The 72089-nt window shown below is 44.5% G+C and overlaps 1 protein-coding gene across 1 annotated transcript; it reads right to left on the bottom strand.

Moving 5' to 3' along the window:
• Positions 1-23143: 23143 nt before the first annotated feature.
• Positions 23144-48582, bottom strand: GPR174 (G protein-coupled receptor 174). Its single transcript, XM_025180032.3, has 2 exons — positions 48149-48582; positions 23144-30944 (listed from the first exon to the last, which is right to left on the bottom strand). The coding sequence occupies exon 2, from the start codon at positions 30347-30349 to the stop codon at positions 29363-29365; it is 987 nt and encodes a 328-aa protein (XP_025035817.1). The 5' UTR covers positions 30350-30944; positions 48149-48582; the 3' UTR covers positions 23144-29362.
• Positions 48583-72089: the final 23507 nt, after the last annotated feature.

The raw sequence follows: 72089 nt of genomic DNA, 5'->3' as shown, positions 1-72089 counted from the left end.
AGCTTCCTCTTGCTCTGACTTAAAGCAAGGTCAGGGTTTGGTGGTGTCTGGAAAATGGGAAGTACTAGAAATGGGACTGTTTTTCCAGAATTTGCAAAGGGAGGGGCAGAGGGAGGAGGCACAATACTAACCGTGGGCACCGGGGCAGCCAGCCAGCAGGGAAGATCTGTACTACAGAACAATCACTGGGGTAGCCACACCAGTAAGAGACTGCACAGCTGGGGATGGGGCTCTGCAATAGAGCAGGTAATTGGCCTTGCGGGGGGAGAGGGAGAAGCCCACCAGCTCTCTGGCCCACCTCTACTGTCAGCCCCCCTCAGTCCCCACTGAGCCCCTCCCAGCCCCCTACCCTTACCCCTACCTCTAACTCTCCTGCCCCCCATGCCTAGAACCCTGCCATTCCACCCAGGAGCCCCCCAACAGAGATCTGGACATCCAGGCCATGGGGAGGAGGTCACTGAAGCCAGGGGACAACCCCAGGAGCCTACCTCCCTCAGTGAGTCTTCAAGCCACTGGCTGACGGCAGCCCCCAGAGCCTGCCCTCCCCTCTGCAGCAAGCCTGCAGGCCTCAGGGGGAAGGGGAGCATGGCAAGCTGGGGCAACTCCAAATCCTGCTCCCCCCTAGAGCCTGTAGGTTGCAGGGTGGAAGGATGCGGCAACACCCAGAGCCTTGCTCCCCCTGGACAGGCTGCAGTCATAGGGGGCCTGCTATAGTTTGGGGCCTAGCCCCAGAGCCTTGTGCCCCTGCTATAGGCTACAGGCTGGGGACGGGGGTACTGGAGGCGCAGCCCCCCCCCCCACCTACTTGTTCCCTGCCCCCACAGCAGTCTATAGTCACTGCAGCCCAGGAGCAGCCCCCAGAGCTTGCTCTCCCCCACTGCAACAAACCTGCAGGCCACAGCAGGGCTGCTACAGGCCCATGGCAACCCGGTGGCCTCCCCCAAGAGAGCCTGCAGGTCCTGGTGGGCCAGAAGCAGTACCCATGGCCTTCCCTGAGCCTTTACCGCCCCCACCCCCAGAGACAGGCCGCAGGCCATCAGGGGCCTCTGGAGACCAGCACTGGCCCCTGAAAACTGCCCTCTCCTGGACAGGCTGCACTCCACGGTGCGGGAGGGGCACTGCAGGCCTGAGATAAGAACATAAGAACGGCCGTACTGGGTCAGACCAAAGGTCCATCCAGCCCAGTAGCCTGTCTGCCGACAGTGGCCAGTGCCCCAAAGGGAGTGAATCGAACAGGTAATGATCAAGCGATCTCTCCCCTGCCATCCATCTCCACCCTCTGACAGAGGCTAGGGACACTATTCCTTACCCATTCTGGCTAATAGCCATTAATGGACTTAACCTCCATTAATTTATCTAGTTCTCTTTTAAACCCTTTTATAGTCCTAGCCTTCACAGCCTCCTCAGGCAACAAGTTCCACAGATTGACTGTGTGCTGTGTGAAGAACTTCTTCCTCTTATTTGTTTTAAACCTGCTGCCCATTAGTTTCATTTGGTGGCCCCTAGTTCTTATATTATGGGAACAAGTGAATAACTTTTCCTTATTCACTTTCTCCACACCACTCATGATTTTATATACCTCTATCATAACCCCCCCTTAGTCTCCTCTTTTCCAAGCTGAAAAGTCTCAATCTCTTTAATCTCTCCTCATATGGGACCCGTTCCAAACCCCTGATCATTTTAGTTGCTCTTCTCTGAACCTTTTCTAATGCCTGTATATCCTTTTTGAGATGAGGAGATCACATCTGCACGCAGTATTCCAGATGTGGGCGTACAATGGATTTATATAAGGGCAATAAGATGTTCTCCGTCTTATTCTCTATCCCTTTTTAAATGATTCCTAACATCCTGTTTGCTTTTTTGACTGCCGCTGCACATTGCACGGACGTCTTCAGAGAACTATCCACTATGACTCCAAGATCTCTTTCCTGATTATTTGTAGCTAAATTAGCCCCCATCATATTATATGTATAGTTGGAATTTTGTGTCTGTATCTCGTACCCAGTCAATATGGGGATACAGTAGTTGAAATCCCCCACTATTATTGAGTTCTTTATTTTGATAGCCCCTGGAGTCTGTCCCCACCAGGGGAAAGCCCGTAGGCTTGGGGGTCTTTTGGAAGCTGAGGCCGGCTACAGGCCATGGTGGGGGCAGGGAACTGCTGAAAGCCAGTATTGGCTCCTGGATCCTTGCCCATCCCCAGACCAGCTGCAGGGAGGGGGACAGCTGCAGCCCAGGGCTGACCCCAAGAACCTCACCCCCTGGACATGCTGGAAGGCAGGGAGGGGCTGCCCTGGACCCTCCTGGATGAGCTGCACGTTGCAGCTGACCTGAACAGTCTTGGACTCGTGGGAAGGGTCGCCAGTGAGGGAGAGCAATCTTGCCTCCTACCCCCAGGAGGAGCCACTGCTGTAGCAGCGTCACCCTCGCTGCCATGTGTGGCCCTGTTAATTCCTCCAACCTCCCAGCTGCCTGCCCTGACTCCTGCACCCCCACCCTCTGTCCTGAGTCCCACAAACACCCATCCCGCTGCCCTGAGCCCCCACTCCCAGCCATGACTCTGGCATCCCCCACACCCTGCCCTGAGCTCTCACACACCTCCCAGCCCCCTGCCCTTACTCCTGCACCCCACCGCTGCCCTGAGCCTCAACATTTAAATAAAATACGTACATTTTCCTTTTAATTTAAAAGACCGTATACCATTGCTACAGTTAAGAACTCAAGAAACACTGCACACATCCTCTAGTGTGTAATAAACTGTTCCACAGGTTATTAGTAGGGTTTGAATGTAAAGTTGCTGTTATATTTAATGTTCAATATGCTTATTTCATGTGCTTACAGTCCCATTGACTTTAATAGAACTACTCTCACACTGAAGTCTTTTGCTGGATCAGGACTAGAAGAGTACTTAGCACATTGCAGGATCAAGCCCTTGGGGAGACCATGGTGATGAGAGAAATGGGAAACTCATAGGCTATATCTACGCTGCTGGCTTTTGCTGGCAGAGAGTATGCTAATGAAACTCTCATTAGCAACTTCTCATGCTTCATTTGCATAATCTCTGCCCAAAGCTTTTTGTGCAAGAGGTTTTTGCGCAAACACTAGCAGTCTAGATGGATCTGTTTTGCACAAAAAAACCCCTTTGCTCAAGATCCTTATGCCTCAAAAGAGGAAGTATACAGATCTTGTGCAAAATGGATCCGTCTACACTGCTAGTTTTTGAGCAAAAAGCCTCGGGCAGAGATTATGCAAATGGAGCACGAGAAGTTGCTAATGAGCATTTCATTAGCATGTTCTCTGCCGGCAAAAGCCGGCAGTGTAGACATAGATATAGATTTGATGGGACATTTCTCACATTAAGTTCACCAGATCAAGTTAAGCTGATCAAAAACTTTTTTCATTCAAAAAATGTTATTGACCAAAGACTTTTTAGTCAAACTCAGATATTTTAATAAAAAAATTGTTTTCAAAAATTGTCCATTGAAAAAGAAAACTTCTACTTCCTGCCTAGATTTCCTTTTCTATTTTCCTGATTCCCATCCAGTAGCAAACTGGAAGGAAATTTCCTGTAAAAATCTTCTCAGACATTGAATAAATGAAAATAATTCCTTTACACCAGCAAAACTGACTTGGAAATGTGTAGTGAAAAATGTTTCCCCTTTTTCAGTTCTACTTAAGAGTAAGACGACAAAAAACAAGGGTTTGTGTCTGTCCCTTAGTTTTGTTTGGACGAATAAGAGACCTGAAACCTCCCACTCCCTGCAATTTCTTTCTTTTTTGTAAGAGAGTTTGGTGCTATGTTTCCAAGAATTTCCTTGATCATTGCTTACCCTGGTTCTCTTTCTAGGGTTGCCAACTTTCCATCCAATACCCCTCTGCCCTACTCTTTCTCAAGGCCTCTTTCCATTTCCCCTTCTCTTTTCAGACTTCACCCTTGCTCACTCCATCCCCCTCCCTCCCTTTCACTAGCCTAGGGCAGGGGATTAGCATGCGGAAGGGGATGGGCCAAGAGTGTAGCAATAACTGGGCCTGGGTGGGCCATGGACCACTTACTTAACATCCAAGCACACCCCCTTAACCCTGGCTCTACTCTGGCCCCAGCCGGGGAGCAGGGTTAGGGGCTTGCTCCATTCCACCTGCCCTGTACTTCTCTTGGGGAGTGAGGTTGAGTGTGGGGAATGGCCCTGCTCTGCCCAGCCAGGAAATGGGAGGTGGTATGAGAGCCATTGCCACTGCAGAGTAATGTCTCTCCCAGAACTGGGGGCTGCCTGGGGTCTCAGGGAGGCCCTGGCCAGAGCATTCCTTGCTTCTCACAAGGTGGCTGGAGGAGCTGGCATCAATCCCTACTCTCTCCCCTGCTCCTTCCCTTATCATTGGCAAACCACCCAAAGCTAGGGTCCACCCAAGTTTCTTGTCCTGGCTACACCAGAGGGAGTTTACACGCAAGAGGGGATTCTAGACTGGGGAAGTGTGTTGGGACGTGGGGTTCTGGAGGTGCTCACCATGGCAGCTCCCATGCAGCAGCCACCAGGTCCCTGTGGCCTTGAAGCAGAGGATGCTCTGTGTGCGGTCCTCATTCGGTTAGGCTCTGCCTCTATAACTCCCATTGGTTGTGGTTCCAGGCCAATGGGATCGGTGGAGTTGTCACTCAGGGTGGGGGCAGCACACAGAGCCTCCCTATGCCCAGGCGCCACAGGGACTCAGTGGCCACTTTCAGGAGCTGCACAGAGTAGAAGAGGTAGGGAACCTGCCTTAGCCCCAGGTCCCCACTATGGGGCTTACTGGACTTTTAATGGCTCGGGCAGCAGGGCTGACAGGAGACACCAGGGTCCCTTTTTGACCAGTCATTCCAGATGCCTGGCAACCCTACCTCTTTCCCCTTCTGCAGTTCTGTACTGTGGACGGAGGAATATACACAAGTTATGGAGGGAGTCATACAGTGGGGTCAGGTGCCATGGTCCTTCATGTCTGCTGAGGCTGGAGATCTGTTAAGTCAGTGATCCCCCTGCTTCTCTGTGCGGCTCTGCAGGCCACTGGCAAGCACCCTGCTTCCGTAAGGACCTCAGTATGTTCTGAAAGATTCCCCTTCTATTCAGCTCTGGCATTTCTGATGACTGTCCAAACAAACAAGAGGGGTAATTCAGCTGTACTGTCTTCTCCTGTAGCAACTGTTACAAATGACTTTATGCACAGATAGAATCAGGAAGTGAGAGGGTTATTTGGAGTCAACCTTATAGTTTAATGGCTTAATGACATCATTGTTTCATCACATGCTCCAATGGCTGCTTCCCCATCGGGAAATACTGTGGCATTTTACACCCTGCTATGTCATGGCTATAACTGTAAAGCAGTCATGTGCAGCATAGTCACTGTGGGAAGAGACAGAACTCCTCTTCCTCTTAAGTGACTGATACAGTTTCAGCACCTCACTCTTACCATAAAAAGGGAACTTCTTGACTTTCTTGGCCTATAGATTCCAGGAAAATCTCTTAGCAGTTTCTCTGAGACCTACTCTTTGGACAGTCCCATTCTGCAGTTAATTTCTCCACCAGCACATTTTAATGCAGGCAACTTTATTTGGGGTTGATAAAATTCATAGAAGGATGTCCAGAGCTTTCAGTACCCCTGGAGAGAACTCTAACTCACCTTCAGCTTCATAATGTCCTAAGGGGAAGGTGAGCCAGAGTGTTGGTACCTGAGAGGAGTCAGTCAGGTACAACTAGGCAAAAACCCTCCAAAAGAGGCTGGGCTACTTTCATGGGAGTGTGAGACATGGGGCTGCTGAGCAGAGTAGAGGACAGGGAGCTGTGTGTATGGAAGCACTGCCCAGGCCAAGTGCTGTATTTTCAGTGTGTTTTTCTTGGGTTTACGTTATTGGTTTGAATTTGACTGAGTGTTGACCTGCAGAAAAGGAAGTGGGCCAGGGACTCTGCTGATGTGTACTATTTTAGTTAAATAAGAAACCTCTATGTAACCTGGAAACCCAAGGTTGGGTGTTTTCTGGTTTTGCTTTACATATCTCCTGGGAACTTTCTTGCTAGATGTTCAAAGAGCAGCCTGACAATAAGGACTTACCATTTCTTTAAATATCTGTTTTGTGTCATGTAATCATCAAGGTTTTCTACATTAAATCACAACAATGGCTGTGCAACTTACTGTGAGTTTCAAATATTTGAAATTTGCTAGTTAGCATAACAAAGACAATGTTTTGAAACATACCAAAAACAGACTATTATAACGTATAATTTATTTTTGTTAGCAGATATACCCAATGTTGTCAGGTCTTTAACTCAAGGAATTTTTTTTTTTAAATAAATGAAAAACATATGCACTTTATTTTAAAATGAGTGTTCTGTGGCTCCTTAGGGCATGTCTACACTAGGCAGTTATTTTGAAATAACTGCCCTTATTCAGAAATAGCAAGGGTAGGGTATGTTTAAACTGCATTCCTTTTTCGAGAGAGGAATGCAAATGCAGCCGAGCGAAATTGCAAATGAAGCACAGATTTGAATTTCCCATGTTTCATTTGCATAATTGCATCCAGCCGCTATTTTGAAATACCCTATTTCAAGATAAAAAAAAGCCGTGTAGATCCGGTTATTTTGAAATAAACCCCTTCTTTTGAAATAACTGTTAAGCCTAATTTTTTAAGGCTTTTGGTTCTGTCTACACAGAAGGAAGTCGAAGGAAGAACACTATCTCTTCCACTTCCCTTAATCCTTGTGAAATGAGAGTTATAGGAATAGGAGTGAGAAGTCCTCCAGCTTACCACCATGTTGAAATAATGGCTTGCAGTGTAGATGTGATTTTTGTTATTACAGAATAACATCAGTTATTCCGAAATAATGCTACTGTGTAGATATACCCTTAGGCTACGTCGGCATGATCTTGCACAAATACTCTTTAATGCAAGAGTTCTTGCGTTAAAGTATTTGCGCAAGAGAGCGCCTACACTGGCATGTGCCTTTGCGCAAGAGATGTGCTTTTGTGCAAGAGCATCTGTGCCAGCGTAGATGCTCTCTTGTGCAAGAAAGCTCCGATGGCCATTTTAACAATCGGGCTTTCTTGCACAAGAAATTCATGTTGCCCGTCTACACTGGCCTCTTGCGCAAGAACAGTTGCGCAGGAAGGCTTATTCCTGAGTGGGAACATCATAGTTTTTGTGCAAGAAGCACTGATTTCACACATTAGAACGTCAATGTTCTTGCGCAAGAACTCCCCGCCAGTGTAGATATGCAGCATGTTCTTGCACAAAAGTGGCCACTTCGGTGCAAGATCGCACCAATGTAGACACAGCCCTGATGTCTTTATTCAAGCCCAGGATAATGGTGTCACATCTGTAGATGAATTCTAGTTCTGCAGACTGTCTGTGATTGGATAGTGGAATTCCTTTGTCGAAGAATGGCTACTTTTAAATCTTGGATTTAAAAATAGCCATTCTTCGACAAAGGAATTTCACTAACCAGGTACTTCTGTTTTTACATATATCTCTTGGTTTCTGTTATTTCAGCTCTGATTCATCTGATGAAATGGGTTTTACCCACAAAAGCTCATGATTCTATATATTTTGGTTAGTTTCTAAGGTGCCACAGGACTACTAATTGTTTTTTAAAGTAACAGACTAACATAGCTACCCCTCTATGTTTTATTTAAATGATTGTATTTTTCAGAAATGAAGGAGGAAATAAGTTTGTATTAATAAAAGGATGAAAATGATTCAAATATTAGACAGAACTTGTTGGTAGACAGTATTTGATGTTTTCCTGTCTCTTGCTAGAATAAAAAGATTTTTGCACTTCTGGAGTACAGTGGGTGAGGGTTCAGGAGTCAGGGCAGGGGTCTTGTTGTGGGGGTGGCTCAGGGCAGGAGTGGAGTGTGCTGGATTCAGGGCAGAGGGTGGAGGTGCAGAAGTCAGGACAGAGTGCTGGGAGGTGCAGGAGGCTCAGGGTAGCGGATGGGTGATGCCAGAATCAGGGAAAGGAGTGGGGAGCTCATGGCATGGGGTTGGGTGTGGGGTAGCTTGGGGCAGAGGTGCAGGAGTCAAAGCAGGGGTCTGGAAAGTGGGGGGAGGGGTTAGGGCAGGGGGTGGAATTTGCAGAAGTGAGTGTGGAGTGAGGAGGGGCAGGGCAGGAGGTTGGTGTGAGAGGGCTGGAGTGAAGATTTGGGCATGAGGAGAGGCTCAGGGCAAGAGGTGAGTGGCTGAGGGCAGAGGGAGGGATGGGGGGGAGGTACAGAATTCAAAGCAGGTGGTGGTAGGTGGAGGTCTTCGGGAAAAGGAATCAGGTCAGGGGGCTTGGAAGTTGTGTGGGCTTATCAAGGCTGCCCATGGTTGTGAGGGTGGCACTGCTCCAGTGGTGGCTCTTTCCAGAAGCCTAGGACAGCACTTCTTGGATGGGACTCCTCCTAGGAAGGAGGATCTTTGGCTTTGCACTTGTCCAGGGGGGCGGGGCTGGGACTCTGTGGGCAGGCCCTGGCCCTGGATCCAGCCACCCCTCAATATGTAGGTGGTCTGTGTCAGTGGTGCTCTGGGGGCTGGCCCCAGCCCCCCAGCTTCCCTCCATCATACAAGTTGCCCAGAGAGGCAGCACTCTGGGGGCCAGCCCCAGCTTGTTGCTGTCCCTCCCAGTCTGTAGCTGCTTTATTAAAAAAAAAAAAAAGGAGGGGTGCTCAGAGGGCTGTCCCCAGTCTCCAGTGGCTCCTGCCAGCCCTGTAGTGTCTCCAGGGGAGGGTACTCCAGGGGCTGGCCATGGCCTCCTGCTCTCCTCTGTCCAGGGTGGAGGTGGCACTCCAGAGGCTGGACCCAGCTTCATGTGACTCTCTGCTACCCTGCAGCCTGTCCATGGAGGGAGGGCAGATGAGGCTCCCTGGGTTGGTCCCAGCCTCTAGTTGCCCTGACTCTCCTGCAGCTGGTCCAGAGGGATGGTAAGGCTCTGGGGGCAGCCCCAGCCTGCAGCAGAGCCTACCACACTCAAGGGGGCAGAGGTCCTGGAACTGACCCTGGTCTCCATCAGCCCTCACAGCCTCCAGCATGTCCACAGGGGGTGAGGCTCTGTATACTGGCCCCAGTCTCTATTGGCCAACCCGTGGCCTACAGGTCCTCTGGGGGGCAAGGCTCAGGGGGCAGCCTCATCTTGTAGCACCCCCTCTGGCCCTGAAGCTGATATGGGGGCAAGGTTTTGGGGGACCAACCCTAGCCTCCAGAAGTCCCCCTCTTCCCTGAAGTTGGTCTGGGGAGGGGAACAGAGCTCCAGGGGTCTGGCCCTCACCTCAAGTGGCTCCCCACAGCCTCCAGTGGCCCCCTCCCATCCTGCAGCTGGTACAGAGGGACAAGGCTCTGGGGAGAGGGGTCCTTGTATCCTGCAGCTGCCCCCCAGCAGCCTGTCTGAAGGGGGCGACACTCTGGAAGCTGCCTGGCTTCCAGCAGTACCCTCAGGGGCCTACAGGCTGTCTGCAGGGGACCAGCAAGTCTCCAGGGGGTGATTTCAGTCTCCAGCAGTGCCCTGTGATCTGTAGTATGTCTGCAGAGGGGGAGAAAGGCTCCAGGGGCCTTCCCTCCTTCCCACCCTCCAGCCCTGGTCTCTCTTCAGGGGGAGCCTCTCTTCTGAGGGGGGGCTGGGCCCTTTTGCAGGGGGTGGGGGAAGATCTCCTGGATGGGGTCAAGGGGGTCAGGCCAGCTGTGTTTGGGGCATGGGAGCCACTTACCCACTAGGTTGGCTAGTGACATGGATGGTGCAGCAGCTGTCACTGGTAATGCTGCAGTATAGTGTCCCTGTGTTCACTGCCCCAGTGATCACTGTAAGTATCATGTCCCTCCTTTCTGGCCCCTCTTTGCATGTTCAGGAAAACAGTTCCATTCCTGACACTTCCCATTTTCCAGCACGAACCCTGACCTTGCTTTAAGTTAGGATAAGAGGAAGCTGTATATCAAATTTGTTGGCCTTAGCTCTTACCATTTAGGAGAATTTTTTGAATAAACGGATTCACAGACAGACAGATATACATACACACACACACACACACACACACACACACAAATTATTGATATTATCAAAGATAATTCAGAGTTTACCAGTAGTTGTAGTTGGTATACACAAATATATTCATATATATTTTGACAAAGTCCCTTGGTAGCTCTCTGGGGGTTGTGCACTTCTTGGCAGTTACTTGAGCGCCTCAGAGACTCACAGAGCCCCCTAAGTTGCCCTGGGATTTCCCTAGAGGCAAGGGTCCCTACTTACCAAGTCATTCTCATCACAGGCCAGTCCTTGGGTGCTCAGTATTTTCTTTGCTTTTTGCTTTGCTCACCTTCCAAAAACTCCTCCTTGCTGCCTAGGAGGAATCCTTTTATAGGAACCCCGAAGGCCTTAATTGGCAACAGGTGCTTAATTAACCCCAGCTGCAAGCTGCCTCCTATTTAGGCCTCTATTTTGTAGCCTGGGGCTACATCGGCAAGATTTTGCGCAAATACTTTTAACGCAAGAATTTTTGTGTTAAAGTATTTGCGCAAGAGAGTGTCTACACTGGCATGTGTTTTTTTTTGCGCAAGAGATGTGCTTTTGCGCAAAAGCACCCATGCCAGTGTAGACACTCTTGCGCAAGAAAGCTCTGATGGCCATTTTAGCCATCGGGCTTTCTTGTGTAAAAAAATTCATGTTGCCTGTCTACACTGGCCTCTTGCACAAAAATACTTGCTCAAGAGGGCTTATTCCTGAGCAGGAGCATCATAGTTCTTGCTCAAGAAGCCCTGATTTCATACATTAGGACATCAGTGTTCTTGCACAAGAACTCATGGCCAGTGTAGACAGGCGGCAAGTTTTTGCGCAAAAGCAACCACTTTTCCACAAAATCTTGCCAATGTAGACATAGCCTAGCTGCTGGGCTGTGTTCAGGTGAGGCTAATTTGGAAACAAGAAAGCATTAACCCACCTCCCAATATGGCTGCCTCCTATAAGAGTTTTGCAGTTTGCAGGCTGTGGTCTGTCACACATCCTCCCCGCCACTCAATACCAGGGTGTTGGGCAACTTAAGACACCAAACAGTGTATGCAGGAAAGCCCATCTGCATTCCCATATTGGGTTTTGGCCCTGTGCTGCACCCTAAACTGGAAAGGTTATAGGGATACGAACCATCAGGTGACCCTAGCATTCTTTTCCGTATTCCTCTGAATCCACTGCATGGTCCATCACCAATACAAAACATCACCAAGGAGGTAATAGTGTAGTGCCTCCATGGTCCATTTTATGGCGAGGCACTCCTTCTCAACTACCGTGTACTTGCGTTCCCTTGGGAGCAGTTTCCTGCTAAGATACAACACTGGGGCTGTGTCTACAACTTGCTGCCTGTCTACACTGGCGGAGAGTTCTTGCGCAAGAACATTGACGTTCTAATGTGTGAAATCAGTGCTTCTAGCACAAGAACTATGATGCTCCCACTCAGGAATGAGCCCTCTTGCGCAACTGTTCTTGCACAAGAGGCCAGTGTAGACAGGCAACATGAATTTCTCACGCAAGAAAGCCCGATGGTTAAAATGGCCATCAGAGCTTTCTTGCACAAGAGAACATCTACACTGGCATGGATGCTCTTGCACAAAAGAGCATCTCTTGCGCAAAGGCACATGCCAATGTAGATGCTCTCTTGCGCAAATTCTTTAATGCAAGAGTTCTTGCGTTAAAGAGTATTTGCATAAGTTCATGCCAATGTAGACGTAGCCTGGGTGTTCTTCCTCAATAGTTTGTGATAGTACTGCTCCCAACCCCACATCTGATGTGTCCATTTGTAGGATAAATTCTTGAAAGAAGTCTTGGGATATCAATAACGGGTTGCTACAGAAAACAGTCCGTAGGTCCTCAAATGTGTTCTCTGCTGCTTTGGACCATTTAACCAGGTCTGGCCTGTGGGCTTTCACCAACTCTGTCAGGGGGGTGGCCAGTGTTTCAAAATGGGGAATAAATCATTGATAATATCCCACTACTCCTAAAAAAGCTCGAACTTGTTTCTTTCGTTTAGGCTAGGGTCACCGTTGAATGGTCTCTACTTTATTTAACTGGGGTTTTACCACCCCTTTTTCTACCACATATCCAAGGTATTTAGCCTCCCTGAATCCCATGGTACATTTGGCTGGATTTGCCATGAGGCCGGCCCACCTAAAGGAGTCTAAAACAGCCTCTACCCTCTTCAGGTGGGTCGCAGCAGCTTGTCCATGAGGCACTGAGAAGTGGCAGGTGCCCCATAGAGGCTGAACAGGAGGACTGTGTACTGAAACAGCCCCTCCGGGGTAGTGAAGGCAGTCTTCTCCTTGGCATCCTCAGCCAATGGGACCTGCCTTTTGTTAAGTCCAGGGTGGTCAGGTATCGTGCTTGGTCCAGGTGGTCTACCAGCTTGTCGATGCGTGGTATGGGAGATCTCATTCAACCGTCGGAAATAGTTACAAAAACAGGTGGTGCCATCAGGTTTCGGCACCAGTACTATGGGACTGGACCACTGGCTATGGGATTCTTTGAGGATACCCATCTTTAGAATCTTGTGTACCTCCATGCTTATCTCCTCTCTTTTAGCTGCCGGGACCCAGTAGAGCCTCATCTTCACTCGGGCTCCTGGATTGGTAATAATATGGTGGGTGACCGCCAACGTTTGGCCAGGCTTCTCCGAAAACACGTCCCTGTTCCGGGCAGTCATATTAGAAACCTCTTTCCTTTGGGCCAGCGTTAACTCGGAGCCCACTTTCACTAGTACTGGGGGTTTGATTAGGGGATCAAGCTCCTCCCTCCGGGTAACCACACAGGCATCCTGCTCCTTCCAAGGTTTCAAGAGGTTGATATGGTAGATGTGCTCTTCCTTTCAACGCTCCGATTGACATATCCTATAGTTAACTTCCCCAACCGGCTTGATGACTTCATAGGGGCCCTGCCACTGGGCCAGCACTTTACTTTCTCTGGTGGGCATGAATACCATGATGCAGTCCCCAGGCTGGAATCGCCATATCTGGGCCTGGCAATTATAACAGGCTCGCTGGGCTTCTTGTGTCTCTTCCATGTGCCTCCTCACTATGGGGGTGTACAGAGGTCTTTCATCAATTGGGACATGAATAGGGTGCCTTGGTTAGTTAAAATCTCCTTTGGGAGGCCCAGTCGGGCAAATATTTCAACCAAGACCTTGGCTATGCTCTTGGAGGCTATATTCCGAAGGGAAATGGCTTCGGGGTATCGCAGAGTATAATCCATATATATGGATGTCCTTGGGTTGTCCTTTCTAGGGGACCCACCAAGTCCATTGTAACCTGTTCACACGGGACTTCAATGATTGGCAGTGGCACTAGGGGGGCCTTCAGATGAGGACGAGGGCTGTGTAGTTGGCACTCTGGGCAGGAAGTGCAGTATTGGCGGACGTCCTTGTACACCCCTGACCAATAGAAATGGTGTAGGATCTGGGAGTGGGTCTTTTCTACCCCTAGGTGCACTCCAAACAGGTGACTATGGGCCAGATTTAAATGACCTGTTGGTGTTTTTGGCGTGTCAAGAGCTGATGTATGTCCTCTTCTCATGTATGCAGCACACGGTACAGGAGATCCCTCTCGAGAAGAAAGTAGGGGTCAGGCCCACGGGTCTTGCCTTCTACAGGTACCCCCATCTACCTCAGCTACCTTCTTCCTGGCATTCTCGTATTAGGGATCTTCTGCTTGGTCCCACCCAAAGGTCATTCTCCCTGGGCTGGCCAATTCGGGCCGTAGGGGGTTCCCTCTGGCACCTGCATTGCCCTTATGGTGCTGTGACCAGCACTAGCTTCCACCTCCTCCCAGGGTCTCTGGTCCCTCTCCCCTTACTGATTCAGGGTCATCTCCATCTTGTAGGCCACTGCTTTCCCTTTGAGAGCCCCGGGGACGTCTAGTTATGCAGGTAACTCCTTGGTCCTGCATCAGGATCCATGTGCCCAATTCCTTGGCTGCCCCCCTCTGCCTTTTTGGCTTTCTGCCTTCCCCAGGGGTGGAGAACAAATCTTGGGCCATCTCTGGGAATAGTTCAGTATGCTACCCTGAGGCATCTGTTCCCCTAGGGCCAGGGGGCTCCCCTGGTTCCTGCTGTTCAGGAGGGAGCAGACTTCCAAATCCTGGAAAATCCCTTCCGATGATTAGTGGGTACGGGAGGTGTGGGACCACCCCAGCTAGGACCTTGGTGATGGTCCCTTGGATTTCTAATCTTACCCTTGCACTGGGGTAAAGTTCACCGTCCCATAGATGCATATAACCCCTGTGCATTTTTCCAGTATCAGCTGATTTGGTCTCACCAGTTTCCTTGAAATTAGGGCGATGGCACTTCCTGAATCTACTAGTGCCAGGATCTCCACCCCTTCTACCCACAATGGTCGGGTGTACTTGTGGTGGGCAACTGCCACTCCCACCAGATTAAGCAGGGAGCATGGGTCATCCCAGTCCCCGAAATTGCACTGCATTGGTTTCTTGTGGTTGGGGCACTGGGCTGCTATGTGGCCCAGCTCACTACACCCGTAGCACCAGTAGTTTTTCCTGGGGCCCCGGAGAAAAAGGACCTACTTTCAGAGGTTATTTTTCCTGGCTCATCCCCTTCAATGTGTAACCCCTGCAAATCTGTTTTCCTCCCTACCTCCTTTCTGGGGCTCCCCAGGCCTTTAGATGCTTGACCCCATGGGTTGGGGTTTGGCAGCCTCCTTCTGGGGCCAGACCTCTCCTCCATAGGGAGAAGAACTAACTCTCTCACTGCTCGCCATTGCTCCACCAGTGCAATCGTCTCATCATAGGTTGTGGGGTCATGTGGGCCCACCCATGCCCAAAGGTCCGGTGGCAGTTTCTGCATGAACTGGTCAATAACCAGGGTCTCCATGATATCCTCTGCATTGCAGACATTGAGGTGCAGCCACTTCCAAGCTATGTGGATTAATTCAAACAGCTGAGCTCCTGGGGGCCTCCCTTCGTGGTATTTCCACGTGCAATACTTCTGGGCCCAGGCAGCCATGGTTGCCCCCAGTCGGGCTAGTATTTCTTCTTTGAGTCGGGGTAAACACTTGTGTGTTCCATTGGAAAGTCATAATAGGCTCACTGAGCTTCTCCACAAAGGAACAGGGCAAGGATGCTGGCCCATTGTTCCTCATGCCAGGCCTCCCGCTGTGCGGTCCTCTCAAATGCAAGGAGGTAAGCCTCTACATCATCCTCCAGTGACAACTTGGGGAGGCAAGCTGAAGCCCTCAGGGCTCTCGCACCCTCACAGCCAGGTGCTCGACCTGCCCATCCCCGCAACTGGTCAAACACTTCCCCAAGGAGGGTACAATCTGCAGCAGCCTGCTCAATTAGGAGTTTGTTTGTTTGTTTCTTGCTGCACCTGCATGGCTTCCTGTTGGGCTGCCGTAGCTTGCACCAGTGCCTTCACTATGTCCTCCATTTTGGGGGAGGCCCCTGGTTCCAACCCCTCCCCCCACAAGTGGCAGTGAGGGGGAATAATCCGGGTAACAGGGGTGGGGTGGGGGGAAGTGAAGACAAACCTCCAGATCCGTACCCAAGTGCTCAATATATATATATCCCATCCTGACACCAGTGTGACAAAGACCTTGGTAGCTCCCTGGGGGTTGTACACTTCTTGGGGGTTACTTGAGCACCTCAGAGACTCACAAAGCCCCCTTTGTGGCCTGGGATTTCCCTAGGGGCAAGGGTTCCCACTTACCAAGTCATTCTCATCACAGGCCAATCCTCATGGTTCAGCACTGCACTCTGCATACTTTCCAAAAGCTCCCCCTTAATGCTTGGGAGGAATCATTTTATAGGAACCCTGGAGGCCTTAATTGGCAGCAGGTGCTTAATTAAACCCAGCTGCAAGATGCTTCCTAATTAGGCCTCTATTTTCTACCCTGGGTACTGGGCTGTATTCAGGAGAGGCTAATTTGGAAACAAGAAAGCATTAACCCACCTCCCAATATGGCTGCTTTCTGTAAGAGTTTTGCAGTTTGCAGGCTGTGGTCTGTCACAATAGGGCTTAACAAACCGTGGCAAAATCTACTCACCAGCCCCGCACTGTGCATGTGCCAGACCCGCACTGCGCATGCGCGCGCCGCCGATGAACGGGGCAACCGGCTGAAATCTACTCGCCACAGGCAAGTAGATTCACTGATTTGTCGAGCCCTGTATGTGTGTGTGTATATATATATATATATATATAAGTTATTGATATTATCAAAGATAATTCAGAGTTTACCAGTAGCTGTAGTAAGTATATTTGTAAAAGCAATGACATTTTAACCCTATAGGAACTCCCTGCCACATTCCTTTAATAAATCATTGCTGGCCGAGTTTGCTGAGGTGAAATTATTGTGCTGACAAAGTAATAGAGCTGACACTTGTTACTTCTTATTGTAAGTGTCACAAGGACACAATCATGTTTAGCTATATCCGTACACTGACACCTACATGTTATATGGGCAAAAAGGAGAAGTTGATTTAATCTCCAAAATGAATGCAGACTGTTGAGCAAAACATCATTTCTTATTATTTGGCTGATGCTGTTGAAATGATGCAAAGGATGAAAGTTTCATACTTAATTTCATTGTCAAAAACCATGGTCTCATAACAGGGCCTGAAAATTGTTCACAAATGTAATCAGCTTGAGTAAGAACATGAAGGAGTTGCTATTGTAATGCACCATTCTAGTTGTACCATATTTCATCTCTAGTCTCTGGTGGAATTACAAATGGTGACAGATCGGTGTATTGCTTTCTCTGTCATGCTCCTGCCATGTTTTTGTCTGGTAGAGTGTTTTTGCTTTATCTGAGTGATGGGATTATATTGCACTAAATTCAATTCAGTGACTCCAGATAAAGATCTGGTCTGTTCTTTGCACATCAGACAGACCAATCTCTTTCAGTTAGGACCTAATCCAGTGCCCACTGAAGTCAACTGGGAATCTTTCCACTACTTCAATCAGTTATGTGGGAAGATAAAGAAATACTGTAGCAGGGGCTATCATTAATTGCATCTTCCTCTCTCAGGGTATGTCTACACTACCCCGCTAGTTCGAACTAGCGGGGTAATGTATGCATACCGCACTTGCTAATGAAGCCCAGGATTTGAATTTCCCGGGCTTCATTAGCATAAGCGGGGAGCCGCCATTTTTAAATCCCCGCTGCTTCGAACCCCGTGTAGCGCGGCTACACGGGGCTCGAACTAGGTAGTTCGGACTAGGGTCCTATTCCGAACTACCGGTACTCCTCGTGAAACGAGGTGTACCGGTAGTTCGGAATAGGCACCCTAGTCCGAACTACCTGGTTCGAGCCCCGTGTAGCCGCGCTACACGGGGTTCGAAGCAGCGGGGATTTAAAAATGGCGGCTCCCCGCTTATGCTAATGAAGCCCGGGAAATTCAAATCCCGGGCTTCATTAGCAAGTGCGGTATGCATACATTACCCCGCTAGTTCGAACTACGGGGTAGTGTAGACATACCCTCAGCTGGTGTTTATCTTCTCCATTCAAATACTTATTTGTTCAAATACTTTAAGTACGAAGTGATTAATCACTGTGAAGGGTTAGTAGAATAACTTAAGCGCATTGCAAATACTTGATTTTTCAAAATATTGTGACAGACTCAGGGCAGTTGGCACCAGTGGCTTAGTGGAGGGCAAATATACAAGAAACTGGGGGAATAGTTTTCTGTTCCCTGAATAAACTGGCCAGAAAGAGTGATGTGCTGGCTTGTAACTGCTAGCAACACACTGTTCATGGCTCTCAGAGAGAAAGCAAAGCACAAGCTCTGGCCTTGAAGCAGACTGTCTTCCTGGGATAGCACAGGGTAAGGCAGGGAGCTATGCAGCCTTAAAACTCCCCCACTCAGAAGGGAGTGGGGCAAGGATCCTTATCCGGTGATAGATGCTGACCTGAAGCCTGACTGGAAATTGCTGGAGTGCACCATGGTGGGAAGGAGGGGTATAATATGGGTTGAGTTACCCTGCCCTTATGACAGTCTTGTTTATGAATAGGTCACTTTTTCATGGGAAACTCAGTATCACCAATTAAAGAAAGATTGTAAAGGATACGAGAAGTGTATGCAATGCCAGATATGAGCCGGAAACTGAAATATTTTTGTATCTAGCTCCAAGGTGGCAATATTCGTGGGTTTTTTTAAATCTTTCCTGTTACAGACTAACTCGGCTACCCCTCTGAAGGTTAATTATTGACTTTCATTAATGGGATTTTATTTTGATATTAAATATTGGTAGAGCTGGTCTGTATGGGGGTCCATCATTTTTGTTCTTTTTCACATTTGCTGTGTGACTTATACAACAGTATCTATGGTACTTTCTTCTGAATTTTCCTCTCCAGTGCCCACAAAAGCTTCCCCTTTTGTCACAGACTCACCCATGTTGACTGATCACATTGATGTGTGGGTTGTCTGCACAGTTCTAGAGGCTGCAAAGCAGTTTTATTGTCATTGACAGCCTCTTGTAGGCAAGAAGTTAATTTTTCAACCTCAGACAATAAATGACAAAGGAAAAAAAAGACACATTCTCCCATTTCCCCAGCACTTTCCAAATGACATGATATTTACTGTTTTCAAATCATGATGCTCCAGAAAATTCAGTCGTGTCTTGCCTTATCTGTCTAACACATTGATACAAAGAAAGGAAGCTGTGAGAAAATGCAATAGGCACATGATGAAATGCCTTCCAGCTGTTGCAGCCATCACACGCTGTCTTTAGACAGTGTGGTTTAGCAGAGAAACTGTTGTGTGGGAGTCTATGGAAACAGAAGTTCAAGAGGCTATGCTATGAGACATAAAGAAACCAGCCTGTGAAGGGTATTTCTATCTATAACCTTCCGTGTCTGCTCAAACTGAGAGCCCAGTTACTTGACCCAAAGGCATGTCATGCAAATGTGTTATATAGTGCCAAGTTTAAATATGTTTCCCACTAACCAAATGGGTTTTCCCCTTGCTGGGCCTTTCTCGTGTGCTTAAGCCAATGCCCAGTTCAGCTTCTTCCTTCCCTAAAGCCAACTTACCTCTGAATCACCAAAATAGCAATTGCCTTGAATTGATTATGCTCACCAACAAGTTCCAACAAAAGTGGCTCTTACTGGAAAATTACAGAAATAGAGAGAGAAGCGAGTGCGCGCGCACACACACTCACAAAATCAATGCTGCTTGTCTGGTTCTATGGACATCATCATTCTGTGGGTATCAGACTCCCATTATGTGGTATTGAAACTAGGGCCAGTTGAAATGTTTTTGTCAAAACATTTTTTTACTGAAAATTGGATTTATGACAGAAACAAATAGGTTCATAAGTAGTATCTGCTCTCCTTGAAAATTATCAGTTTCTTGTCAAGATACTGAAACAAAATACAGGACTATGTAGCACTTTAAAGACTATCACTTGTCAAGATACTAACACTCTCCCCAACTGAGCTTGGCCAAAAATGATTTTTTTTTATTTGAAAATGGAAAAGTCAAAATTTTCCATGGGTGGGGAGGGTATATCACAGCTAGCTCTGATGAAACCTTAGCTAGAGTATAGCAAAACCAAAAGTCCTTTTCCACTCACACTTTCTAGCCATCTCTCAGCCTCAAGGCAGTCTATCTGTTAGTGTTCCAGTGGGTCATATGCTCCAAGGAAATGTTACTGTATGAGTCAAGTATCAGAGGGGTAGCCGTGTTAGTCTGAATCTGCAAAAGCGACGAGGAGTCTTTGCCCACGAAAGCTTATGCTCCTACACTTCAGTTTGTCTATAAGGTGCCACAGGACTCCTCATCGCTTTTACTGTATGAGTGAAGCCTGAGTCTTACTACACTGATGTCAGTGAGGAAAACCTCCACAGAAGACACATAGTTGTGTGAGATTGTGAGACGAGAATCAAGCCCTCTGTATATGATACCTTTCCTTTGGACTAGTAGAGCATATGGCATGAAGTCATAATTCCAGAACAAGACTGGAATGTTGAAGGTGGATTTTAGCATATTTCTCATGTGTATGTTTCATGTTACTTCCTCCCTTCCCCAGCAGTAATTTACTTTATAAGAACTGTGCTTCTTGAACAAGAGGAAACATCTTTGGTTTATACTAAGTGTACTTTCATGTTCTCAAAAATAAGATCCTTAAAGCAATATTCTCATTAAATACCCAATCCAGTAGCACAGGTGTCTTTCAATCAACTTGATGAGTTTCAGGCAGTAAGACTGGTTATGTTACCTAGGCAAATCTTGTTGCTGAAGGCCCTGAGCATGTCAGAAAAATGAATTAATGTAGAGTCAAAACTCAAAACCAAAAAGAACTTTATCTGAATAAGAGCAGAGTAAAAGCTGAGTAAGAAATACTGGATTAAGCCCATCAGAAAGTGGTTTAAGTGTGTTATAGAAAAGTATTATTCATACACCCAAAGGCATCTGTGGCCAACCTTTAAAATGAATGATATTGCTTTATTCATCACTGTTCTTTTTCCAAACCTCCCAATGGGAACCTCATCTTAAATGCTCAAAGCTTTTTTGCTTAGCAAGACCCTCGGAGATACAGTAACACCCTGCTCTGTTTGCATGTGACTGTGTTGAAGGCTAATTGCAGTTTGAAACCACTGAAATTTGCAAAGTCATGTAAGGGATTTGAACACACACCCTCCATTAATTCTAATGTAAAATACATGCCTAATCCAGTTGGCTGTGAAAATCTCAGCCCACAGGGTATGTCTACACAAGCTCGGACTAGGGTGGCCAATGTAGTCATTCGAACTTACAAATGAAGCCCGGGATTTAAATATCCCAGGCTTCATTTGCATGTTCCCGGGCGCCACCATTTTTAAATGCCCGGTAGTTTGAACTACCTGCCCACGGCTATACGTGGCACAGGCTAGGTAGTTCGAACTAAAGCTCCTAATTCGAATTACCGTTACTCCTCATTGCAGGAGGAATAATGGTAATTTGAATTAGGAGCTTTAGTTCGAACTACATAGCCCGTGCCGCGTGTAGCCATGAGCAGGTAGTTCGAACTACGGGCATTTAAAAATGGCACCTGCCCGGGAACATGCAAATGAAGCCTGGGATATTTAAATCCCGGGCTTCATTTGCAAGTTTGAATGACTACATTAGCTACCCTAGTCCGAACTAGGGTGGCTAGTGTAGACATACCCACAGTTATTAGTCTTTGAGGTTACCTAAAGCACAGATAGCCTCGAACACTACTCCTCCCCTTAATGTTGATCATAGGTAATGCATGCTAAGAAAATCACATACGGTGACCATTCATTTGTGTGTGTGCCCATGTGTGTGTCTTATGATAGAGTCTCAAACTATCACTTGTAACTGGCATGATTTGATGATTTTTGTCAGATTCCAGGACATCTTTTCCCCTACTACAATCAGCCTTTTTTTCCTTTTGCCATGAACACGAAGAGAGGTTCCAGCTGATGTGGGTGATGGATAAAAGAGAATTTGAAGGAACAAGAATGATTTGTGATTTTTTTAGCCCATAAGAATCTTAAGTGATCCATACACAGGACAGCTCTATTATTAGGCTCTTTTTATTAATGTGGTATTGATGTTTGATCAGACTATATTCAATATTATCTAAATTGCGAGGCATGAATTAGGGAACCAGAGACAAGTTGGCTATTTCCATCCTTTTGTAGGCTGGGAATATGTTTGGGAATGTTTGAGGAAAAATGATTTTTTCATTTCAGAAAAAAAAATCATTTCTCATCTATGCACAGGAAGAATCTACCCAAAGAGCTGTAATGAGGGGAGGAAGGAGGCAAATTACTTATCTCCCTTGTGAAATCAACTGTGGTGATATACTGAACATGTCGTTCTTTTTCCTGTAAAAAGAAACGGTTATTTTTATACTAAGAGGAATAGATCACATTGCTATTTTTGCACCTGCATTATTTTTAGGGGCAAAAAGTTAACAGCATAACGTTTCAAACTACTCTACTTTTTAAAATCTCAACCTACATCTGAGAGTAGATTTATTTTACTAAAGCCAAATGTTACATTCTGCTTTCAGAGGAAAGAGCAGTAGTGGGGCCTGGAAATGGGGAATGCATCTGCATATGCATGTATTTTCCTCCTCCCCTGGATCCTGTGAAAAGGCATTCCCACCTGTGTCACTGACTCACAGTTTTTTACTCCAATGAATGGTAAGAGCCTCCATGTATATTTTCAAAACTTCTGAGCTCCTGCAGAGTCCTCTGGCTTCAGTTGGAATTGTGGGTGTTCAGCACCTTTGAAAATCCAGACTTATGTGCTAAAACTGGTTACCCAAAAATGGAGGAACCCCAAATTAGAGGTTCACTTTGAAAGACTAACTTGTACCTTCTGTACGTCAGGTTTCCCATCTCTAATATAGGGGAAATGCTACTCATAAGTGTGTTGCTAATTAATTATTTTGTGAAGTGCCGGGAGCTTCACAATGGGAAAACGTAGACATGCTGCTGAGAACTATGGCAGGGCTATAGAATTAAATTACTGTCATATTTTGTCATCAGAGCTGACAGGTAGTCTGGTGAAAGCTACTCACTGGAATTGATTGGTATCTCAGGCAAGGTCTGCACTAAAAGGAAATGTTGAATTAAGATACACAACTCCAGCTACATTAATTACATAGCTGGAGTCAACTTACCTTAATTTGAGCTTAATTCGAGCTCCACAGTGGGAAGCCAACAGGACGTTGGCTTCCCTTACTCCTTATGAGTAGCAGGAGCACCAGTGCCAACGGGGGAACCCTCTGAGTTCAATTTAGCGGGTCAATCCACTAAATTGAACTCTGGAAGATTGGGTGCAGCAGCGTCAAACTTCCCCATAGTGAAGACATGGCTTCTGAAATGCTAGTGTGACCCTGAGCAGACATGCATAACAGATCCATAGATTATTCCTTACTTGATTATAATTAGAGTAAAGGATCTGTTTGCTTTTTTTTAATTCTTTTTTCTTCCAGCCCACACAAAAGGCACAGAGATAAGTATTTTGCAATCCAATAGACAGATAAAAATATTTCCACCTCCATAACCCAAAATTATGAAACCATTCCATCCCTTGTAAACAAGGAAATTAAATTTGCTCAATCCATCATGTCTAGGGTGACCAAATGTCCCTTTTTTAAAGAGACAGTCCTGTATTTAAGGCCTCCTGCACGTGTCCCAACTTTTTGTTAAAAATTCACAAATCGTCTTGTATTTTCTGTCTGTCTCCATCCGTACTGGTGGGCCCTGCTGCTGGTTAGATACCTACTCACCATCTGCCTGCCAGCCAGCAGTAAGGGGGAAGAAATCTTGTGCCAGATGATGGGGGTGAGTGTGCAAGGCTGATAGTGGGGCAAAAAGGCAGCGTATGAGGCCAGCTACTGGTTTGTCAGGGCAGCCCCCGCTGTGTGCCAGCTCTCAGCCAGCAGGGCCCTGTCACCCATCCTCTTAGTAGCTAGCACAGGCTGTAGTGGCTGGTGAGTAAAGGCAGATCCCAGGCAGTGACCGATTATGTGTTACCTCTGATGCCCACTCTTTAGCTCTTAATGCACATCCCCTCTCACTGTCCTCTCTCTGCTTTTCCCTTTCAACCTGCCCCTCCCAGCCCTGATGCTCATATATATCCCTCCCAACACCGCCCCATGGGGCACATTTTGCTCCCATTGCAGTTTGGAGAACCAGCCCCTGATCAGAGCACTGAGCTCACCAACAGCCTGGACAACAGGGTCCTTCTTTCCCCCACTGGCTCTGGCTGGGCCAGTGCCCTGGGAAAACTCAAGCCCCTCTAGTCTGGAGTGCTGGCCAGGAAAAGTGGAGACCTCCATGTGCCAAAGCCCCACACAGCACTGGAACAAGGAATCCTTGCGGCCCTTCAGCTAAGTTCTGGAGTAGCAGGGGGATGCAGTTTCCAGCCTGTTCACACCTTGAACCATCAGGTGCTCAGCACCATCTTCACCCACCTCCACCACCCTGGGTCCTGCTCCATCCTAGATGCCCTCCTCTGCTGAGCTACCTCTCTGGCTGAGTTCACTGAAGTCCCTGCAGTCAGGTTCCCTGGGCCCTGGTGCATAATGCATGCTTAGAGTGTAACCCTTTCCTGAATACCCTGCAGCCAGGGGACAGGAGGCAGCTGGATTATCTTGGTGGCCAGCAGCAACCTATGGATTTTAGTTGCCTATTGGCACTGTTCAAGCAGTAAGGGACAAGTTGTTTCCAGCCACACTGGAGCAGTAACAGAGGGAAAGAGATGAACTCTGCCAGATCACCCCTTTCTCACACCTTCCCCTTCCTCCCCCAATTCTCCCCTGAAGCTGGAAACAGCCCCCATCCCTTCCACCCTGCACAGTGCCAAAAGGCTGCTGCTGGCTACAATCTGTTACGACCCCTGGCAGAAGTCTAAGGAGGGGGGCATGTGCCCCTACATTCCATCCAAGTGGAAGCTAGCACTATGCTTTTCTCAACAATGGATCTTCTGGTCAATTGAAGAGCAGCATGGATTTGTTCCCACTTTTCTACTTAGTCAGAATTCTGCTGGCCACATTATATTGCCCACAAAAGAAGCATTAATCCAAAATTGATTAAGGGAATGTGGAGATTTTCAGGAATTCACAAAATGTGCAAAGGTCTAGCCCTCACTTCCCTTTATGCTTGGTGGGGGGAAACTTTAAATGTTGGGTTATGCTTCTTGCAAGACCTCATTTCATAGAATTGTATGGATCTCTCATTTAAAAAAATATTCAGAAATCCCCATGGAAAAGTATGGATATAACGAACCCATATTTATGGACTTTGTGTGAAATTCATCAGTTGTGGTTGAGAGTGATTCGTATGAAATTTTGTATTGGTTTTGTTTTCTGTATTTTTGTGCCCCAGAGTCTTGTTTTAGTTTTTGGCCAAATTTAAAACCACAAAGTGAAACTTGCTGCAAAATGAATTTTTTTCATCTGTAGCTTGACTCTGGTATCCTCAAAACTGATCAGAGACCCACTGTAAAGGCTTGTTAAGGATCATTGAGCATTTGATGAACATGAACTCATGGAGTTTACTACCAAACTGAGAACCAAGCAAGTAGCATTCACTTTTTCTAAGCTATGCTGGGGTGTGATAATGAAACCTAGAGGGATAGACAGAGCATGGTTTACCGACTCAGAGCACTTAAATATGTAATGATCATAGGGTTGTGTATAACTGCATAGGCACAGGAACTAGGAGCTCAAGGGGAACAGCAGCACCCCCATGCTCCTGCCTTAATGCCTGAGTCCCAGCTGCCACCCTGCATGCTGGGGGCTCCCCTGAAAACAGAATTACATGCTGAGGAGCGCTGCTGCTGACCCCACGTGTCGGGTGGTCTGCTGCTGGCCCCACACCTGGGCTTCCAGCTGTTGGCCCTGCACATTAGCTGCCAGGCCCATACCTAGCGTCCCAGTTGCCAGCCCTACATGCCAGGGCTTAGCTCCCCACTTGAGCCTTGGGGTGTTTACAGGAGGAAGGGTATTGGGTTCCATCACCTCACTCTTAAAAATGTTTCTGTAGCTGTTTGAAGTCAGTCCTATGTTGTGTCCCTCAACATGTGTCTTTGACATTCATAGCTTGCTAGTCAGTTTGATATCTAACTACTCCATTAGCTTCAGTGGAATTGTGCCCACTTTCCACAGAACTACATTTGGTCAAAAGTATGTAAAAGGAATTATGCCTCTCCATAAGCTAAATCCTACAATAAGTAGAGAGGCAGAGGTGGCAATTTGGGTTGCAAGATGGCTCTGTGAGAATATAAGATCCTAGGTGGATTTGATGCAGGGGTGTGAAAGCTGCAGGTAGATGGAAGACAGCAGTGGAGACCTGTATCTTAGCAACATTTGAAAGAAGACGTCCAACTCCTTGCAGTGCTTAGCAGAGAACATGAAGGAGGTGATGGAGGGAGGAGTTCCTAGTCTGAAACCAACCGTGGGCACAACACGTTAATGGGTTTATATCACCAAAGTCAGCAGAGTAACAGCAAGAACAGATGTGGCCCATTATGATACCCAGTATAGCTCTGGTGATCTCTCTCTCTCTCACACACACACACACACACACGAACACACGCCAATTTTTAACAAAACTGGAAAATTATATTTTGTCAATTTTCTGACATTTCCCCCCCTTTCAATTTCTTTTACTACTCTCCCCCCAACTTCTTTTCCACAAGTGAAAAGAGAGAAAAAAAGAGATAAATATACAAACAAAAAAATTGAAAATGAAAACATTTGTTTGAATCAATTGGAACTCATCTTTTTAGGGGATCCTTAGGATTAAAATGTCATTAATAAATCAGCTCTAGTAACCAATGCTATCTGTGATGACTGGCCAGCAAAAGTGGGACTTTACTCTCTATTGAGCTATTTGATCTCTATTGAGAGAGGTTTTTCAAAGATCTCTGTAGTGCCATTGACAGGCAGGTGTCAGCAGCAAAATTCAATTTCCTGGAGTTGGTTTCAGTAGCAAAGTGAACATGTTACAGAGGAGGTTGCAAAAATAAGATCCTTACAGCAATATTCTCATTAAGTACCCAAATCCAGTAGCATAGGCATCATCTTTCATTCAGCTGGTAGACCTTTGGCCCTAATATCATCAGAAAAATAAATTAATGTAGAGTTAAAATGCCAAACCAATGAAATAAGCAAGATAATCATGAGCTAGTTTATAAAAACTGGATTTTTTTATTTAACTATATACAGCCGGGAATATTAATTAGATGCTGGAAAATAGATTGTTTTCCATTTCTATTGACAAGTTACAATTTCCCAGCCAATTTCCATGAAATACCCTGTTAAGCATTACCTACTCAGGCAAATACAGATACTGGCACACTGACTCATGTGTGCATGTACAAAGGATTACTGTGTATGTATAAAACTGAGCCGTATATCCTAACAACCTTAAACTTACACAACAGTGAGTTCTAAGGAAAGTAAACATTTTATAAATTATGTCCCTACAGAGCAAAACTCATTTTCATTAAATTAAAACTACATTTTCACAGTATTTTTAACATTAAAACATTTCATACAAAATAAATTTCACAGAAGGGTGCCAGTGAAATGCAGAGTTAAGTCCAAACAGCAGTTCCAGTTTTTTAATATTTAGTATTAAGGATATCAGTTAATCAAAACAAAAAGCAGGTTTGAACCTTCTTTGTAAAAGTCTCACCAAGGTATTATACAATATCTTTGCTTCTAATTACAGCAATCTTCTACATTAAAATTATACTTTAGTTTGAAGTAGTTTACTTTTCGTTACAAAATGTAAACCAGCAAAATTCAGAAAGTTTAGACTCCTCTGGCCATATTTTAGCCTTAGAGAAGTCAGGGATGAAGCTCTCTTTCATTTCCACTGGGCAAGAATTTGGCATTGTAGGGTATGTCTACACAGCAGCGTTATTTTGGAATAACTGACGTTATTCTGAAATAACAAAATGCGCATCTACACTGCAAGCCTTTATTTTGAAATAATGTTGAGCTGGAGGACTTCTTTCTCCAACTTCTGTAACTCTTATTTTATAAGGATTAAGGGAAGTTGAAGGAAGTATTCTTCATTTGACTTCCTGCTATTTAGACAGTACCAATAGCTATTTTGGCTTAAATGCACAATTGGTGTAGCTGAAGTTGTGTAGCTTATTTCAACTTTAGCCCTGCTATGTGGGCCTCGTAAACCTGGACTCCCATTGAACATTTTGCAAATGCCCCTGCAATGTGACTGGCAATACAAAAGGTAGCTATAGGGATTATTCAATGTCAGTTATAAATAAGAAATCATTTCAGCACCTTCACCAAGGGGTGAGCCTTAAAAGATTTATTTGATATTTTTGGTTTGGTATAAACATTATGAAGTGTAGAGCCTGTTATTGGAAGCTTACTCGAGTCTGCAAAATTAGCAGTGAAATTTTTCTCATAGTATTTGGGCATTTCCATCTCTGAACTAAAAACAGGAAGTGAGGGAAAAACATTCTAGAAAGAAGTAAAAATACAAGAGGTGCTTACTTTTTCTTAATGTGTATTCAACAATACCGTAGGGTCAAGAAGATGGAATGTGTAACATGATCTACTTAAAATACGAGACAATTGTAAAATCTTTGAGGCAAGAACTTCTTCTTCCTCTCCATACGGTTAATATTGCATTAAAGGGATTCTTGGGATTCTATACAAATTAAATAATAATTGTTTTACTTAAGGGGCCAAATATTAAAGTCCTTATTTAGGGAAATTTTTTTTAAATCAAAGGGAACATGATCTGAGTAAGGAGCCCAACAACAAGAGCAATTGACCCAATATGAAGACAATTCTACTTGCTTCATAGTTTGACAAAGTTTCTGAATTCAGTGTTTATCACAAAAAATAAGTAACAACTTGCCAAGCCCTTCTTTTTTAGGGCAAAATCTAGGCCACACAGTAAAATGCAAGTCAAAGAGCTTTGCTGGGCCATGCTCAAGCCCAGCCAGCCATTGCCAAAATATGGAATGGAAGCAGATATTATGGAAAGGTATGGAGATGGATAGTGGATGTAGACTGTTGCACTCAATCTGCACAGAATTTGTACTCTATAGAGCCTTGCAGGCCATGTCTCCAACATATTACATTCTCCTCTTTACATAAGCCATGAGAACAGTACTGTGTGGTTTCTACTTGGCTAGGACTTCTATTTGTGCTCTGCAGCCAATCTGGGTCCCAACACACTTGTCTAACTGAGGTGCAGTTTGGGGGCTTAATGGCCTCCTAACCATGAGCTAAATACTGAGCCTTCTTATTCAGGCACATTCCATTACAAATCAGCAGCAATGATGCATTTCTGCTGTTCTGTTGGCCAATGTAACAGAGAATTCTCTGAGGGGCATGTGAACATATATGAGACATCCCCTGAAGGCTTCTGCAAGGCATTGCAGAGTTGGAGAAATGGACATGTTGTGGTTGTGACCAGTGGGACAATGTATATTGCATATCACATGGCTGAAAGCTGACATAGGAGGGCAATGGCAGATCACACACTTTATGCTCCCTTTCCTATATACAGGAATAGCTGAATGCAGAATTAGTGCACTTACCTTATCTCTCTTCAACAAATGAAACCTAATCTCACATCTCATCACTTTCCCATGAACAAAGCTACTTTATTCTGGCTTGGCCATGTCAGGATTGGGCACCATATCAAGTTTTTGTATAATACAATATAACATAACATGTTTAAATTCAATAAAAACAGAAAGTTTGCAAGAAAAAGATCAATTCCCGAGTCCTTTGTCAGTTTTTCATCAGTCAAACATTCACTGAAATCAATAGATGTTTTCCCCAATATGCTGGCCCACAAAAATATGATGATGAACATACTTCGAATCATTTCAGAAAGTGCAATATTAATATTCCATCACTTCACCTTATTACACAGTTCTGGAATGCTTTTTTGCATAATTTTTGTTGTGTAACTGAATACTATCTTGCAAATCTTGTCTTGAAAGTCGTCTTCTGAACTCATCTGTAGTAAAGTAGTATATGACTGGGTCTACACAAGAATTTAAACTGGCAAGACACAAAGCCACTGCATGAAAGATTGAAATCACATTTCGGGCACGTTGGTTTTTTATCCAGTTTGATTTAACAAGGAAATCTAAAGGAAAACTGATATGATAAGGTGCAAAGCAAATCAGAAATACCACAGCACAGGTGAGTATCATCTTTAAAGTCTTTTGCTTCTCTCCAAAGTCATGGGAAATGGAATTCTTTTCTTTTAATGATAGGATCGTCTTCCATGAACAATACAGAATTATCAGCAGAGGAGTTACAAATCCTATAAGCTCACCTACGGTCACCATCACAATGGCGTTGGAAAGGTCAATGGTATTTATGGGAAGATCTGCAAAGCACGAATTACTAGCAATACTTGTCTCATTATGATTAAATCTTAGAAGAGGAAAAGGCAAACAGCCAATGCAGACTACAATCCACCCAGCGATACTGATGTATACATCATATATGCGTTTGTACTCACTGAACTTGAAGGGGTACATAAGAAACATGAATCGTCTTATACTGATGCAAACCAAGAAGTAGATGCTTGCATACATATTTACATACTTAAGGTAGAAACAAAATATACAGAGACCTTTTCCAAAGTGCCATATTCCAGACAAGTAGTAGAAAATCCTTAGAGGCAAGGATAAAACTTGTGCTAAATCAGCAATGGCTAGATTCATCATAAATATCACAGCCCTTTTAGTTTCTTTCATGTAGCCATAAAAAATCCATAGAGCTAAAACATTTCCTATTAATCCAGGGATCAGAATCAAAGTGTATGTAATTGCATAGTAACACTTAACGTCAGTATTATTGTAACAGATTGGGCTGTCTGTTGTCATGTTTATTTTCATTTAGCACAGATGTGGGCTCTAATGAGATGTTTAGGTTAACAATAGAATTTCTTCAAATTTCTTAGCTAGGTAACAACTAAAAATATTGTGGAAGCTGCAAATTTAACATTTCTTTGTCTTGTTCCTTTATATCCACTTGCTTTCTTGTATAGCATTATTTTATTCTTCACAGTGTTTTGTTTACTTTGTGTTCATCTAAGTAAGATTGTTGCTGGCAAAGCTTTTTGCTGGCCATGTTGTCTTGAGGTAGAAACTACACATGACATTTCCTTCCGGGTTCACTTTTACATTGAGGTTTCAGTTTCTATGTCATCTATTCTGATTTTGGAAGAAGGTTTGTCCTGTGGTGAGTTAGTCATGTATGACTCTGGTCACGTTCCTTCTCAAATGCCTCTTGAATATAATTACTTATGGTGCTGATAAAATGAAAGCTCAGCATGAAGGCAGGATGCAGATGGAAATAAGGAGCATTTGCTAAATGGTGCTGTAAACAGTAAGTACATGTGCAATACCATCCTCAAAAATCATCCATCTGAAGGCATTTCACAGACAGCTTTCTCAACCCCCAAATGTGAAAACTTCTGTAGACCTGCAGCTGAAAGAAAACAAGAGGAAAATTGCTTACTGTTATAATGCCACACAGGAGTATGTTTTTGAAAGATATATGAAAACTTGGAAGAAACATTAAATTAATTCTGATCTAAGATGGGCCTGGTTTTTAAGATGCTGAGCACCACCGCTCCCATTGTGTTCAATAAGATCAGTAAGTGCTCTGCACTTTACAAAAATCAAGTCATTTGTTATTTTTAGTGAAAATGAGAGCAAGGCCACTGAAGAATAAGAAGAAAGTACATAACAGCCAAATCAGTGCAATTGCATCATTTAATCCAGGAGTTTGTAATGTGTCTTCAAGCAGAACTCCTCTCGGACCCTAGTTCATCTTATTTGACAATAATGATGTGGTTTTATCAAATTCTCTCCCACTAACTGAGGTATCTGTTTAAAAGGAACCACTCATTATGCCTTCTTACACTTGTTAGTGCAGCAGACATCCTGACAAGGGGGCTTTGTAAACTACATCACCCTGTGTGCCTAGGTACTGACAGACTGTATGGGTGTGTCTAGACTATGTTGCACGAGGCATAAAGGATCTGATGACAAAGGGTGCTGGGATCAGCTGATCCCCGTCTAGACTACAGCGCTGTGCCAACAATCAGCTGATTGGCACAGCGTGGCAGCCATTTTAATGTAAATGAAGCGGCGATTATTTAAATTGCCGCTTCATTTTGCTATGTTTAGTAAACTCATATACATGGCTCCGTCAACGGAGCCATGTAGTCTAGACACACCCTATAGTTGCCATGCCAATAGACATGCCTGGGACTCTGCAATGGAGTCCAGCATGCTGCTTGACTAATAAAGTAATGAGTTCTTCAAAAAATGCCTACGTCTTCCTCTATGCTAATAACCACATTCATCTAAATACATCCTTAGTGTAATGCCACTGACGTCAGTAGAGTGGTACCAGTATTGAACTTGGTGCCTAAGAAAAAATGTTAAGTAAAATATTTTGTTTCCATAATTTTGCAATGGTAAAATAACCTAAGCTGCCAGAAATGCCCAAAATTTAAGAAACAAGTCCCAGAAGTCATTCACAAAAGGAATTTTCATGTTTAACCAAAAGGAGCACTTCCTTTTCTTTTTCCATCTGATTGAAACCATAGAATTACAATTTGTACCTCCACATTTCAGAAAAGAATCTGTTTCTCGTGTAAATGAAAATCTGACTTTTCCATGAGTGCAAATGCTGTTATAATAAACTAGAATGTCACGTCACAAAGTGGTGGCTCATCCTCCTATTTTGTGTTCTGCAAACATGGTTTTGAGCAAAGTTTTTCCACTAATGTTTCACTTCTTCCATCAATTACTTTGGCAACCAGTTAGTAGGTTTCCCCTTGAAACTGCATATAAAAGAACAGCTACATGTTTGCTCTTCCTTTCAGTTGGTGTCACAATAATATCTTGCATTTCCACCCTACCTTATCACTAGAAGTTGCTGATATTAAAGTTTATTAAAACATCTCACAAGCAGAAATTCTGTAGGGTATTTACTCACAAAAGTTGCAGGTCTAATGGGATTTTCATTCAACACATGGGCTGTGTCTACACTGGGCCACTTATTCCAGAAAATCAGCCGCTTTTCCGGAATAAGCTGCGAGCTGTCTACACTGGCCCTTGAATTTCCGGAAAAGCAACGACGCTCTACTGTACAAAATCAGCCACTATTCCGGAAAAACTATTCTGTTCCCACTCGGGCATAAGTCCTTATTCCGGAACACTGTTTCGGAAAAGGGCCAGTGTAGACAGCCCAGTAGTCTTTTCCGGAAAAAAGCCCTGATCACGAAAATGGTGATCGGGGCTCTTTTCCGGAAAAGCGCGTCTACATTGGCCACAGATGCTTTTCCGGAAAAAGGGCTTTTCCGGAAAAGCAGCCTGCCAATGTAGACGCTCCTTTTCTGGAAAAACTGAAAACGGAATAGTATTCCGTTTTAAGCATTTCCGGAAATTCATGCCAGTGTAGACACAGCCATGATGTCACTGATTATATACATTATATTAAATTTGAGGTTCTTTTAGTTACTGTTTCTAAAAATCTTGTATAGCCATCTTGACTGTTGCTTGTGTTGCACTTGTTGGCAATAACAAATTTCACATTTGTAATTTAAAACTATCTCCCTGTAGATTTTTAATTGCTAGCAAAATAAGAAACGGAGATTATTTTTGTCCCACTTGGAAGTAGATTAAAACCAAAACACATTTTCAGCCACAATTTCTTCTTGAACCCAACCACTCCATAGTTCTGATGGCCAAAGGCTGCACCAGGTTATTGACCAAAAGGAAGGAGCCATCTTTGATTTTTGAAAAATGTAACAGTTGCCACAAAAGGAAACAATTTTGAAGATGCAATATTTGTAGTTCAGTTGACTGTGCCAGTGGTTTTCAACCTTTGTTCTTTTGTGGACCCTTAAAACTGTCAGGTGGAAGCGTGCACCTTTTTGAAAATCTTAGATGTAGTCTGCAGAACCCCCAGGATCCTCAGACCACAGGTTGAATACCATTGATCTATGATAACAGCAACTTTTTGCGGGCCCTTAGACATAGTCTGTGGACCTGCACAAGTCTGCAGACCATAGGTTGAAAACCACCGCACTATCCTATTTAGCAATCAACCCACTAAGGAAAAAAACTTATTTAAGTAATTTTTCTATATTGGTTCATTATGATAAACCTTTCACAAACCTCAAATGTTTCTTCTAGTAGCATAAACTGTCTTATAATATAGTCCAGTGAAATTTTTAATAGAGTAGTGTTTAATAATAATTACAGCCAACCAGTTAAGAGAGAGTTTCCTTGTTATTTTCCTTCCAGTGCTCTTAATAAATCTATGTACAAAACTCAAGGTAAAATACTGTACAATGAAGGCTAGATACTTGAGTAAACGTTTGCTCACATAGAAAAAGCAAGTGAAGCATAATACCCACAGTCAGTGTTTTGTTGGGGTAAAGTTCCCTGCAGCTGACAAAATGAGTAGCTGGAAGCATCATGAATATAATATTACTACCAGGGCTGGCCTTACCATGAGGCGAACTGAGGCGGCTGCCTCAAGTGCCAGATTATGGAGGAGGGGGAGAGGGAGCGCCACTAGGACCCAGAGAATTGAGACCTTTCAAAGTTTTGGCCCAAGAGAGGAGTGATGGGGGTGTCATTTGAGCTCCCTGCCTCAGGTGCCAAAATGTTGTGGGCTGGCCCTGGTTAGTATATGATAAATCCATGTCTACAAAACACCAGGGCTGCGTCTAGACTGGCAGGATTTTCCGCAAAAGCACTTGCTTTTGCGGAAAAACTTGCCAGCTGTCTACACTGGCCACTTGAATTTCTGCAAAAACACTGATGATCTCATGTAAGAATGTCAGTGTTCTTGTGGAAATACTATGCTGCTCCCGTTCGGGCAAAAGCCCTCTTGCGCAAATGCTTTTGCACAAGAGGGCCAGTATAGACAAAGCGGTATTGTTTCGCGTAAAAAAGCTCCGATTGCGAAAATGGCGAGCGGGGCTTTCTTGCGTAAAACCGTGTCTAGATTGGCACGGACGCTTTTCCGCAAAAAGTGCTTTTGCGGAAAAGCATCCGTGCCAATCTAGACGCTCTTTTCCGCAAATGCTTTTAACGGAAAAACTTTTCCGTTAAAAGCATTTGTGGAAAATCATGCCAGTCTAGACGTAGCCCAGATGTTTTGGAACCTTCATATGAGAGGTTACCAGTCCTCTACAGCCATATTATTGCAGCAGCAATTAGCAGAGATTCAAACTTGAGTACCTGTCACTTTGAGAGAATTAGTGGTGGAGTGTTCTCTGTGAGGGATGGCTGACAGCTCTTAGATAAACTGCCTTCTCCTGTGGCCATGCCTGCCAACGGGGCCCTCTAAGTCACCGCCAGAGTGTCACACATGCTCTGGGTGGCTCTGTGGGCTGGGGGTGGGGAGAGTGTGGCATGCTCCAGGTGGTACTGAGGGCTGGTTATGCCAGCCCTGCCCTTTCTGCTGAAGGCTTCCAGGAGTGTGGAGCTGCCCTTCCCACCTCCACACATACACTTTGCCCTGAGTCCCAGCAAATCTATCAGCCTCCCTGCCTGTAGTCCAATGTAGCCCAGGTTTGCTGGCCTTAAGAGCACTCTGCAAGGCATGTCTGTTGTGGGATGCAGTATGGAGAGAATTAGATCTATGGAGTGGAAAAAGTGCTTTGTTTTGCACTGAGTTCAGTATTATGTGCCGGGGCACAATAGAGTCAGGGAGTTTAAGGCTAAAAGTGACAACTAGACCTTTTAGTGTGGCCACAGGCCACTAACACCCCCAGCACCCGCACACTAACCAAAAAATGCACATGAGAACAAAGGAAATGAGATCCACAGGAAGCTATACTAATATGTGCTACAGGCAAAGAACAGAAGGAAATGGGGTGCACCAGGGCTCGAGACCCTGCAATAGCAGGGTAATGAATAAATGAGCTATCTTTAGGGCATCCTGACAAATAACCCCCTTCCACATGCTGCGGAAGGATTTTCCCCTCCCCGCCCCCAAACTGGAGGAAATTGATCCCTAAACCTACATATGGCAATGAGTTAGACCCTAAGCATGTCAGCAAACTCCAGCCAGCCAAGCACCTGAGAGGTTGCTCAGTGCCACCTCAGAGCCCTGATCCATTCCACCCATCTCCAGCCTTGCTTCATAGGAATATTTAAGAAAAAAATTGGGAAAATTAAAACTTCATTTCTGGAGCCCTGCTAGTGGCTGCTGAAACTCTGAAGAATGACAGCTCTAGGAACATAAGATGTAAACCAGACATGAGTCTCTGGGCTGTCAAACCCTGCGCCCTACCATCACAAGCAATCTGATTGTATAATCACACTTAGAAATTTATCCAGCTCTCTTTAAAAAAATAGTCGTTTGCTCCCATAACTCCTAATTGGATAAGGATCCACTTCTGTTTAGTTTTCTTCTTATTGTTGTGAGGAGTCTTGAGGTACCTGTGGAAAGTCTTCCCTTTTTATTATTGTAGAACCGTACATAAATAAATAAGTAAATACAATGCAATAGCCTGTGTCTGTGCTTCCCAACCAGTGCCTTTGCTTGCCTTCCTGAGCATAACAGTAGTATTACTTGCCAATGCTCAAGAAATAAAATAAGTATAAGTGTTTGCAAACTCAGCACCTAAACACCTTCATTTTTTAAAATATCCTCTTAAATGTATGTTTTTTATAAGCCCTCTGTTGCATGGTGGTTCCCCACAAGATTCATTTGTTCAGTAAGGTTAAATCTTACTCACATTACTGCTCTAGGGCTACCTACATGAGTAAGGTAAACAGATTTGGCCCTAAATCAATGGCCCACATGCAAGTGAGGAAGTGGTGCAGCTTATACCAGTCACACATGTTGTGCATGCATACAGACAACTTTGGTAAAATGGATGGCGGTACTTCTCTAAGTGAAACAGTGCCAGACTAAAATAGCCTCAATGTTTTCTCCATTCTGGTCTATTGTTTGAATGTCACTGTCATTTGCTCTGTATTTACTCCTCTGAAATATTTCCTTTAATTCCATTATTAACACACTGCCATGACTTTTGCACTAAATAATAGACATTACCCAACATAGCATAATTCATCAAAGACATTATAACTTCAAAAGCTAGATTCTGGGCACCAAACTCCCTTTGACTCTCCAGACAATCTTAATCTAAAGGGCTATAGGAGTGTGTCCCTCTCCCTTTACACTAGGGAGCTTCGAGAGACACTGGAGAAATATAGCAACATCAAATATTGAAGGCTTTTTTTTTAAAAAAAAATTACGCTTTCACTCCAGGGATTCCATCTATAGATGCATGTGATATTTTGAATCAGCTCCTGAGAAGAATTACAACTTTTACCAGACGAAAAAATACAAGCAATATAAGCAACTGTAACTGGGAAATTCCAGACAAAAATGTGTGACATTTTAGCCAAAAATACAATGCTAAAACCAGCAAGATGCTAAAAGTGGAAATCATGTTTCACATATGCTGCATGCTTGTTAATCTTCAGTTTATGGTATTACAAAGACTTTCTGTGTCTAACTAGAAACCATAAGTAACTTCCTTTTCCCCCTATTTTGTTTCTCCTGTTTAAGTGGAAATATTTTTATGTAAGTGGTCAGATTTTGGCAGGCACAGTACAGAGACTTATCTTTTACACTTAATAAAAAGTTATTAATCACATCTTTCATACAGTATTATCACAGTATTTGTCCATTATTGGTTTAAAGTAGTGCCTGCAATGCGCTAGATATTCCCCATACCTTCAAAAAGGGACAGTCTCTATCTTTGTACCTCATATAGTATCAACAGATCGAGGTTACAGGAAGGGGAAGCAAATAAGGGTCAATTCAATCACTGTGCACAGCAGAACAGGTGTTTTGACTTTGATATTTAAACTCAAATCAGGAGTCTCATGATAATAGGTTACATGGTATTTCCTGCATTGGGCATTTCTTCACACAGAAAATGGGCTCTTATCTATATTGGGCCAGATCCCCAATGGTGGAAATCGTTCAGAGACTTCAATGGAGTGTTGCTAATTTCCAGCAGCTCATGGCCCACTATGACTTGCTCATTCAAATCCTGGAACAGAATTAGCAAATCCAGCAGACCTTGCACATGCGAGTAAGGTACCGCTCGTTCTGAGAATAGGGCAGGATCTGGCCCATAATGATTTGTCACATGAGTGGGGATTGCAGAACCAGGGTGCTGTAGAATGAGACAAAGCTTTGGGGTGGTTCACAGGGGTGCCATTCTGGGAGAGTGGAGGAGCACCTGCCCCTATTCCCTTTTTTCCCCAACCCCCGCTCCCAAGTTTTGTACAAGATATCTGCTTGCAGTGCACATCCCATCTCCAGAGAGAGCACTGCAGTGCCAAGGGGTAGCACTGGGGGGGGGGGGGGGGGAAGGGAGGGTGGATTGCACGGATTATAGTCACCCCAAAAGAGGTAGCCATGCTTGAGTGGGTCTCTGTTGAGCTGGAGTTGGAGCGACAGGGAGCCTGTCTGCATTCATTCCTCTGACTCAGGAGAGGGGACTGCAGCGGCTGCTGTATAGAACAAATGTTCATATTCCTGAATGCTCAGCTTAAAGAGACAGCATGCTCTCTCTCTCTCTCTCTCTCTCTCTCTCTCACACACACACACACACACACACACACACACACACACACACACACACACACACACACACAAAACACACACACAAAACACACATATTATTGTTGCTGCTTCTTAGTACCTTCTGTCAATCAGTGCAATAAACACGGGCTATGTGTACACTACAAAGTGTTTGCACAAGAAGCTTTTTGCACAAGAGAGCGTCCACACGGCATGGACACTCTTGCGCAAGAAAGCTCTGATGGCCATTCACAGAATGGCCATCAGAGCAGCTGTGCTTTTTCTGATAAGCTCTTTTTGTGCAAGAAGCCCCTGCAGAGCATTTACACAAACCTTTTTGCACAAGAGCTGTAGTGCAAAAAGGAGTTATTCCTCCTGGGAAAAGGAATAACTCTACCGCCAAAAACCCTCTATCCTGTTGATTTACTGTATTTTTTCTTGCACAAAAATGCACTTGAGGTATGCACACTCTGCAGGTTTTTGCGCAAAAACCTTGTAGTGTAGACATAGCCATATATTCTCTGTAATTTTACTCTTTCGAAGTTCATTAAGGATTACATACTGTTAGTCTGAACATTCATCTGTGCATGTCATAATTTTATTTCTCTCATGCTTAAATTTGATTCTTTGAGTAATGAATACTAAAATACCTAAGGGTATGTCTACACTACCCTGCTAGTTCGAACTAGCAGGGGTAATGTAGTCATCCGCAATTGCAAATGAAGCCCGGGATTTGAATTTCCCGGGCTTCATTTGCATAAAGCTGGCCGGTGCCATTTTTAAATGCCGGCTAGTTCGAACCCCGTGCCGCGCGGCTACACGCGGCATGAACTAGCTAGTTCGGATTAGGCTTCTAATCCGAACTAGCTGTACTCCTCATTCCACGAGGAGTACAGCTAGTTCGGATTAGAAGCCTAATCCGAACTAGCTAGTTCGTGCCGCGTGTAGCCGCGCGGCACGGGGTTCGAACTAGCCGGCATTTAAAAATGGCACCGGCCAGCTTTATGCAAATGAAGCCCGGGAAATTCAAATCCCGGGCTTCATTTGCAATTGCGGATGACTACATTACCCCTGCTAGTTCTAACTAGCGGGGTAGTGTAGACATACCCTAACTTGTCCTGGCTGGAGTAATTATCATTATTGCTTTTATTACCATATTGTTCTTTCTCATTCATTATTTAAAATGATGCAGTCAAATAAGAGTGTCGTTCTAGAATGTAAATTTAGCTTCTACTCAGTGGAGCCAATTTTAAAGAAGTAGCTAAACATACAACTTTAAAGACTGCACATAAGGATGCCTATTTTCAAATTGTATTTTAAAATGCATCTTTAAAATAACTTAAAATTAATACAAAAATGCAGTTCCAACTCTGATACTAATACTGAGTCACATATATGATTTTGATTCATAAGCATGTGCCAAAATAAATTTTTGTCCTTAATTTTAACCTATACGATTACATTTTTTTTCTCTTTTATTAAGTAATTATGTGTTTGTGAAGTGAACAATAGTTGACTAAAATAGAGTAGATATTGGCAGTAACGGTGTGTGGGAACATTTACAATACAGGGCAGAATGACACTGCCACCGTCTATTTTCTGGGTTTAATTTAGCAGATGTAGTATAGACCCACTAAAATGAATTCAAGGGTGGGTGCCACTGTTCATACTGGTACTCCTCATCCTCACTGGGAGTAAGCGAAGCCGATGGGAGTGTTTCCCTCAACCTCCTTCTGGGTGGACTGGGATTTAAGATACATTGACTTCAGCTATATAATTTATGTAGCTGGAGTTGTATATCTTACTTTGACCTTCCCTTGTAGTGTAGACCAGGCCTGTCTGCGTGTGTGTGTGTGTGAAAGAAAGAGAGAATGATACAGAGCAGATTTTAGACTTCAAAACTGAACCTCAAGGTTTAGGATTGGAAATATCGTGTTGTATTATCTCCTGGTTGTTCTAAATTCACTTGTAAACTTAAAATATGTCTTTAACTACTGTTTATATATATTATTCTTCCTTTATATAGGAATTAGATACAGTGATCCTGTCAGCTAATTTCTAAGTTGCTATCTGGAAAAAAAAAAAGGGATTTTCAGGTGTCTAAGTAGTCCCTGAAATCATGATTAAAGTTGCTTCCTGCCCAAAATCTGAAATGGCACCCATGCTAACTTGTGCCATTAAGCACAGCTCTGAGCAAGAAGTAGTCAGTAAGATGCTCCACCCTAGGAATCACTCAAGCAGGCATTTTACCTCCCAGAGTCCTTCTTGCTCCAAGGGAGCAGAGTTGAAACTTGCTGCTGGCCTTTACCAGCTGGTACTTACTGCTAAAATTCTCTGTGTCGCTCACTCATACACACATTGCTACATGTACAATAAATGTATGTGCTGTAGCATAATAGAAAGTAGCACTGGAAAAAAATTGTGGATGGAGTGTTAATCGGGTGTATTGTACACAATGTTTAGATGCTAATTACTGATCTACTCTTTGGATAGTGGCTTTGAGGTCACGGCTGACTGAGATGCCCCTCTGTTTCTCCTATTTCTCTTATGGAGCCTATAAAGTTGAATATAGAGACTAGCAATGAGCAAAAAATAACTGTGTCCTATTAATGCCATGTAAACAGAAACATAATACTAAGAATGTCACATGCTTCAACTTTTTTCTCCTATGATGACAACAGGGGCCAAGTTAGAGGGGGGTGGGGTGGTGACCCTCAAGTTTGGGCACTTCCTATTTTTTATAACCTCTTCAGGCCAGGAATTGCCTCTTTTAATAAGTTTTAGGGAGCCCAAGTCATACTGTAATATTGATAAAATCCAGCGTGTTGATTATCCGGGGCTGTTATCTTTCTAAAAATGTCAGCTGAGAAGAAATAGTTTTCTCTTTCAAATAGTTTTCTCTATTTTTCCATCTCATTCAGTGGGGGCAGGAGACAAACTGCATCCTCTGAGAGACTAACCGAGGAGAAATTTCCACGAGGAGACAACCTCTCTGAGATTTCCTTTACCTTAGCCCCAAAACAGGTTTCTCTCAGAAGTGGCCATTAAGGTTCTGCTAGGTATCCTCAGCTCCTAACATACTTCTCTTTGCTGTAAGCAGCTGAGGTCTGTTAGCTGAAACAGCATGTGAAACCCCAAATTCCTATGTTTTCTTACTGCTAGAACAAACAGAAGATACTTATAATATTATATCATGTTGAAGGAATTACGCTGTATATGAACCCTAAATACTAAGATTCTTGTCCATAAAGCCAGAATTTTTGCTGTTGCTCTAATATGTCAAGTTGCCAAATACATTTTAGTCCACACACTGTCTTGGCCTTACTGGAAGAGGAGAGATGGAAATGTTTTGTGTGATTTATTGATAACTTAAAATTTAAAGCTGTTTTCTCATGAATCAATAATCAAAGCTTAATAATTCATGATTCTGTCTTTTAATACATACCATGTTGTGAACCTGAGGTGAAATCAGTTGTGGAGGATGGGAGTGAGTTTTCATTTTATAAATATTAACTCCTCTTTCTCTGTTAATCAGCATTCCTATTGGAATGAATAGCGAGAATGGCACTGATCATGCTTCCATATTTGTGGGAAGGTGGCATTTCATAGCTATGGAACTTTGTTAGCTCTAAATGTACCACTCTACTATAAATTCAGATACACAATTATGACTTTGACAAGGGTCTGAATCTATAGATCCTACATGTACTGTAGCCAGTGAGAGTTCCTCTGAGGAGGGCAGGGTGAAATATATGAAAAATAGAGCTGGACTGACTGTCATTTGGATGTTTAAAAATTAAAACATAACCCCCTGATAGTCACTTTATGAGTCTTACCTAATATATGCAAAAGCAGACATGCCTTAATGGCCTCTTTGGTTTTAGCTGCAGATTATTTGCCACTTCACGCAGTGGCATGGTTTTTAAACAGAGATGTGTATACCCCTGAGGGTGTGCAAGCTCTCACCAGGGGTTACATGAGAAAAATCCTTGTAAGGGAGGACAACTTAGTTGTTGAAATTTAATCAGTGTTTAATCTCCTTTCATTTAAAACTGCAGCTGCACTGATATACATTTCCTTTTTTCTATGCAACGCAGAAATTCATTTCAAACTTTTTGAGCTAACCCTTACTCCCTTTGAGTTATAATTTTGGTTGTTCTCCCTCCCCTCACCCCCCAGTCCAGACAGGCTTGGTGGAGTCAAGGAATGGAGGTGGCATTCCCTCCTTGAGCCCTGCTCTGTGGGGCTGGCCTGAGCCACCAGGTATCACCACTTGCCCCCAAACTTTCTTCCATGACCCCTTGTGGGGAAGGCTTCTTTCACAGGTAAAGAACTTTAGAAACTGTTGCTAAGTAGAATGTAGAAATCAGGTTGGGAAGTGACTCCATCTCCTCCCCCGTCCATCACCCGTGTCTGTCTCAGAGGTGGGTGTGTGGTTGAATACACTTGGAAAGGATTACACAACCTAAACAGTTTGAAAATTACTGATCTAGTTCATGATTCAATGTGGACGATGATATCTGCTTTAGGGAACATGGTGTGAATTTTACATTTAGGATTTTGGAGCATTGGTGTAAACACATGAAGAAGTTTTTAATCCATCTATTCCTCAGTCTGTCCTATTATGGATTCCTCATCGTCATGGTATCTCTCTGTTTCCTTACATTATGCCTGACTTTAGCTCAACTGCCAGTTTACTGTATTTCAGTTATCAAGTAAATCAGGTCAGGTGACACAGCACATTTTGAACACATCTATCCAATGGGCCTTGTACTTCCTCCCACAGGCTCTGGGAACTGGTGCATAAATTTCTTCGCGCAGTGGTTTTCAACTTGGGAGTACTGGGGATCTGCAGACCATGTCTGAAATGTCCAATGAGATCTGCACCTCTGCTCAACATTTTAGGGGTCCACAGTAGAAAAAGAGTGAAAACCGATGGCATAATTCAAAACATATGGATGTTTAGCAAGAATCAAAAGCTGGAAGAAGAAAATGCTAGCTAAAAATTCCAGAAGACAGTTGCAAAGCAGCCTCAAGCTCTCGGCAATTAGCTATCCCACATGCTTCTGTGATTCTGTCTTGCAAATTAAGCAACGTTGAACTGGGTCCGTGTTTAAAAAGGAGGGCCCTAGATACTAATTAAAGTGATAGTGATAGAGATGCAGCCGTGTTAGTCTGGTCTATCTGAAACAAAAGACAGGACTATGCAGCACTTTAAAGACTATCAAGATGGTTTATTAGGTGATGAGCTTGATCTGAGGAAGTGGGTCTGGCCCACGAAAGCTCATCACCTGATAAACCATCTTGTTAGTCTTTAAAGTGCTGCGTAGTCCTGTCTTTTGTTTTAATTAAAGTGATGTTTGTGATTCTGTATTTATGATCCCCTTCTGAATCAGGATTGACTATTGTGCCTGTCCAGCACATGGAGGTATTGCACTGTTTACGGTGTCTTTTCAGTGAGACTAATATGAAGGTCATTTAAGCTTTCTCTGAGAATGACTGTTACACCTGTCTGAATCAATCGCAGCTCATATAATTGCACTCTGCTACCTATATTTCTTTCCCCGGTATTTCTATACAGCATTCTCCTCCCTTTCCTGACCTGAATTGTCATGAAGTACACCTCTATGCTTTTAAGCAACTGCTATTTTTACCCATGAAGTGATTGGACTTCAGTGAGGATTGACTATAGAAAGGTGATGTGGTAATGAAAGTGCCCTGTACATTGATGATTGATATAGTTTTTAATTCATAATTAGGGCCTTCCCAATTTAGCTATATTGTAAGTATTCACTGAGGCTGGCTGAGCCTTCAGGATTAAAATACGAAACCACATTAAACGTGTCTGGGAACTTCATTCCTTCGACACAACCTCCCTACTCCCAACAAGAGCCCCAGGATACCTCTGCTTTCAAGTATTGGGGTGAGCTGTGACTTCTACTTTGGGATGGCCACAAATTTGTCCCTTCCCCTTGTGAGATGATCAGCAAGTGTTTGGCTGGCCTTTTCCCCAGAACTCATTCCAACATCACCTACGCTAGACTGAATGTCCATCTTTTACTATCTGTAGGGACCGTTCCTGGTGCAATGAGGACCTGATCTCAGCTGGGGGGCTGTAGACACTACTGCTATTAATATTAGCAGCAAGCCTGCCTACCCTTCCCATCTCCATTCAATTGCAGGAATAGGGATTATGGTTCCACCCCGGTGTTGTTTCCTCAGATATCCAGAGTACATCATACTAAACAAATTCCATCATAAACTGGGATTGTGTATATTCCTTGGGCCTGGGCCTATCTTTATTTGCATCTTGTACCATGCAACGCAGATTACCCATACTTCACAGCTAATTAGCAACAATTATAGTACGGGGCATTGTGAGACATTTCAGTGCTAACATGCAGCAAGTGGGTAGTTAAGAGGCAGCAGTGAGATCAGAGAGCATTCCCCAGTCCTACTGTTCCTGAATGGGACTCAAAGAGGCCATCTGAAGACCAGGTCTAGCTTTCCAGTGCCCCTGAAGTCTACTTAGGAAAGGAATGGCCTAGCTTGTCAGCTTTGGTGATCCCAAGAAGGGAGAGAATGTCAATTGACATTAGCTGGTTGGAACCACTTCTGGGCTTATCCCAGAAAGCACCTAATATAAAGGCTAGTCACAGGGCTTATTGTAAGAAGTGTTCTATGGTGTTTTGGGGAACAGAACCAGGTAAACCCTCTGGTTTCTTAGAGCCTTGGGTATAGAGATGTACCTGCTCAAGTTTCACCAGGAGTTTTCAAGCACTTTTAAGGAATAAACCTGAAACTCCAAGCAAACCTCAAGATTTGTAGGTGGACCTTGCTAAACAAGATGGCAATTTTTTTTTTTTTTTTTTTTTTTTTTTTTTGCCAAAACTATCCAGTTCCAACTCACAGGTTGTGCACAGAGCATTGTATAAGTTAGGAGGAAAATATGACTGATGATGATACCAGCAATCTGTAAGTTGAATTCTTTGCCTGAATCCAGAGGGATGATTTATTTTTAAAAATAACAATTAAACAATTATAATGAAAAGTAATAAACTTTTCTACAAATATAATTTGATCAAGTCCAGATCAGTGCAATAGGGGGCAAATCCAGAACAAATCCCATGGCTAAATTAGCTGTTGCCACTCAAAAAAGAGATCTTGGAGTCTTAATGGAGAATTCTCTGAAACGTCTGCTCAATGGGGAGCAGCAGTTAAACAAAATGTTAGGAAGCATTAGGAAAGAGACAGATAATAAATGAGAAAATATCATAATACCAGGTATTATCTGTCTCTTTCCTAATGGTACCCATGGTACTCTCACACTTTGAATACTGGATGCAGTTCTGGTCATCCTTAGACAGCTAAGAAAAGATATGATAGAGGTTTACAAAAAGATATGATGTAGAGATAGTCAATAAGGAAGAGTTACTTAGTCCTTGACATAATAAAAAAACTAGGAGTCACTCAATTACATTAATAGCTTACCAGTTTATAACTAACATAAGGAAGTTATTCTTCACATAACACTTAGTCCATCTGTGGAACTCATTGCCAGAGGATGATGTGAGTTAAAAAAGGAATTTGATATGTCCCTCAAAGGCTATTTGCCAAGATAGTCAGAGATGCAACCACATGATCTTGGTGTCCCTAAACTTCCAAATACCATAAGCATTTGGTCACTGGCAGAGATAGGATAATGGGCTAAATGGACCATTAAAGTGACTCAGGGCTTGTCTTCACTATGCAGCAGTGTGGATTAAGCAGGTCTAGTGAAGATACTGTAAATTGATGGAAGAGTGCTCTCCTGTCAACATAATTAATCCACCTCAATGAGAGGTGAATATTGGGTTGACAGGTGAGCATCTCCCACTGGCATAGCCGTGTGAAGTCAATGTAAGTTATGTTGCTCGAGGTAGTTTTTTCATACCCGTGAGTGACATAACTTAGCAGTCGTGCAGAAAAACCTCATATGGCCACTCTTAGGTTCTAATGTGAGGATCCATTTGCACTGATGTGATTGATGAAGCTAGTTGCAAACCAGACAACACTAGATGGGATTCCTGCAAGAAAGCCCATATTTAGGGTATAGGAATCCATCACTGTGTGAATCCGCCAATCCTTTCCTCTGGAGGTGCTACATAAGGGTCCCCTGAGGTTATTCCAGGCATTTGGGCATTCTGTTCTACCCACTGGGCTGGATAAGCCATCACAGAGCAATTCTACTGTTGCTTCAAGCCTTGGGAGATATATTTTACTTCTGCTCCCTTCCAACCCCAACCTGTGCATTACCCAGAATCCAGCCTGCCCACTTCCAAATACTGGAATCTGGACTTGAGCCTAAGTGAAAGTTATAGTGGTGATGTTCTAGCCACCATTTGTGCATGCAGAGTAACCGCTACAGAGTTCAGCATGACTGGCAGCTCTGCTCAAGAGAAATAAATCTGCTCATAACTGAGTTTTAAGGGGTGTTGAGAGTCAGGTTAGGGTTCATTGGAAGAGCTGAGGGGAAGCTCATACTTCAGTAACCTGTGCTATCTCAGTACCAAGACTAATGGCCTAATCTTGGCATCCTTGTTCAGGCACAACATGCACTGAAATCAAATCCATTCACAGCTTTATAAGAAAATCATGGAGTTAAAAATTGTAATAATTAGGATGTGCTCACCGGCTTGGCTCAGCCCTGTGCTCTCAAAAGATACCAGCTTTTACATTCACTGGTACAATGACAGATGCTTGAAAAGTTTTGCTCTTGGTGCTTTCCCTACCTAGTCAAAAGGAGACTGACAAACTGGCCTGTTTAAGAGTATATGAGTCAATGGTGTGGTGAGGAGGGGGCGAGGGAAATTTTGGCCTAATAAATTCCCTGAGAACTCAAGCAAAAAACTATGCAGTATTGGTTTAATTCAGTTTGAAATATAATGCTTTGCATTTGAATTCTTAGCTAATATTTTCCCCCTTTTTAACATTTACCATATGTAAAAAAGACAAAGTGCATTCTCAGCTAACCAACACATTTCTCTTCTTTTTATTACTGTATGTCCTTTTATTAAGGTGAGTTACAGTCAGCATTAAAACAATAGGAGTTTTAGCCAGACTGTTCTGTTTACATTCTCCATTGTGAGTTCAGCCATGTGCTTAAAGATACCTAAACTTTTTGTTTCAGATGTCATTGTGCACTGACAGTGTTAAGCTATTTACCTACATTTTTATACATCATCTTGGTATCTGACCATCTGGAAAGATATAAGGAGTAAAACCCAAACAGGAAATATTGTATTCAAAATAACTGGAAAAGTAGGAATGGAAATAAAAAGGAACTTTTCTTTTACCTGGTTTCCAGTTCAGGTACAAAATAATGAGGAGTTAATATGCTGTGCTGGGCACTGTCTTATACAGGATGAGCTCCATTAATAAAAATCCATTAGACAAATGTACCTAATTATATTTACGTGTTATTTATAGATATAAAAGCTACCTGAGATTACTGAGAGATTTGTTGAAATTGTTCCATGTTTCCCTCTAAAAACCTAACTTTTCTCTTTTACAAAATGTCAGTAAAATTCTAGAAATCTCATTGATTTCAGCTATGAAACTTATGAGGCTGGGAAAAAACTGTAATTGTTTCTTGTGTCCCTTTTTAAATGTTCTTTCTCTCTTAATAGCCATGTCACAGCAGTAGAAAATCTGGTTTAAAATTTTACAGCTAAAAATTAAATAAACTTTACTAATGTTTCATAACTCTGATTATGCAAATCATTTTAGATACATTGGAAGAAATCTGCCCTTCAGCTAAACAGAAAAAGACCAGTTTCCCTCTTGAGCTCTGATGCTACTCCTTTATCTACATTTCTTCAGCACTACAACCTCCTACTATTTCCATGAATTGTATTTTAAAAAAAATTCTCTATCCTCTTCCATTTTAAAAATGATTCTTTCATACCATGTTATCTTGCCAAGTGAGTGAAATATGCAGTATGAAGCCAAACTTCTTAAAAGAAAAATGTACAGCAAAGATTATTAATTAACCCCCCCAAAAGCAACAATCCTACCTTTTGCAGTCTCTCCTCGTTTCTGTTTAACTCTGATAGCTTTTGATACAAAAATCACTCAGAAACTACCTTTACCGATCGAATGCAACAGTTTCCACTTCTTCTTTGATATATAAAACAAAAGTGCAACTGCTGAGAGATTTTAGAGTATATTTGAGGTCAGAATGCCTGTAGTAGAGAGCTGTCACTGCTTCATAATAACATCCGAGAGCAACTTGCAGTCTGCACACTTTGTTTCCTTTTTCCAGTGGGCAGCACGGACGAATGATGAGAAGCTGCAGTTCAAAATGCATGCAATCTTTACACTCAAAAGAGGGAAGGAAAAGTGACCATTTCTATTTATAGGACATTGAATGTCTTCCAATCAGGTAGACAATAGTTCACAATCTGACCTAATTTTGTAGTAACAGAGAACATTTTTTTAAATGGGAATTCAAGGTATGTTGAACCTCACAGATGTGCAGATCCATATTATCTTTAATGGTTGCTGCTCCTTCTCACTCTCACAGTAAATCCCTCACATATACCTGCTGGTACAGTTTAATGGCTGTAAGCTAAAGGCTACACCAGAGTGACAGTTAGTTGAAACAGGTACTGGAGTTCAGGGACAAAACAATGTCCCTGCAAAATTCTCTCCCCACTCTCCTCTAGTCCCCTTTTCTGCCAAACAGGAAGAGTTAAAAGTATTGAAAACTATGAGATCTTTTCTTTCCCATTTTCCATTTCTCCATTTAGTTTATGCTTTGTCCTGTCTCCATAGAGTGGGATTTCTTTTTCTTCTTCATTTCATCTGAACCATTTAAATTTCTCTTCCATTGTACTGCTCCTCTTCTTTACTCCATGCCCGAGTTTAGAAGTGGGCAATAAGCAGCCTGTGGGACAGATGCAGTTCACCAGCAGGAACACCATTTCACATTTTCGTGGGGGTTGTGGTTTGTGCATGCCACGATGGGGGGATGGGGAAGACTGAGGCTATGTCTACACTGCAGAGCTTTTCTGGGATACCAGAGGTATCTTATAAAAGCTCTGCGGTGTCCAAGGAACGCGTCTGCTTTTCTGAATTTTTTTTGGAAAAGCAGATGTGGTTTTTTGGCATTCCTGTAAACCTCATTCTACGAGGAAGAAGGGATCTTCCAAAAGAGGGCTTTTTTCTGACATTTGGCCCCATGTAGATGCGACAAATGTCAGAAAAGCCTCTTTTGGAAGAAAAGCAGAAGATACGCAAATTGTAGTTCGCAATTTGCATATCTTCTTCTGAATTTTCTTTGTAGTATAGACATAGCTTGGGATATGCGGGGTAGACTGAGGAAAGCAGATTCAGCAATGTTACTGAGCATGCTCAGTACAAGCCAAGCAGCAAATTGGGAGGAGCTACTACTGGCGCTACAGCGCTACAATCTAGTTTTGGGGCAGATAACTTAGCAATTAGCTGACAGGAGCACTGTATCTAATCTCTATACAGAGGAAAGAAAATTAAATAAATATTAGACTCACTTAGCTCTGACACTAACATATTCTGACATCTTCTGGAAAGTCACATAAAGGAGACTGGTTAGATTTTAAATATTAATACATATTCTTACTTTGTTGCTAACTCTGAGGGGAAGAGGGGCCATGGTGCCACACTCTCTGGAGTGGGTTACAGCAGGGGGCAAATACATTTGGGCTATATATAACTATATCAGAATGGCCATGGTCTGCCTAGTCCAGTATCCTGTGTTCTTACAGTGGCCAATGCCAGTGCTTAGAAGGCATGAACAGAAAAGATAATAATCAAATGATCCATCCCCTATCACCCATTCCCAGCTTCTGGCAAAAAGAGGCAAGGGACACCATCCCTGCCCATCCAGGATAGTAGCCATATGCCAAGACTCAACCCTCCTGCCCTGGGCTGCGCCGCTGTCCCGGGAGGGGGGAGGAGCTCTCTCCACCGCATGCCCTGCTTGGTGTCCTGCCCTGGGCCCCACTCCAGCTTTTCCTGTGGGGGAAGGGGAGGACTAGCATGCATTTCCCCACAAGCTGGATCTGTCATGGAGCCTTGGGGCTTCCCAGGCCAGCCTGAGCTGCCAGACTGTGGCCTTCAGTACAGGCACATATGCATACCTCCTTCTCCCCTCCCTCTGGTTGCGACTGGCTCCCATCCTGGGGCTGTGACGGAGCCAGGAACATGCTGTGAAATCACTGACCCAGGTGGAAAAAGGGACAGGGCCAAATTGCTGCGAGGGGTGGCTGAGCTGATATACATCATTTCCGCTTCCGCAAGCGGAGACGATGCACACATAATGCTGTGTTACACACCCTGCAGCGGCAGTGGCATGCGAACATGCCTAGACTCTTCCCCCAAACTCGAGCTCCATCTCACGTCAGCGGGGCACGTGTGATGAACGGGCTCCCCCTTGCTCTCCTCCCCCCGCAGGAAGCTGGCTCTGGCTCCAATCTTGCGGGGGGCGCGATGCTGGATCGCCAGCATGGACTTTCCATTGCAGGTGAGGGGGAGCGAGGGAGAGCCAGTTCATTGTGCGTGCCACTGAAAATCATTTGCATGGCACTTATGGCACATGTGCCGGACCTTGCCGACCTCTGAACTAGGGCATGTGCTTTAAGCAGACCTCAAGTATGAAATTCAGGGGTTCAATCTTCAAGAGAGACTACAGGCCCTCCCCCAACCTCCCATAAATGACACCCTTGTTAACCAGGGTTAGTCCCTGGTGTGCTGCTGGATGCTTTATTTGCCTGCATATCTGCAGCTATGGCTGCTCACAGTTACTGTTGGCCACGATTTGCCATTCCTAGCCAATGGGAATTGTGGGATATGACGTCCCGGTCTGCACCACTTCCTGTACTTCCCATTGGCCGGGAACAATAAACCATGGTTAACAGGAGCTGCAAGTGGATGTTCCTGCACATGCACAGGTAAATAAAGCATCTGGGGGCCCCTCATGGACTAGCCCTAGTTAACCGTATCCAGCCTGCAGGCCACTTATTGCCCACCCGTGCCCTTGTCCATCATCTTTCTTTCCCACCATCATCTTTCATTCCTCCCTTTCTCATGCCCGATGTTACTGACTTCTTTTCCCCTTTTCTTCCCTCTCTGAATTAGCTTACACATCCCTTCCCCAGTCCCTCCATCCCTCCATTTCCCAGACCCCAACTCCTCATTTCCTCTGTTCTCTCCTTTCCCCTTTTATTTCTCCTTCTCGATTGCATCTGTGATGTCTAGCCAGTGCTGGGTGTGTCCATGACCCCAGCCTCCTTAGCGGTGGCTTGTGGTGGGAAGGTGTCCTACCACAGAGTCAGAAGTAAGGCAGGCCTTTCCAGAAACCCTAATGAACCTCTATTTGCAATAGATATAACACTAAAAGGAAAGCTCTTACTACAAAAGCACCAAAAGGTGACCTAGAGTGGATTATAGAAATCATTTTCAGATGAGTTTACTTTCTCACTTCCACCGTGCAAACTCTTAACAGTAGATGGTTGGGAATTGATCCATCAGAATGATTTTCTGGTGGAAAATTTAGCTTTTGCTAAATTTTAATTTTCCAAAACAACATTTTTGCCCCAAAATCTTGATCTTTTTCCATCAGGAAAATGAAAATTAAAAGGTTTTGTTTTGTTGAAATGACCCATGATGTTGTATTTCTAATTAGGTCAGTAAAATATGAAGCAGCATTTTCCCTTGAAGTACTTTGCCTTCTATAGTGGAAGCTCCCATTCTCTCCTGTGGGTTGAACTCCCTGGAGGACAGCATCTCCCACAATGCAATGTAGATTTCCCTCTGACCAAGTGCTATGTAGTTCTACATGGGAATCACATGGTTGGAGTGTAATAGGAAATCAGTCCTGACAAGGAGACTGGCCCATAGACAAGAATGGGGTCCCAAATTATAATGCACTAATAGGGAAATACAGGCTAATTTTGTATTGAACTGATAGGAAACAAAACGTCAGGTTCTCAAACCACAGCTCCCATTAGGCAACGCAGTGCAATGGGAAAATGTAGTTTAACATTGAACTGATGCTACAATGACAGCTCATCTCGAGAGGTATGCTGTCTGCCAGGGGCCCGTATCCGTATCTGTCGCCCTGACAGCTCATCTCGAGAGGTATGCTGTCTGCCAGGGGCCCGTATCCGAGATGTTACGGAGGCATTGTCGAGGATTATCCGGCCCTCTGACTACTACCCCATGCTACTCATCCACGTGGGCACAAATGATACTGCCAGGTGTGACACTGAGTGGATCAAGTGTGACTACAGGGCTTTGGGAGTACGGGGGAGGGAGTTTGGAGCGCAGGTGGTATTCTCTTCTATCCTTCCTGTCAAAGGTAGGGGCCCGGGCAGAGAGAGGTGCATCCTGGAGGTGAATGCCTGGCTGCGACGATGGTGTCGCCAGGAGGGATTCGGCTTCCTTGATCACGGGGTGCTCTTCCAGGAAGGACTGCTTGGCGGAGATGGAGTTCACCTTTCCAGGAGCGGGAAGGCCTTGTTTGGACACAGACTGGCTAACCTTGTGAGGAGGGCTTTAAACTAGGTTTGTCGGGGCAGGTGAGCAAAGCCCACAGGTAAGTGCTGAATGTGCGGGACTGGGAGATGGGTTGGAAATGGGGGGGACTACGGCCTATAATGGCAAGGAGAAAGGAGGGTCAGGGCACAACAGGGAGGCAAGATCAAATCAGTATCTTAGATGCCTATATACAAATGCGAGAAGTATGGGTAATAAGCAGGAAGAACTGGAATTGCTAACCAATAAATACAACTATGATATCATTGGTATTACAGAAACCTGGTGGGATGGGACGCATGATTGGAATATTGGTATGGAAGGGTACGGCTTGCTCAGGAAGGACAGACAGGGAAAAAAGGGAGGAGGGGTTGCCTTGTATATTAAAAATGTACACACTTGGACTGAAGTGGAGATGAACGTAGGAGATAGCTGTGTAGAGAGTCTCTGGGTTAAGCTAAAAGGGGTAAAAAACGAGGGTGATATCATGCTAGGAGTCTACTACAGGCCACCTAGCCAGGTGGAAGAGGTGGATGAGGCCTTTTTTAAACAATTAACAAAACTATCCAAAGCCCAAGATTTGGTGGTGATGGGGGACTTCAACTATCCAGACATATGTTGGGAAACTAACACAGCGAGGCACAGGCTATCCAATAAGTTTCTGGACTGCATTGGAGACAACTTTCTGTTTCAGAAGGTTGAAAAAGCTACCAGAGGAGAAGCTGTTCTGGATTTGGTTTTAACAAATAGGGAGGAACTAGTTGAGAACTTGAAAGTGGAAGACAGTATAGGGGACAGTGATCACGAAATAATAGAGTTCATGATCTTAAGGAAAGGTAGAAGGGAGACCACCACAATTGAGGTTATGGATTTCAGGAAGGCAGATTTTGATAAGCTCAGAGAACTTGTAGGTAAGGTCCCATGGGAAGCAAGACTGAAGGGAAAAACAACTGAGGAGAGTTGGAAGTATTTCAAAGGGACGTTGTTAAGGGCCCAAAAGCAAACAATTCCGCTGTGTAGGAAAGATAGAAAATATGGCAAAAGACCAGCTTGGCTTAACAAGGAGATCTTGCATGATCTCAAAATAAAAAAGGAGTCATATAAAAAATGGAAACTAGGACAACTAACAAAGGATGAATATAGGCAAGCAACACGGGAATGCAGGGGCAAGATTAGAAAGGCAAAGGCACAAAATGAGATCAAACTAGCTACAGGCATAAAGGGAAACAAGAAGACCTTTTATAAATACATTAAAAGCAAGAGGAAGACCAAGGACAGGGTAGGCCCACTGCTTAGCGAGGAGGGAGAAGCAGTAACAGGGAACTTGGAAATGGCGGAGATGCTCAATGACTTCTTTGTTTCGGTCTTCACCGAGAAGTCTGGAGGTGTGCCTAACGTAGTGAATACAAGCAAAGAGAGGGTAAGTTTAGAAGATAGGATACACAAAGAACAAGTTAAAAATCACTTAGGAAAGTTAGATGTCAGCAAGTCACCAGGTCCTGATGAAATGCATCCCAGGATACTCAAGGAGCTGATAGAGGAGGTATCTGAGCCTTTAGCTATGATCTTTGAAAAATCATGGCAGACAGGGGAGATTCCAGAAGACTGGAAAAGGGCAAATATTGTGCCCATCTATAAAAAGGGGAATAAGAACAACCCAGGAAATTATAGACCGGTCAGTTTAACGTCTGTCCCAGGGAAGATAATGGAGCAGGTAATTAAGGAAATCGTATGCAAACACTTGGAAAGTAATAAAGTGATAGGGAATAGCCAGCATGGGTTTGTGAAGAACAAGTCATGCCAAACTAATCTGATAGCTTTCTTTGAAAAGATAACGAGCCTTGTGGATAAGGGAGAAGCGGTGGATGTCATATACCTAGACTTTAGTAAGGCATTTGATACGGTCTCGCATGATATTCTTATTGATAAACTAGGCAAATATAACTTAGATAGGGCCACGATAAGGTGGGTGCATAATTGGCTGGATAACCGTAGTCAGAGAGTTGTTGTTAACGGTTCTAAATCCTGCTGGAAAGGGATAACAAGTGGAGTTCCTCAAGGGTCTGTTTTGGGACCCGTACTATTCAATATCTTCATCAATGATGTAGATATTGGGATAGAGAGTACTCTTATTAAGTTTGCAGATGATACCAAACTGGGTGGGGTTGCAACTTCTTTGGAGGATAGGGACATAATTCAAAATGACCTTAGCAAGTTAGAGAAATGGTCAGAGGTAAACAGGATGAGGTTTAATAAGGAGAAATGCAGAGTGCTCCACTTAGGAAGGAACAATCAGTTCCATACATACAAGATGGGAAGCGACTGTCTAGGAAGGAGCATGGCGGAAAGGGATCTAGGGGTCATAGTGGACCACAAGTTGAATATGAGTCAACAGTGTGATGCTGTTGCAAAAAAAGCAAATATGATTCTAGGTTGTATCAACAGGTGTGTTGTAAGCAAAACTCGTGAAGTCATTCTGCCGCTCTATTCTGCACTAGTTAGGCCTCAGCTGGAGTACTGTGTCCAGTTCTGGGCGCCACATTTCAAGAAAGATGTGGAGAAATTGGAAAGGGTACAGAGAAGAGCGACAAGAATGATTAAAGGTTTAGAGAACATGACCTATGAAGCCAGGCTTCATGAACTGGGCTTGTTTAGTTTGGAAAAAAGAAGATTAAGGGGGGACATGATAGCGGTTTTCAAATATCTAAAAGGGTGTCACAAGGAGGAAGGCGAAAATTTGTTCCTCTTGGTTTCTGAGGACAGGACAAGGAGTAATGGGCTTAAAGTGCAGCAGGGGAGGTTTAGATTGGACATTAGGAAAAAATTCCTAACTGTCAGGGTGGTCAAATATTGGAATAAATTGCCAAGGGAGGTGGTGGAATCTCCCTCTCTGGAGATATTTAAGAACAGGTTAGATAGACATCTGTCAGGGATGGTGTAGACGGAGCTTGATCCTGCCTTGAGGGCGGGGGGCTGGACTCGATGACCTCTCGAGGTCCCTTCCAGTCCTATTATTCTATGATTCTATGATTCTACATAAAGCATTTCGGGTCACATCAACAGGCTGAAATGAGAGATTTCAGCTTTGGGAATGACAAAAAGTTTAATTGTTAAAGCAAAACATTTTGGCTACGTCTACACTGGCCCCTTCTCCGGGAGAGGCATGCTAATTTAGAACTTTGGAATAGGGAAATCCGCAGGGGATTTAAATATCCCCCGCGGGATTTAAATAAACATGGCCACCGCTTTTTTTCCGGCTTGGGGAAAAGCCGGAAAAAAGCGTCTAGACTGGCGCGATCCTCCGGAATAAAGCCCTACTTGCAAGTAGGAATAAGAGATCCTCTGGAAAAGGGCTTTATTCCGGAGGATCGCGCCAGTCTAGATGCTTTATTCCGGCTTTTCCCCAAGCCGGAAAAAAAGCGGTGGCTATGTTTATTTAAATCCCGCGGGGGATATTTAAATCCCCCACGGATTTCTCTATTCCAAAGTTCTAAATTAGCATGCCTCTTCCGGAGAAGAGGCCAGTGTAGACGTAGCCATCGACATTTCCAGGTCGAAATTCTCCTGAATTTTCATTCTGTGAAAAATTTCCATTTTTGTCCCAATTTAAGGTAAAAACATTAGCAAGTCTGGGGTGAGGCTGGTGTGTGTGTGTGTGTGTGTGTGTGTGTGTGTGTGTGTCAGAGAGTTATCCTTTGAATTTCCATAGCAAGGAAAGGAGAGGCAGAGGCTCTAGCCATATATTAAGTTTGAAATATTTCAGCCTTTACTAGACATCTGTAAGTGTATGTCTACACTAGCCCCCTAGTTTGAACTAGGGTGGCTAATGTAGGCATTGGAACTTGCAAATGAAGCCCGGGATTTAAATATCCCCAGTTTCATTTGCATGTTCCCGGGAGGGCGCCATTTTTAAATCCCCTTAGTTCGAACTGACTGCCCGCGGCTACACACGGCAGTCAGAAGTTAATCCGAACTAAGGCCTTAGTTCGGATTAACTGTTACTCCTTGTGGAATGAGGTGTAACAGTTAATCCGAACTAAAGACTTAGTTCGGATTAACTTTAAACTGCTGCGTGTAGCTGCAGGCAGTTCATTTGAACTAAGGGCAATTTAAAAATGGCAGCCAGATGGGAACATGCAAATCAAGCCCAGAATATTTAAATCCCGGGCTTCATTTGCAACTCTGGTTGCCTGATTTGCCTACCTAGCTCGAATTAATGAGATAGTGCAGACATACCCTAATAGACAGGGGGAGTGCTGACCAGCACCTGGTGACTAAGGGGTTAAACTCAAGTTTCTAGCAAAGGTATTGACAGGGAGCTAGAGAACCAATGGGCATATGGTGTTGAAATCTGAATTATATAAGATTCCTTGCTTTCTTTCTTTGTGTGGGAGAGAAAAACCAGGAGTTGAGAGAGACAGAATGATTTAAACCCAGGCAGGACTACCATGCCTCCAATAAATTCAAAGCATGGAAATGGATTGAACAAAGAGAAGACTGGAAGTAGGCAGAGGGAAAAGTGAATCTAGTCATGCTCAGGGTATTTTTCTTTATTTTGTGGTTTGGTTTGAACTGCTCTATGTGCATCTATGTCTCCACTCCCCATTTACCATCTCACATTGTGCCCAGAGACTTTTCTCTGTGTTTTTAATTTGTTTTCCTTAGTTGCTCTGTAACATCTAGCAACCAAATATGCTTTATAAAGTTTATCTTTTGTTTTGTAATAAAAATGACTTTTTCTTAAGGTGATGATTTGATTCTTGTGTCCTGGAGGGTCTGTCAATGTGTATCTGCATATTGACAGGCTGAGGGGATAGCTACTAGAGACTGCAGCTTATTTTCCTCTTTTCCTTTTTCATGCTCTTTTAGGGCAAAAGAGCTTGGTGTATCCCTGGGGGTGGATTTAAGTGTTCACCCCTGGTTGTAGGGATAAAAATCACTTGATGGTGGCAGCGATTCCCCAAAATCTGTGGATTGTGATTCCAGGGGGAAGTTTTTTGTAACCAGTGTCTATAGATGTCAAGGGTTTTTTTTCTTTTTGAGCTTTGCAGGCCTCCATCTTCTGTACTCAGAGTGTCAGAGTGGGGAAGAGCCCTGATAACATCAAATATTGTGTTGCAAGTTTGATGGAAATAAAGTTCTCTGCCTTTCCATCTCTGCATGCTCCCTGCATCCTCTCCAAGCCAATTACAGTGTTGGCAACTCTCACGATTTTACAGTGAGTCTCGTCATATTTGGTATGTTTTTTAAAGCTCCAGCTCCTGGAAACATGTGAGACTCTTAGGCTATGTCTCCATTGGGAAAGTTTGGTGACAAAAGTGTTGTCAACATGCAAAATTTGCCAAAAGTGAAAAAGTCAAACTAGTTTTTCTGCCTCCCACTGTGGACATTTCATGGCCTTATTGCTATTACCCTGTCAACAGATAACAGCAAAGCAAAGTGGGTAAGCACTTCACAGTACAGAATTGTAAAAAGGCAGAACTAATCCCTGCACTTCTTGGGATTCCCTGCTAGTTCTATGAGCTCTCTGTGCTAAAGAATATCAAAGCAGCACAGCAGTCTCTTCAGCCCTCCCCCTGCAGCAGCAGTCTGCCTGCAGCTGTGTTTCTAGTGCAGGGCAGAACAGAAGTATTGCAATAATTTGTTCTTTGTTCCCCAAATGGAGCAGCTTGCTGAGCTGTAAGATACTTCCCAGAGCTTTGAAAGGGGAGGAGGTGCATATCTGCAGGGCAGCAGAGATCACAAAACACTGAGCAGAGCCATCAAGGCAGGCATTGTGGGATACTGGCAGAAGCCAGTTCTCTGGACAAAACAAACAGCGGAGTTCACACTAGTTCTTTGTGGACAATAAATGGAGGGGAAAAAACAAAAGTCTCACTGGGGTGGAAGATTTTTGTCACCAAAACAGGGTGTTTTTCCTGACAAAAGTCCCATTGTACACACTTTTTCATTTTCTAAACGAAGGAATTTCTAGTTCTGTTGGTTTCTGAGAAAAACTTTAAAATGTGAATTGAGTGCAGCCTAAAGGTCTGAGAAGCCAGAGGGCAAATAGAAACATTTGTTATTAATTATTTTTATTTTAAAGTCTCCTGATTTTTAAGGCAATCCCATCACTTTAGGGGTCCTGACTCATGATTTTTAAAGCATGAGGTTGAGAAGACTGCCAGTCCTTTGAGCCTCCTTCATTCACTCTCCCTGTCCCTGCATCCATGCTCTGTCAGTTCTTGCTTGACCTATGGTTTTCCATTGCTGTAGCTTCATGAAAATATGAAAAGTTTTAGGTAGACACCTGTGTGTTCTAAGACTGATATCAGACATTTGGTTTACTTTCTTCCTTCGTTGCGAGGCAGTTACAGCCCACAGCCTCTTCCTGTTGCAAGAAGCCGTGAAACCAAAAGAGTAACCTTCTGGTTTGCTAACCTTTCTAAAAACCTTGGTCCTATTTGTCTGAGGTACACAAAGGGGGCTCAGAGCCTATGGAAATTAAATTTCTTCTCACTGGAGGCAGTGCTTTCTGTCCCTGAAATGGGTGAGAGGAACGTTCATGACACTTCCCAGAACCTATTCCTGATGGGCAATTACAAGAATAACATTCCAACAATAGCAGTGAAGAGATTTAAAAGGGGAAGACAAATCCTGGGTGGGATTAATGGGCATTTCAGAGCTGTATTTCTCTGCATAAAGTTGGGCTCATTGGTGAGGGTGAGAGAAGATTTAAAAGCTCTTGGACTGATAACAGTAGAAGGGAGGCTTGATCCCATGCATCTTCTGTTGTTCTGACCAGTTATGGGTGGGGTGACTCCACTGATTTCAGTGGAGTTACTCCTCTTGGCTGGTTTTCTGGGTAGCTTTAGATCCTGTTTGTTTTAATGAGTGCACCACAGTAATTTGGTTTTGGAACCATTCTTTTTAGCACTCCTACACTTACTGCCTTTGGTCCAATGATCCAATGCCATGATTTAGGTGGGGTTGTTGTTTTGTTTTGGCATGTACAAGATACCTAGGTAAATCCATTTAACCATTCAGTCTGATGCAACCTTACCTCTGACTGACCCCTTATGTACGTTTTGACTGTTTGAGGGCGGGGGGTTGCATTGTCTGCTGAAATTGATCCTGAATAAAATTAAAATGATGCCTGTTGAGTCTAAGTGTTGATGCTGAGCTGGACTCAGTCTCATCTAGAATCTGTCATCCTTGTTGCACTGAGTAGTATCAGTGATACTATGCAATGGGCAAAGGAAACAGCGAGGTGAGTGTGGGTTGTAGTATCTGTGCTTCAGGATGTATTATTGACCATGAATCCAATGAATTAAAAAACCTCTTTGATTTGTACCTAGGTCTCATTCAGCTTCTGCATGAGGCTGAGGTCCCTGTTCAGCAGGCATAACAAAGAGTTTGGTAAATATCTCTGTAATTTTAAGGTTTGATTACTAAATAGGAAAGTCTTATATATAGCGCCTGGCTTCCAGTGTGATCAAATCACATTGTAAGGCTGGATACGTATTATTATCTCTACTAGAAGACCTACCCGGTGTTGCCTGGATCATTCAGGGAAGGGGGCTGGAGTAGCCCCCCCCCCCCATCGCAGACTGGAGTTGCTCTAGCTTAGCCAGAGCAGCCCCTGCCTGCACTGCTTAGGCTGGAGCAGCTGCTGCCAGCTGTGCACCTAGGCCCGCCATGGACAGAGGCTGCAGCAGCTGGGATGCCGGAACAGCCTCTACCCATGGACGCTTGGGCCCGCTGCAGGCAGAGGCTGCTCCAGACAGCTGGAGCAGCCCCTGTCCATGATGTCCCCCACCCCTGGTTAAATTTAACTGGTAAGCTTCACCTGTTAAGGATGAGGCTTACTGGTTAACCAATTAACTAGTTAAACCTTCACATCTCTTTCCAGGATGAGAGAGGGGGCCAGTGGGGATTTTCTTCATCCACCCTGGTCCCTCCTGGGGCAGCAGGAGGATGGTGGGGGCTCTCTCCTTCCCCATGACCCTACCTGGAAAAGAGAAGGTATCACTTTATTGGATTTTAAAGGTGAGCGTTGCCCCTATGGGGGGGGGGGGGGGTTGCCTCAAAGTATGTACAAAGAGGGCCATGTGAGGTGTCAAATGAAAGCTTATGTGCTACTGATTCTATATGTGCTATTCATGTACTTGTATACTATCTGTATGTGGAGTTATAAATATGTACTCTGTGCTTATACTGTAAGGTTCTCTGTCAGAGAGGCTACATTTAGACTACAAGCCTCTTTCAAAAGAGAGCGTCTAGACTACAAGCAGATTTTTCAGAAAAGTGAGCCGCTTTTTCAAAAGAGAGTCGACGCTCTCTTTTGAAAAAGCACCGTTTGCATTCAATAGCACCTTTTTTTGAAAGAGTACATTCGAAAAAAGGCGTTATTCCTCGTAAAATGAGATTTACCGCGATCGAAAAAACTGCCATGTTCTTTTGATTTACTTTCAAAAGAACACAGCTGCAGTCTAGATGCAGGTGAAGTTTTTTTGAAAAAAGGCTACTTTTTTCGAAAAAACCCTGTAGTCTATACACACCCAGATGGAGCAATGGGCAAAGAATGTTCAGCCAGTGACTGTGCTAATTGGCAAAGTTCCAAGGACAATGGATCTCTAGGTGCCAAATACACACCTGAGGAATGTGTCTGGAAATCTGGATACCTGCAAACCAGCCAGGGCATAATGGCTGCCAGCACGTGAAACAGAGATAGGTCACTTGACCATGTGACGTGCTATGGCCAGGAAGATGCCAGGCAAGCTATATAAGTGCCATGTGGCAATCTCCATCTTGTCTTCAGTTCAGCTACTGATTCGAGATGCAGCCTTGTGAGGAACAGCAAGCCGGAAAGAACTGTGGACCCATCCTGACACAGGATGTACACCAGAGACTTTTAAGATAGCAGTTTATAGCATCTTTGCTAAAAGCCTGAATCGAGAACTGAGTGATTCAATGCATGTAATATATTCTCCTTAAAAACTTTACTCTCATGCTTTTCTTTCTTTTTTTAATAAACCTTTAGATTTTAGATTCTAAAGGATTGCCCCAGTGTGATCTTCTGGGTAAGATCCAGAGTGTAAATTGACTGGGAACTGTGGTTGGTTTCTTGGGACTGGAAGAACCCGTTCAGGGTAGGTGAGATTGTCTGCATGTGAGGCCTGGGGCTGATTGCAACACAGGGATAGCTGGGGTGCCAGAGGGGTTTTGGTCATGAGGCTTCAGGCTAGCTGGATAGGCAGCTGGAGCACTTGGTATGACTAGTTTGTGGCCTATTTGGGAAGGTCTCCAGTCTGGGGCTATAAGGATCCCCGAGTCTGAGCAATTTGCCCTGAGCGGACGCCCTCAGCGGTGCCCACACCCGGCCCGGTCCATCACAGACGGGCCAGTAGGGACCAACGGCACCATTTATGAGGAGATAGAGGGAAGTAGCCCCCCGCTCCCAAATTTGAATCATTTAATACTTAAGGTTTGCTTAAAGCTTGAAGAAGGTCTTAACTTCAACAGAGTTTGAGCTGCTTACAGCTTTGCCTTTGGGGCAGGAAGCTTGTTATAAAAAAAAGGGAGGCAGATGACTAAGAATAACAAAAGGCTTGGTGATCCAGTAATTGAAGGGTCGTAAGATTATCATGAAAACATTGCTGGGTACTCCACTTAAAAGATAGGAGAAAAAAGAATAGGAATGAGTGTTGTGTTGCTGGGATTTGCATTTGAATCTTCGCTGTTAAACTTAAAAAACAATGAGTGGTCCTGTAGCACCTTAGAGACTAACAAAAAAATGCTCTTAAACGTATAAATGTCCATGAAAATGGGGTGAACATTGATTAATCCAAAGCTGACTACAAAGGGATCTCACAAAACAGGGTGATTGGGCAATACAAGGGAAGATGGAATTTAGTTTTGACAAGTGCAAAGTAACGCACATGGAAAAATATAATCCCAGCTGTACATACAAAACTGACGGAGCCTAAACAGCTGTTACCACTCATTAAAGGGATCTTGGAATCATTGTGGATAGTTCCCTGAAAATATCTATTCAATGTGCAGTAATACTCTAAAAAAGAAAAAGCTAGCAGCATATTGGGAAACATTAGGAAAGGAATAGATAATAACACAAACAAACATATTGCTTGTATATAAAATCATTGTATACCCACATCTTGAATATTGTATGCAGATCTGGTCAACCCATCTAAAAAGATATATTGTATATGGAAAAGGTACAGAAAGGGCAAAAGAAATGGTTAAGGGTAAGGAACAGCCTCCATATGAGGAAAGGCTAACAGGACTGGGACTTTTCAGCTTGATAAAGACATGACTAAAGGGTAGGGGGATATGTTAAAGGTCTAGAAAATCATGAATGATGTGGAAAAATAGAATAAGGAAATGTTATTCATTCCTTTCCTAATATAAGACAAGAAGTTGACCCAATTACATTTATAGGCAGCAGATTGAAAACAAACAATTTTTTTTTCACAGTCAATTTGTGGAACTTTGCCAGGAGATGAGGAACAGCCCAAACCATAATTGGGTTCCAAGAAGAACAAAATACATTCAAGGAGGATAGGTCCATCAATGGCTACTAGCAGGAATGGGCAGGGATGGTGACCCTAGCCTCTGTTTGCCAGAAGCTGGGAATGGGCGACAGGGATGGATTATGGTGCTTGCCTCTTCTGTTTATCGCTGTTGGAACCCCCTCTCCGCCCGTTTTCTTTTGTCTTTCTTTCGAAAGAACGCAATTGCAGTGTGGACATAAGTGTAGTTTTTCTGGAAAAACAGTGTTTTTTTTTCTGGGAAAACTCTGCAGTGTAGACATACCCACAGAAAGACAGAAAAATAGACATGCAAAAGGGAGGGGCACAGAGAAGGGAGGGATGTGACACTGAGAGTGGCCACTGGAGGCAGGAAGCCTAACTACAATATACACTGTCTTTGTTACATTGCTATCCTTTTGATGGGTAGGGAGGTTCTGTTTGGAAGACAGCTGCGACCCCCTTGCTTGCGTACTGCTGTTCTAGACTACAGGCTTCTTTCAGAAGAAGATTTTTTCAGAAGAGATCTTCTGAAAAAATTTCTTCTGAAAGAAAGCGTCCACACTGCAAAAATGCATCGAAAAAGCAATGTGCTTTTTCGAAAGACAGGGTCTAGACTGGATGGACGTAGTCTTATATTTAAGCTGTGATTACTATGGATGGAATGGCAACCAGGGCACCCAGGGCCGGCCTTAGGCCGATTCAACCGATTCCCCCGAATAGGGCCTCATGCCTAAGGGGGGCCCATGCCCTGAACCCGGAAGTGTGCCGAGCCATGGGCAACGAGTTACTATTCAGAGCTGGGGGCCCTGCTCCAGCAATATGTGGAGCTGGGTCTCTCCCCCGGCTCTGCCTGGAGCGGGCCCCGGCCCCCACCTGCTGGTCCCCCCGCGCGTCCTCCCATCCTGCCCCAGAGTGTCCCCCTCGGCACCGGACCGTCCCTGCCATGTGCGGCTCTCAGCATGGCTCCCCCTCACCAGCTGCTGCTGCTGCCATGTGCAGCGTTGCAGGTGTGCGGGGAGGACACCCGGGCGTGATGTGATGTCACGGCTCGGAATTTTAAAACTCCTTGGAGACACGTTGCAGGGCGTGGCTGGCTCTGGGTTCAAACTCCAGGGCCTGAGTGCAGACTCCTGCCCCGCAAAGTGGAAGGCAGAAGGTAGGGAAGGGGCTTGTGTGGCAGAGGAGGGGAAGGGACTTGTGCGGAGGGGGTAGGGGGATAGGAAGGGGCTTGTACAGAGGGGGAGAGGGAGGGAGGGTAAGGAAGAGGCTTGTGCAGGGGGGGTGGGAGAGGAAGGGGCTTGTGCAGAGGGGGAGGAGGAAGAAAGGGGAAAGCACCAAGCGACAGGGTGGAGGAGAGACAAATGGCAGAGGGCCAAATGCAGACAATGAGGGAAAGGGCAGGAGGGGAGGTATCAGTGGGAGCGGGGACAGGATGATGCTGGGAAAGGAGAGGAGAGGGGAAGGGCATTGGGGGCTAGAAGGGGAGGGAGAGGTGCTGGGAGAAGGCTTGAAAGAAGGGGTGGGCATGAGAAAGGTGGAGAAGGAGCAAGTCATGTGTGAGGGCACAGAGGGGCAGGAGGGGAACAGGGCAGAGAGTGATGAGGGGGTGGGCATCAGATGAAAAGGGGGCAGGTACAGTAAGAGAAGGGGGAGCACCAGGAGGGTGCAGGGGTAAGGGATGGTGCAGGTGCCAGGGGATTCTGAGGTGAAGCAGAAGGGCAGACAACTGCAGGGGAGGGACCAGCACCAGAGGAGAGAGGCAGGGCAGGTGTGTAGATGGAGGTGTTGGAAGAGTAGATGAGGAGGGGTAGCTCACTTGATCAGAGTGGGGCTAGTGGAGGAGTGGGCACAGGGGGGAGTGAAGGGTTGGTGGAGGGGGGCAGGTCAAAGGAGGGCTGAGGGCAGTGAGAAGGGCAGGAGTCAGGACAGCAGAGGAGGGTGAGGAGTTGGGGGGCAGCAGGCACCAGGGGAGATGATGGAGCAAGCAGAGGAGACATAGCAGCAGAGAGAAAAGGTAAAGGTTTAAAAATATGTATTTCTAACTTGGTATGCTGCCCATGGCCAGTTTGTTTGCCCCCCACGGTGCAGTTTGGGTTTATGTGGGGATCAACATGTGGCCGGCGAGTGGGAGCCAAAACAAAAAAGTAGTCGGTGTAATGATCTTCTGTTGATATGCGTTTTAGTAGTTAAATTCTTGGACTGTCATTGCTAATGAAAAGTGCTGTCACATGGGTAGAAATCGGGTAAATATTGAATTTTATTAATATCAGCAGAATTGACTTAAATGGGGCTTGTGTGTTGTGTGGTCTTGCCTTAATCTTTGTATTCATGCCTGTCTATGTGAGAGAATCTATCTGTATATATTTGCTTGCATATGCAACCACACTTAAGTTGAGGCCCTCAGCATGTTCTGTAAGTATCAGTGTGGTCCCTGGGTCTTCCAAAGTTGAGTTGCCCTAGCTCATCCCTGACAGGTGTCTGTCTAACCTGGTCTTAAATATCTCCAGTGATGGAGATTCCGCAATCTCCCTAGGCAATTTATTCCAGTGTTTAACCACCCTGACAGGCAGGAACTTTTTCCTAATGTTCAACCTAAACCTCCCTTGCTGCAATTTAAGCCCATTGCTTCTTGTCCTATCCTCAGAGGCCAAGCAGAACAATTTTTCTTCCTCCTCCTTAGATACTCTTTTAGGGTATGTCTACACTGCCACCCTAGTTCGAACTAGGTTGGCTAATGTAGGCATTCAAACTTGCAAACGAAGCCCGGGATTTAAATATCCCGGGCTTCATTTGTATGTTCTTGGGTGGGCGCCATTTTTAAATGCCCGTAGTTCGAACTACCTGCCCACGGCTACATGCGGCACAGACTAGGTAGTTTGAATTAAAGCTCCTAATTCGAACTACCATTAAACCTCCTTGCAGGAGGAATAAAGGTAGTTCAAATTAGGACCTTTAATTCAAACTACCTAGTCTGTGCCGCATGTAGCCACAGGCAGGTAGTTCGAACTACGGGCATTTAAAAATGGTGCCCGCCCGGGAACATGCAAATGAAGCCCAGGATATTTAAATCCCGGGCTTCATTTGCAAGTTCAAATGCCTACATTAGCCACCCTAGTTCGAACTAGGGTGGCAATGTAGACATACCCTTTGATACTTGAAAGCTGCTCTCATGTCCCTTTTCGGTCTTCTCTTTTCCAAGGTAAACAAGGCCAATTCCTTCAGTATTGCCTCATATCTCATGTTCTCTAGATCTTTCATCATTTGTGTTGATCTTCTCTGGACTTTCTCCAGTTTCTCCATGTTTCTTGAAATGTGGTGCCCAGAACTGGACATGATACTCCAGCTGGGGCCTAACGTAGATGGCTCATGCCCTGTCTAGGGGACGTGAGACTGGGCGGGTTAATTTCCAATCCTCTTGTTTATTCTTTTCCTAAGCCAGGAGGGCACAGTAGTTCTGATGGGGGCTCTGCAGGAAGGCAGCCCGCACTGCTCCCTGCCTGAAACCTTGTGCAGGTGTTAAACAGCTGTCCAGCCCACCCTAGAGGTGACTGCATTTCAGCACGCCTGAAGCAACACTGCACCAGCAATGGACAGGAGAATGGCTCTCGGGCATGGCTTGCTCAGTCCCATTGGATGGGCCTCAGCCTATTTTCTTCCCCTCCCCCGCTTTGCAATGGGGCTGTAGACTTTTGGGGGAGAGGAGTGGAGGCAGGCAGAGGTGTCTCCCTGCAGCAGATATAGACATGTCTCTATATTAATCAGTCTCTCATTGAAGTTTTTAGCTTTGTATTGAGTCCTTTTACATGGAAACTTTGTATTACGTCTTGGTAGAATAGACCCTAAGACAAGTGAGGCAGCAACTGTCCCTGTGGGGTGAATGAGGTGGGAATGGATAAGGTGGAAGGTGAGCACCTCTGGGCAGTTGCAAAGGTTGGAGAGGGGATGGAAGCCTGATCCAAGATCAATGAGCCCTGGGAAGTGGGCCCATTGAAAGGAGACTGGATCTGTGGATGCCTGGGGGGTCAGCAGCAAGGGCCTGCTTTGGGAAGCCCCCTCTTTGGAGGTGAATGTGGCAGCATTGAGACACCACCCAGAAGCAGGCACCACAGACACTAACTGCAGAGTCATGGGATGGTGCTCACAGATCTTGCACATGCATAAGATGAAAGATCTGCGGGGGGGGGGGGGGGGCAGTGGCGTAGTGAGGGGGCCGGAGCAGTCAGTTGCCCCTGGGCACCATGCTAGGGAGGCTCCAATTTAATCCCATTCTGCTCCCCCCATTATCCCTTCAGCTCACATGCTCCTACTCCGCCTGCCACCAGCAGCTGGAGCCTCCTCCCTGCCTCTCTGCTCCAAGCCTGACCCTGCTCCAAGCCTGACCCTCCTCCATCTCCACCGGCGGGTTAGTACATGCGGGAGCCTGGCCCCAAACTGTAGGGGGTGGGGGAAGATGCGGTACAAGTTCCCCTAAGCTGTGCACTAGGTTTGGAGCTGTGCCATATGGCGGCGGGAGGGGAGGGTGCAAATTTTTCCTTTGCCCCCGGGCACATAACACCCTCGCTATGCCTCTGGTGGCATATCCAAACAAGCCACATGAATTTAGTACAGGTGCACAACACGAAATCTATTTTGCTCATGGGAGGAAACTCTTAGGCTGTCTACACTGGCAGCTTCTTGCGCAAGAACATCTTGCACAAGGGTTCTTATGCAAGAAGTCTTGCACAAGAACACGTCCACACTGCCATGTGTGAGCTGTGCTTTTGCACAAGAGCGCCTATGGCAGTGTGGACACTCTCTTGAGCAAGAAAGCTCCAATGGCCATTTTAGCCATAGGGGTTTCTTGCGCAAGAAATCCCTGCCGAGCACCCACACTGCCCTCTTGCACAAGAGAGCTTACACGTGTTAGAAAAGGGCATAGCTCTTGCGCAAGACGCCCTCTCTTACCATGCCATACTGTAAATTTCCTTGCGCAAGAGCAGGTGGGCAACGTGGCTGCTCTGAGAGTCCTTGCGCAAGAACGACTGTACTTACATAAGAAGCTGGGAGTGTAGAAACAGCCTTAGAGGGAACACTTCCCCAAGTCTCTCTGCCCCTGAGTTAATGTCACACACATTGGGTTAATGCAATTGCAGGATAGTTGCATGAGGGGGGTTTGGTGAGGGCCAAACTAATCCCTGTTGGTAGGAGGATGGTGGGAAAAGTCCTTTGAGAGGGGTGACATGACACCTTTTACTGATGGTCACATGTCCATCTTGCCCCAAGCGTGTTGCCTCCAGAGGCCTGGTTAATGGGGATCAAAGGGTTTGGCTAATGGGGTTTTTTTTTTTTTTGCTCAACCAAAATTGTTGTGGGGCCCTGTCGAAATTCTTTGAATTGGGCCCCTCACTTCCTAAAGCCAGCCCTGAGGGCACCTGTGCTTTTTCCTCTTTCCTCTTCTTCCGAAATAGAACTCCCTCTTCCTTGTTCACACACGCATTTTTGCAAAAGAGATCTTTTGTAAAAAGGCTTCTTCCTCATAAAGTGAGGGTTACCATAGAATGAGGATTCATTGCAGAAGAATTCAATTGCAGTGTGGATGTTCCACAAGTTTTGTCGGGAAAATGGTGGGTTTTCGGACAAAACTCTGTAGTGTAGACATACCCTTTGTTTACAGGTTTTAGTGTATAATCTAAAACCATGCACACGATACCGCTCTTACCCATCATTTCCTTTAGTTTCAGCACATTACATCTGTTTTAAAATCTTTTCCTGGACTATTGGAGACCTATCAGATCATTTCAAGCTTGCTTTATAGATATATCAAGTACTTTAGTAGTTGTGGTTTGTTTTATTATATAAAACTCTTATTCAGCGTTTCTAGTCTTTTTCTGGCATCTTCTGATTACTTAATGTGCCCTAATTACAGTGTTCAGTCTGCAGGAAAAGAAGCTTTTAGCCTTGTGGTATCTTTAGTGTGGAACAGGTTTTATTGGTAATTGAGAGATTTAATCTGTTATTGCTTTTAAGAGGAAAATTCAGAGAGATTTGTTTTTATAGCTTCTCTAAATGGTTTTTAACTGTTACTTTTGCAGAGTATTTTGTAAAGAGCCCTGAGACCTTGAAGAAGGACACTATATAAATGTATTTATTGTGGTTCTGTTAGAATTTCTTTGTCTGCAGTGGAATCTGCACCTTGCAGCTTTTTGTGGGTTTGCCAACACACATATATGAAGAGTTGGTGCTTTTGGTCAGTTTATTTTTGCACTGTGCCCATTTTTCAAACAAAGATTTTTTTTCACTTCACTGACTTTTTCTTTTCCCTCTCATGGTGCAAAAGCTTCCTAAGATCCATGATTTGTTTTCTGTATCCTCAAAGGCTTGTTAAGACAACCCCATATGGCAAGCTTAGCCCAGTGTGGTTCTCCCAACAATGTCTGAAGGCAAAGATCCTTTCACAGGCCACTAGCTGTACGGCAAATACTGTAAAAGAGACCTGAAGAAGAGCTCTATGTAAGCTCAAAAGCTTGTTTCTTTCACCACAGAAATGTGTCCAATAAAAGATATTACTTCCCCCACCTGGTCACTCTGGCAAGTAAGGTTTTACATTACATTGAAAATGATAGTACTAAAGAGACAATATGAACCTTTGTTCCAGCTCATGGTGATTTTTGACCACATTATTACCCAGGGCTGGCCCACAACATTTTGGCACCTGAGGTGGGGAGCTCAAATGATGCTCCCATTCCCTCTCGGTCGGGCCAAAACTTTGAAAGGTCTCAATTCTCTGGGTCCTAGTGGCGCCTCCCTCTTCTCCCCACACACACAGTCTGGCACCTGAGGCGGCTGCATCAGTTCACCTCATGGCAAGGCCAGCCCTGTTGTTACCTACACTATTTATTTCCTTTTGCAGGCTGAAGAGCTTCTGTTTATCAGTACAAAATCTCCTCTTTCTGCATATAGTCCTCTTTTTACTTTATCTCTCCAAGTTGTTTTGCAGTTTGTCTCTGTCCTCATACTTCCTGTCCTTTCAGTTGGTGTCATTTATAAATTTGATTGTAGGGTTGAATTTGAGCCTGAGATAAAAGCTGGTTGGATTCTTAAGATGAGCTGCTTAAAAGTCTTTGAATATGCTAAAAGATCTTTGGATTGAACTAACGCTAATAATGGGCATTGTCACTGCAAAACTGCTGTGCTTTTTCACTGAGACACAGTGGGTGAGATAATATATTTTATTGAGGCAACTTCTGTAACAGAGATAGCTTAATAGGCCATGGGGAGGTGTGGGATGAGCACGAGAATTGCTACTCTCACAGTTACTCCCTGAAAATAAAACAGCAACAAAAGTACATCTCAACGTTTAATCTTATGTAATTATCCAAGGGAAGGGAAATAAGCTTCTGTTCTAAGCTATCTTCATCTTATTGGATTTTGACAGAACTCAGTGCTTATTTTACAGCAGGGGTAGGCAATAATCAGCCAGCAGGCTAGACGTAGTTTGCCAGGTTTAGCCCTAGACAGTCTGCCGGACACTTTATTTATCTGCACGTCCACACATACAGCCACTTGCAGCTCCTGTCGGCCACAGACCACTGTTCCTGGCTAATGGGAGCTGCGGGAAGCAGTGTGGACTGGAACACCACTTCCCACAGCTCCCATTGTCCTGGAAGGCTGAATTGCGGCCAATGGGAGCGGTGAGTCGCTGTGCCTGCAGACACACAGATAAATAAAGCATCAGGCAGCCCACTGGGGTTGTGTTGTGACTGTGTCTGGCCTGCAAGCCACTTACTGCCCACCCCTCTTTCACAGTATGCTTTTTTTCTTATAAGGAACCATGTGTCATGCAGCCAATGATCTTCCATTTCTTCTGTATTAGTCACCTAGTTTATAGGAAAGGGTGGCCTGTATTCAATTCAGCATAAGCAATGTGCTACATGGAGTATTCATTTCAGAAGTAACTCTCTGAACTTAGCCATATCCTGTTATGCTTGTGGTTTGCAATTATGTATATCAAATATTCATTCCTCATGTTACACTTCAGTGTGAGGTATATTTACACTTGCTGGATGTACGTAGACTCATAGAATCAAAGCAATGTAGGGCTGGAAGGAATCTTGAGAAATCATCTGGTTCAGCCCCCTGCACAGAGGCAGGACCGATTGTGCCTAGAGACCATCTTGGACAAGTGTTTGTCTAACCCAGGGGTTGACAACCTGTAGCTCTGAAGCCATGTGCGGTTTTTTGGTTGCCCCCTCTCCCAGGGACTTGAGAACTCCAGCAGTGCAGTGGGCTGCTGCTAAGGGACCAACATTGTCCCATGGAGGAGGTTGTCTCTATGCACGGCTCCTCCCAAGCATCATCCCAGTATTTCTCATTGACTGGGAATGGGGAACTGTGGCCAATGAGAACTAAAGGGGCAGTGCCAGAAGAGGGGCAGAGCGTAGAGCCACGTACTCCTCCATCTATCCCCAGAGGCCACAGGGGAGCATTGGCCCCTTCTGGGAGCAGCATAGCACTGGAGCGGGCAGGAAGCCAACTGAGAGCTGCCCATGGTTAAATGAACCCTGCAGAAGGCTGTACTCCAACCACCAATCCTTCCAGAACCAGCACCCCACCCACTCTACTGGGGCAGTAACACTATCAAAAAGGAAGGTTAATTTGGTTTGGCATGATTTATTTTTGACACATCCATGCTGGCTGTTCCTTATAACGCTGTTATCCTCCATGGCTGCATCTAGAGTGGCAAGTTTTTCAGCAAAATCAGCTGCTTTTGCGGAAAAACTTGCCAGCTGTCTACACTGGCCACTTGAATTTCCGCAAGAACATTGACGATCTCATGTAAGATTGTCAGTGTTCTTGCAGAAATACTATGCTGCTCCCATTTGGGCAAAAGCCCTCTTGCGCAAATGCTTTTGTGCAAGAGGGCCAGTGTAGA

Source organism: Pelodiscus sinensis, chromosome 13 (assembly GCF_052426305.1).
Source record: "Pelodiscus sinensis isolate ZL-2025 chromosome 13, ASM5242630v1, whole genome shotgun sequence".
In the NCBI taxonomy this organism is placed as follows: Eukaryota; Metazoa; Chordata; order Testudines; family Trionychidae; genus Pelodiscus; species Pelodiscus sinensis.
Note: the sequence above shows the minus strand (reverse complement) of the source record. Positions and strands in the feature narration are given on the sequence as shown.

Excerpts from the sequence above, each read along its gene's own strand:
- GPR174 (XM_025180032.3), bottom strand. The coding sequence starts at position 30,349 with ATGAAAATAAACATGACAACAGACAGCCCAATCTGTTACAATAATACT.